At 39.1% G+C, this 72,089-nt stretch overlaps 1 protein-coding gene across 5 annotated transcripts; it reads right to left on the bottom strand.

Moving 5' to 3' along the window:
* Positions 1-17,677: 17,677 nt before the first annotated feature.
* LOC150091550 (aquaporin-9-like) lies at positions 17,678-70,843 on the bottom strand. 5 transcript variants are annotated; one of them, XR_016547107.1, is made up of 8 exons: positions 70,517-70,841; positions 46,785-46,911; positions 45,450-45,587; positions 45,195-45,310; positions 44,671-44,888; positions 31,592-31,764; positions 29,539-29,601; positions 25,563-26,266 (listed from the first exon to the last, which is right to left on the bottom strand). XR_016547107.1 is itself a non-coding variant. In XM_090376161.1 (8 exons), exons 1-8 carry the CDS (start codon positions 70,613-70,615, stop codon positions 26,241-26,243), a joined length of 936 nt encoding a protein of 311 aa, XP_090232287.1. In that variant the 5' UTR covers positions 70,616-70,841; the 3' UTR covers positions 25,563-26,240. The 5 variants fall into 5 exon arrangements, 4 of the variants coding, with proteins under 4 accessions (XP_090232294.1, XP_090232287.1, XP_090232307.1 ...); XM_090376161.1 differs by having other exon boundaries at positions 31,616-31,764; XM_090376168.1 differs by lacking the exons at positions 25,563-26,266; positions 29,539-29,601 and adding an exon at positions 17,678-17,909 and having other exon boundaries at positions 31,616-31,764; positions 70,517-70,843.
* Positions 70,844-72,089: the final 1,246 nt, after the last annotated feature.

Raw genomic sequence — 72,089 nt, 5'->3', positions numbered from 1 at the left:
GTCTAAGTCAGTACTGAGAAGCTCGTCGAGTACAGAGTTCGAGATAAGGGTTGTTGTTTAAGGGGGTTAAGACACGAGTACATTAATGGCCACGATGTGTCTTTCCAAGTTTTTAATGTAAATCGAATTTTTTTTTTTTTTTAGATTTGTTTATCAAATCTGCCGAAAAAGGGGGCCAGGACGGAGCCATGAGGGCAATGTCGGTGGACACGACGTTCCACCCTATAGAAGGGAGCCTGGACCATAATTCTCTTATCACTGAGGCAGTTGCAGAGGGTTTTCTGGGTGCTCAGCACATCTCAGCTGCCCGAGGACGCTCGGCCACCATAAGCTGTCGTAAGCCCCAGCAAAGTCGACCAAGATGACGAGGAGGTACTTCTGGGTGCAATTTTTGGCACGTTGGTAACGGTCTCCAGTGCATCGACCGTAGACATGCCTGGCCTGACTCCTAATTGCTTTCGTGCTGGTATCTGTGCGGCATCATTATTATTATTATTACTAGCCATATAGTGCAAGGAAGCCTGAGGCTTATGAGAGAGAGAGAAGAATGATGATATCCAGCTCAGGACCCTGGGTGTGCCAAGCCCAGCCCATACTCACCAGATTTGAGCCCCCTGGCATTCTAGTGGTTTTCTAGTCTCCGTCTAAGGAGCTGCTCAAAGACCTTACTCAAAACAGAGAGAAGAGCAATAAATCTGTATGAATGAACGCAGTTTTCCAATCAGTTGGGAACCATCCTTTTAGCAGGCAATGGTTGAAGAGGTTTAGTTGTGTTTACTGAGCGAATTCGGCAACTTTATAAATTATTTCGGGCTCGAGCATGTCCAGGCTTGGTGACTTGTTATTTCTCAGTTTTCCCCCCATATTCAAATTCAGCATTAATTGTGTCTGAGTGACACCACATGTCCACTGTCCTTACAGTGTCTGCATTTGATGACTTCATCAGTGCTTCCAATTCATAAAATTTATTTAGCGTGCTCCTAGCATTATTTACATGCAATTACAGTATACATGCGCATGTTCTTAAACTTAGTTACCTAACGCAGCCCATGTATTTATTTATTTTTTTTATTTATTTTTTTTTATGTGAACCCCAAACACGAGAGGTATTAGAACCTATAGTACTTAGTACCGTGCTTGGGTTGAAGGTTGAGAAGACAAAAGAAGATATTTGTTGACATTGGACTTGAACTTCTGTAGATTGTAATTTTCAGGAAATACGTATGAAGGAAGGTTGGTTCTGTGGGTTTGAAGTTGGACAGTAAATGGATGTTGGCTGGTGGCGGCACGTGTTCGGACTGTTTTGAAAGAGAGAGCGGGAATTATAGAAGCCAATTCAGAAGAACAGTGCCCATGGAGGTATCTGTAGAAGAGGCATGCAGCAGAAACAGTGCGTCTATGAGAAAGCGAGTGGAGAGACTCTGTTAGAGATGAATCATTAATTAACCTAATTGCCCTCTTCTGAATCTAATCTAGAAAGCCTGAGAGAGGTTTTGGGGGCACCACCCCAAATGTGGGAACAATATTCCATGGCAGGGCGGATTTGCGATTTATACAGAGTGAGCAGCTGTTTGGAAGAAAAGTAACTCCGAGAGCGAAAGAGAAAACGAAGTTTTTTAGATGCAGAAGAAGCAATATTTGTAATGTGCTTGTGCCAAGAGAGATTAGAAGTTAGGGTAATCCCCAAAAGAGATATATCATTTTGCCTAGAAATCGGAGTGTCACTAAAGATAAGCATGGGAGCAGAAGAATCCTTTTTGCGAGATATAAGACAAGACTGAGTTTTAAAAGGGTTGAAATCAATTAAGTTGTCTTTGCCCCACCGGAGAATTACCTGAAGATCGGCATTTAAGGAATTGGTAGCAGATTTTCGAGAAGTTGAAGCTGATTGAGCTGGACAAGGTTTCTCAAAATGGAAAGTTGAATGCAATGTGCTATCATCGGCAAAACTGTGGATAGGATTTCCAGTCAATGGAATAAGGTTATTAATATACAAGAGGAAAAGAGTGGGGGAAAGAACTGAACCTTGGGGGACACCGGCATTAGTGGAGAAGTTAGAAGACAGAGAGCCATCTACCATCACCCTCATTGAGCGATCAGTGAGAAAACTGGATAACCAATTACTAAAAACAGTTGGCAAACCATAAGATGGAAGCTTGTTTAGAAAACCTTTATGCCAAACACGATTGAAAGCCTTTGAGGTGTCAAGAGCAACTGCTTGTGTTTCACCGAACCTTTCCATTGAATTAGTCCATAAATGAGTAACATAAGCCAGAAAGCCGACCGGGCTAGCCGAGTGGGTAAAGTACCTGCCCGGCAACCCAAAGTCGCGGGTTCGATTCTCGCCTCGGGCTTGGATCAAAGTACTGCAAAAACCTTGGGAGGTGCAATATGGCCACAGAAACCGATGCGCCAACAACTACCAAATCAAAAAAAAAAAAAAAAAAAAAAGCCAGAATATCACCAGTGGATCGACACTGACGGAATCCATACTGGCGATCGTTGATCAGACGGAAGGTTTCTAGGTAGTTTAAGAGTTGGCGGCTAATTGATTTCTCCATTACTTTAGAAAGAGTAGAAGTAATTGCAATGGGACGATAATTGGATGGGAGGGATTTGTCACCCTTTTTAGGAACTGGCTGGATATGAGCAAATTTCCAAGCAGAAGGAAAAACACCTTTGGAATAAAAAAGTGAAAAAAGGCGGCAAAGAATAGGAGTAAGTTCAGGAGCACAGGTTTTGAGAAGAAGTGGAGAAATATCATCAGGACCTGGAGCTTTCTTAGCATCGAGATTCATCAAAATCCTTCTGATATCCTTTTGACGGAAGACCACAGGAGGCATTGAATGGAGCGTGTTAGGAATGGTGGGAGGTGTTTTACCAAGATCGTTAATACAAGAGCTGGAAAAAAAATGGGATGCTAGCAGGTCAGCTTTATCCTTGGCTGAAGTGACAACAGTACCATCTGGTTTGGACAGAGGTGGGAGCAGAGATGGGCAAAAGTTGCGGCCAAGAGCTTTGGCAAGAAACCAGAATGCTCGGCTACCATTAGGGCAAGAAGCAAGTTTTCTACTCTTAGCCTGTTCAAACTCTAGTTTGGACTGATTAATAACTGCTTTACAATTGTTGTGAGCTTTGGTGTAGGCAGAAAATGAAACTAAAAAATTAGAAACAAGCCAATTACGATATGCAACGTTCTTCTCTTGGACAGCCTTAGCACATTTATTGGAAAACCAAGGTTTAGATAAAGTACGAGATTTTAAAGTGGAGTGTGGGATAAAGGATTCCATTCCTGCAAGAATAATTTCACTGACACGATCTGAGCAAACGTTGACATCAGAAGTTTTGAAACAATAATCAGACCAAGGAAAAGAAGAAAAGAAGTCTCGCAGGTCATCCCATTTTGCATTCTTGTAATGCCAAACAATACGCGGTTGGGAATACCCATGAGATAAAGGTTCCATTGGAGAAGAGACAATCACCAAGTTGTGATCTGAAGTGCCTAAAGGACCTCTCACTTCAACCGCGTACTTAGAAGGGTTGTTTGTGAGAAAAAGATCAAGCGTATTGGCTGTATGATTAGGATTGTCCGGTATTCTTGTAGGTAAATTTGTTCCATGATGGCCCACAGCAGGGCCAGAAATGCTAGACACCTTGCTTTTTAATATGCTGAATGTACTAATAGTAGCAGTGAAAGTCGCTTTGGTCTCTGCCTGCGGCTCTAGTTAAGCCATCATTCTGTGTGCCCCTGAACTAGTAATTTTCCGACCCACCTATCACTGCCTCGATACATTAGCGAATATACTTGCAATCCTATTCCGGTGTGTCCCATCCCTGTAGAAGCAGTCTCTCCTGTTAACAAGCATAGACCACTCTGAGAAAAATTCTACCCCATAAGCCTTGCACAGCCTCTCCATGGCCGAAGTAGGTGACAAGGCTCTCGACATATACTCCCTCTTATTGTGCTTAGGCAGAATTGCATGCACTTTCAAATTCGAAACCTTTTCCCAACATAACACTGTACTTGTGTAAATCCCCAGATCTCCTACTCTTAATATCATTAATGCGATACGTGATAGGGTGATGTTACAGTGTCCTGAATCTTCAATTACATTAAAGTTGATTTGTTTCCGAGGTTCAAGTGACCATATCAAAAATCATTATCAAACTAATTGTATCCATTTGCTAATCATTGGAGAATTAGTCATGGCATCTTGAATCCTATCAATTCTTCTCCGATGAGTCACATTTCCGCGTGCAAATATCTTTCTCTTGATGACAACAATATGTTTACTGGCCTAGTTTCAAGTGAGTCCTAATCCAGAATACATCCGACTTTGCTTCCTTTCATGTAAACTCCATATTCATTTATCCAATACTGAACGTTAACTACATTGGTTTCTGTTTTATTGAGTCAGGATAACGTTGCTTTCTAGATATGATTCTGGTCTTTATTTTATCTTATTTTATTTGTCTGGCCAGTCATCACTGGCGATGAAAAGCGTAAATCATCTGCATGTGTTTAGGACTTTTTTTGACTGGAATGAAAGATTGCATTCAAGATCTCGGACACATCTTAGTCGCCTATCTCCTGGTCCCATTTATGGATTCATATTGATTTTATTTGTTACTTGTTTGGCTTCGGGGTGATTCTTTCGATTAACCCCTAATGGACTATTCATATTATGTTACCGCAGCACCGGCCATAAGTATGCTCAACCCGTTCTGTCGAAGAGGGGCCCGCGCTCAAATGGTCTAAATAATAATATCATCCGCGTCTTTTCCGCATTTATATCAACGGACCTACCACCATCTTAATGTCTACTTACCCACATTATTGTCACTCCACGAGCTGTAAAATTTAAAAAAAATTGAATATCGTAAAGCTTGAAAAATCACTATTACAACCCTGAACTCCTGCACAGGATCTCAGGAACCCCGCAAGTAATTCTTGAACAGGGTCCCAAAAATGTTTGGGGCCAGCCTTGTTCAACCCTTTGTCGGGCTGTGATTCTTGGCTAACATTAGTGCTCACAGATATGTGGATCCTGATTTGAGGGTTGTTATTTTTAAATTATGGATTATATGTAATGTTTTTCAGTAGAACTAAGATTAATATGTGGAAGAATATGGATTTAAACACAGTTATTCAACCGAGGATGCGATCTAAAAGTTGGTTCAGACAGTGGAGCGGAGTAGTTATCGATATGCTCTAGGGACTTTTGTATATTTTAAAGGAGCATTTGATCGGTTATGGTGGGAAGGTTTCCTTGCCAGAATTAGAATAGCTGGATGTTCAAATAAGTTATTTAGAGTATATAAGAAATATTTCTCTGATACAGAAGTAGTAATTAAAACTAACTTTGCTAAGATAACTAAGAAAGTATATTGTGGATGTCCACAAGGCTTGGTGATTGGCCCCTTCGCATGGAATGTGGTATTTGATGAGTTTTTAAATCTATCTGTACCTGAAGTACAAATTATAGCGTATGGTGATGATTTAGCATTGATTCTACAAGGAAATGCTAGATCTCAGATTGAGAAAAAACTGAGGAGACATTAAAAGTATTGGAGGAATGGGAAAAAATAGTGAAACTTCTAACGGACACCTCTCTTTAATGGACATCTCCCTACAACGGACATTTTCAAATTCCCCAACTCACCTCTATTGGTTTTAACATGTTTGCAGCTTCTGTCTAGCGGACATTCTCTGTAACGAACGAGGACAGGCAATCTGCACTGTTTCGTTTAGATTAGCACTTAATTTGATCTCTCCATAACGGACAGCGGGCGAGCTCACGGCCCTTTTTCTAGGTTCTAAACCCTTTTTCAAGAATTTTAAGGCACGTGTAAAACTTCTGATCAATTCGGTGTGTGCATGGGGGGGCGGTGGATTTGGTCGGCCTTTCGTCGTTTCAGTTTTCAGTGTCGTGTGAAGTGCACAATGTCTTCTCGTAAACATTTAACTTTAAAAGATAAAGTCGAACTCATTAATGCGTATGATCAGCAAAAAAATAGTGTTAGCAATCTTGCTGCAAAATTCAAAATCGGGAAGATGCAGGTAAGCGACATCTTAAAGGAAAAAAATGAACTGCTCAAACAATTTTGGTAACACGTTTGGCAACACGATCAGGTTCAAAAATCATTCCCTAAAACTGTTGGACTTCAAATTGACAATGTACGAGTGGTTTTGTCGCGCACGTGCTAAACAAATTCCCATTAATGGGCCTATTATTAGGGAAAAGGCTTTGGAGGTTGCAAAATCTATGGGAGTAAATGAATTCAAAATGGCTAGACAAGTTCAAAACTCGGCATAAAATTTCTTGGAAAACCGTAAGTAGTGAAGGTGGATCTGTTGATACTGGGGTTGTAACAGAGTGGACCGTCAAATTGGAAGATTTATGTCGTGATTTTGAAGCTAAGGATATTTACAACTGTGACGAAACAGGGTTGTTTTTTTAAAGCTCTTCCTGAAAAAACAATGAGTCTAAAAAACGAAAAGTGCCAGCGCGGAAAAATTTCTAAGGAACGCTTGACTGTACTATTGTGTACAAATATGCTGGGAGACTATGAACAACCTCTTGTTATAGGAAAACCACAAAATCCTCGTTGTTTCAAGGGCATAAAGTTGAATCTTTTGAATGTTGACTGGAAGTCTAATAAAAAAGCGTGGATGACACTAGATATCATGAGCGAATGGATAAGTCACTTTAACCAAAACATGATTCGTCAAAACAGAAAAATTATTCTTCTCATGGATAATGCTGCATCTCACCCGCACATTGAATTGTCCAACATTCAAATCGTTTTTCTGCCACCAAACACATCTGCAGAGTGTCAGCCCTTGGATCAAGGGATAATAAAAAATTTTAAACTTCACTACAGAAAACGTGTTTTAAGACATCTCATTGCAAACATGAACGATGTAATATGTGCGAGTGACTTCGCAAATAAACTCAGCATCCTAGATGCGATTCAATGGATTTCCTCTTCAGTAAACGCAATTAGAAAACAAACTGTCGTGAACTGTTTTGTAAAGTCTGGCTTCTCAAACGCAAAAATTGAAGTTGTGAACAGCAAATGTGGAGCACCAAGAAGAACAAGAACTTCAACATCTATTGATAATGTACGATACTTCAGCTACAAGTGACCCTGGCTATAAAGATATAGATTCGAACCTCACTACAGAAGATGGTGCTCTAGATATCAACGACATTATCATCGATATTTTTCAAGAAGTTCCTCACGAGGATGAAGAAATGGAAGGAGGTCATTCTGTCGAAGAACATATTAACGACGAACCACCGATGAAAATAGAAGAAGCGCTCATACAAATCAATCGTTTAAAAATGTTTTTCGCCGCTGAAGTATCTTACTGAAGGATTTTCGATGGTTTCTTCACTCCAAACAAATGTTGAAAACAAAATTATCAGCAGGAAGAAGGTGCAGAAGAAAATAAGTAATTACTGTATGTATTTTTCTTAAGATAAAGTCATAATATGCATAGCACAATTGTATGTATATTATTTACAAAAATATTGTGTAAAATCTGTATATAATTTAATTTAATTTTACATTAAACGTTTAACGATTTTTCTTTTTTTTTTTCTCCCTCAGACTTCTTGTTAGCGGACACTTCTCTCTAACGGACACATTTTCGTTCCCCATGGCTGTCCGTTAAAGGGAAGTTTCACTGTATATAAATTAGAAATTTCTACCGATAAGACTGTTCAGATATGGCAAGAAAAATGGGAACAAACTGAAAAAGGACGGACAACTTTTGTTTGTACCAATAGTTGATATTATAGATGATAAGAGAAAGACATGGTTGCAATTTGGATTAAATGAAACATTCCTGCTCACAGGTCATTGATTGGCATTATGGTTGAAACAACTTGGGCTAAGGAACAGCGAGATGTGTGCTTGTGGGGCGCCTGAGTCATCTGAACATACTACGTTAGAGTGTTATTGATATCTTGATCTGAGATCTACGTTGGAAAGATCTATCGGCATACTGCAAAAAGAATAACCTGGGTTTTAATCACTGATAGACGTCTATTCTCTTATTTCAAGATTATATAAGCGCAGTATTTAGGAGGCGATATGCTTTAAATTTAGATAGTGGAGGCTCGACTCCCAGTGCCAGCGATGGAAACCTGGATGATTGAGATTGGCGGATATGGTCAAAATCAAATTCTCTCATCCGAAGCTAATGATTTCAGTTTATTTGATGTATATTTTATTCAAAATTAAATTAGTCCTAAAACCTGAGAATTATATCCTGTCAAGTCCATAGATGGACTCCGGTCCAGGGAATGGCTGAGCTTAATGGAAACTTAAATGTCTTTCAGGCTCTATAGAGGGCATATGAGACGTTGCATATGTAACTCAACTTCTTCCACTTATAGCCTGGTTAATTTTTTTGGGTTGGGTTGTGAGTGATATCGCTGGTAGAGTACAGATCTTCCTTTAAAGAACTGTTTCCATAATAATAATAATAAATCGTGCGTTCTCGACCCGTACGATTGTGAAGTGTGACATTATTTAACCAGTGCGCCAATTTTTTTTTTTTTTTTTTTTATTCATTTTATATACAGGGTGTCTCAAAAATACACGGCATAACTTCAGCAATGGGTTCCTCATGTGGACATGTGGACATGTGTTTTTGTAATGGGCGGCTCCTAGAACGTTAGTTCAACTCCGCCTCGTATCTCTGTGAAGAACAGTATCACTACAAATGGGCCAGATATGTGTGTGACGTCGGTTTGTGTGTATTATGTGTGTGTTCTGTTGTTCTGTTCTGGCCACTTGGCTACCCAGAAGCATCAGTCACCTGGACAGATGATTCTGGGTACTCGTCCACACCACGGGAAGGTGGGCCAGTCTCAGCTAATCACGTACTGTCTCAATATGAGACTCTGATCCACCTGATGTTGCCAAAAGGTGGGCCAGATTCCTCTAGGGGCCCACTCCAGAGGAGAGAAAAAAAAAAAAAAAAAAAAACATATATATTTATTTAGATTTTCCCATGGTGCAAAAGAAAAAAAAAAAAAAAATAATAATAATAAAATAATAATATCACTGTAAAACGCAAAAAAAAAAAAAAAAGTGACAGCAACCCTGAAGAACGCAAAAAAAAAAAAAAAAAAAAAAAACAACCATGTGACTGATTTAGAACGCGAAGAGAGAAAAAAAAATAAATAATAAATAAATAAAAAATAGTAAGAATAAAAGAAATAAAATAAATTAAATAAATAAAATAATAATAATAATAATTAAAAAATAAAATAAATTAAAAAAAAAAAAAAAAACAGCCATGGATTGATTGTAGAATGCGAGAAAAAAAAAAAACATATATACATATATATTTATTAAAAAAAAAAAAAAAAAAAAAAAAGGGGGGGGGGGGAAGAGAAAGAGAGAGAGAGAGATGTTTTCCTTCCTGAACACAGGCCGCAGAAACAAGCTCCACAGCCCATGCAGCAGGCTGGGGGGAGGGGGGAAATACATGGTCGGTTTCAGTCCACTGCTGGGTCATCGATGTTTGCCACTGGTGGTCTGTTAATCCTTCTTCTGCGCCTAAAGACTTCAGCTGAGTAGGTTTGCAGTGCAGGGAGGTTGTTAGGGTTCTGTAGGAAGAGCTCTAGATACTCGCCAGAGATCTGTGTACAGCTGACAAGGTTGTGTCTCAGATCAGCATACGCAATGCACTCGAATAGTACATGCCACCAGTTCTCTTTGGCTCCACAATGGCAGAGATCTGTTGGGTGGAGACCCAGATGGTGTAATTTTTCATTCATGGATCCGTGTCCGGTAATTAGGTATGATGTTTCTAGTGAAGGGGTGAACCAAGACTGTACAGATTTAGTAGCAGTGTAGGTTACATCAGGTAGGAATCTTTTTGTGACAATGCCCTTTGTTGAATTATGCCATCGAGTTTGCCAAATGTTGAAGAGCTCGTTGTAGCAACGTGTCATCTCAGCCTTGGGGTCAGCATCCAGATTAACCTCAATGTCAAGGATCCTTGTTGGGATATTTTTCGTAATGCGGAAGCACAGCCCTCGGAAGGTGACATGTAGATCGAGCGGAAGTGCTCCCGCAATGACCTGAATGGCAGGAGTGGAGACCGTTCTACACACTCGGCAGATTGCCATTAACATTGACCTCTGGATGGTTCCAAGCTTGTCTCGCATCTTTACAAGAGTTACCCGATGGAACCAGGCTCCAGCTGCATAGGTCACAATTGGTAAAAATACTGCGTTGTAATACAACCGCAGGGACCTTTTGGAGAGTCCCCAATCATTCTTAGAGATGCGTATGATGGTTCCTGAGAATCTCTTAACTTTGTTTCTTAAATTAACAAGATGTGGAAGAAAGCTGAGTTTGTGGTCAATAATCACTCCAAGTACTTTGGTTTCGGTGACGATTGGCAGTTGAGCATTACATATCTTTACCTGCGGTGGGCGCCTGAGATCCAGTCTATTCTTGAATAGCATCATTTTAGTTTTTGTTGGGTTGATATGCAACTTATTAAGTGCGGCCCAAGTTGAGAGATCGTCGAGGACCTGGTTTGCATTTTCTTCAATGGCCTTCCGTGAATGCCCTGACACCACAACTGTGAGATCATCGGCAAAGGCCACAATTTTTGTATTCCTGAAGGTGCGGGAGAGCCAGTCTTGGAGGACTATGTTCCAAATGAGGGGTCCCAGGACTGACCCTTGGGGACAACCTCGATTTACTGATCTTGTGACTTGCTGGAATTTTGACTTGAGAATAACTGCTCGGTCGGAAAAATAGTTCTGGAAGAGGCTGTATAATTGCTGGGGGCAAGCGGCAGTTCGAAGGCGTGCCAAGGCACTATCCCACCAGACGGTATCGAAGGCTCCCTCGAAGTCTATGAAGATGGCCAATTCGAATTTTTCTTCAGAACTTTCAATATGTAAAACCAAATCGAACAGAGCTTCTTCACACGACCTTCCACGGGTGAAGCCATACTGGCATGGTGAGACCAAATCGTGCATTTGTAGCATGGAGACAACCCTGAGAGCCATGAGTCGCTCAAGGACCTTACCAAGGTTAGCCAGCAGGGCAATAGGCCGGAAGCTGCGGGGGTCTGTTGGTGGTTTGTGAGGCTTCTTGATGAGGCGAATGAGGGCAAATTTCCATTCTTTTGGGAAGCATCCTTCTTCCAAGCATTTATTGAAGAGAAGGAGTAGATGGTGCGGCCGCAGTGTGTGAAAGCGGTTGATGAAGATGTATTCTATTAGGTCAAGGCCTGGACACTTTTTGGCATTAATGTTTTTAAGGACTGCTCCCAGTTCTTCTAGTGTGAATGGGTTGGCTTGCTCTTTTGCTATGTAATTGCTGTTGGCAGCTCTAATTGCTGAGTGTTCTGGATGATCCTCAGAGATGTCATCAGGTGGAAACAGTTTGTCTAGAATAAGGTTGGCAGAATCTTGCCAACACTTAGTTTCCTGAGCGTCTACTGAAACAGTGTTGAATATTTCTGGGGAGAAGGTTTTCTCTCTCAAAATCTTATATGCCAGGCCCCATGGATTTGTACGGTTGGTTTCTTTTACGAAATTTGCCCAAGTTTCTCTCTTTCTGGCTGCAATTGCCTTGGTATACTCATTCTTTTTGGCGATATAATCCCTATGAAGGCGTTCGACATCAGGAGCTGGCCAATCACGGTGTCGCTGGTAGTTCCTGCGCGCAGAGTGGACTGCCTTACGAAGGATGGTAAGTTCCCGGGTCCACCATGGGCAGATTGCTGGGCGGAACACCTTCTTCCTTGAGGACCTGTATGAGGCTCTGAGTATGGAGTGCTGGATAAAGGTGGTCAAGTCCTGTGCATTTAGCGAGTCCATCTGTGATGGGTCTGGATTTGGAAAGTCCAGTTCTATGGAGCTGTCATATGCTTCCCAATTGACGTTTCTCGAAGAGAATCTAATGAAGTCAGTTGGCCTTGTTCTGTTGTTGTTTCTCGGTGGAACCAAGTCAAGATGGAACAGTATGGCTCTATGGTCGCTAACAGTCAGATCCGGAGTTACCTTCCAGCAACTAACTGACTGACGTAGGTCTTTTGTAGACAGGGTTAAATCAATATTAGATTCACCGGTGGAGCTAGAGTAAGTAGTGAACTGGCTAGGCTGGTTATGGATAATAAGATTTTGGCTGAGGATGAAGTCCTCAAGAAGCTGGCCACGGCCATTGGCAACTGCACTGTGCCAGAAGGGGGATTTTGCGTTCAAGTCAGATGCAACCAGGAGTTGTTTGGAGCCAATAAAATTCAGGGCAAATTCCAAAAAGTTTAGTGCTTCATTGATGTTACTTGAGGGAGGGCTGTAGAGTGACATCAGGTAGAATGATTGATCTGTACATGTAATCTGGATACAGGTGGAGAACTGATTGCAGAGGCCCTGGACAACCAGGACATCGAGATCCCTATTTATGACTGCTATACATGTTTTTGGGTCCACTGGGACAGGTTGAATGACTCGCGTGTGTATGGAAAAGCCAGTAATTTTAGAGGTTGGATGGGGTTGTATTCTTGCAGCATACGGCTCTTGAATCAGAACAACATCAATTGAATGCTCCTCAGTGGCCTGGCGTATTTCATCCGCAACTGTGCGGGACCTTTGCCCATTTATTTGCATCATTCGCAAGTATTTAGTTTGAGATACAGGGGCTCCTCTTAGGCTCCCAGAAAGAGTGGGCAGGACTGGAGCGGGGACACAACTGGGATTTCTTGTTGATTTAGGCATCAGCGGTCCTTAGTCTTACGAGTTCCAGAGCCCTTTGGTATTCTGGGCATAAAATATCCCGGAGGGAATGGTTATGTGCTCGCCTGTTCCTTTTACAATTCACACAAGAGGGCTCTTCGTCAATGTAGGGACATTCTGCTTGGACATGCCCACTCCTGGCACAATGCCCGCAGGATGGAGATTTGTGGGAGCAGCGTTGGGAGGTATGCCCATATCCCAGACATAGGAAACACCTAGTGACAATTGTAAACGGGCGAAATCGGTGTGCACTGCAACCAAGGAATAATCTATCTGTAGAGAGGACAGTTCTATAAATCCGTGGAGAGAAGCTGATTACTTTGTGTTCTGTAGAGTTGGATTTTGATTTTGTTGCAAACCTAAAAGTGGTCTCATCCTTAACTTCCTCCCAGGCGAATCCCCGGTCCTGTAGGTTTCTGTGGAACAGATCTTCAAGTAATTCGTCGTTGGAACTGTGCTTTGGAACATCGTACACTATGATTGACGGATTTGACTTTTTAGGAGGAGCTATGACCACTCCTGCATTTGTGAGAGTACCACATGTGGCAATACTTGTTAGGTCTTCTTTTGTTGCGGTCTCCAGTAGGACTCCTTTGTTCCTAATGGGTCTCAGGGATTTCACTTTTAGATTCTTATAATCAGCCCTTATAGTGCTTTGCACCAGATCTTTGACGTCATTGCTAGTCTTGAGCTCTGAGGTATCACTTGCTCTCAACAGTAGTAGATGCTGTGGCTTCTTCTCTGGGCGGTGCACATGGAGAGTTTGTATCATGCCACGGGCAAGGGGCTCCTGTCCCGACTTCACTGCATCAGCATAGGAAGTGACATCCGCAGCAGGCTCAGGGGGGCACGGAGTCTCAATATAGTCAGGGTCAGCATTAGTACAATTTTGGGGCCTGCCAATAGCATCAATGACCTTTTCCAGGACATCAGTTTTGGATCGAAGTTCTTCATTCACAGCTTTGAGCCTCTCATTGTCAATGAGGAGCTCAGTTGTAATTGACTCAAGGGTGGACCACAACTCCTGCACACGGTTACCTGCACTTCTGGTGAAGCGACTGGAGTCGTGGTTTAGGAATGCGATCAACTGCCTACGAAGTCGAGAGATTGTTTGTTGAAGGGTAGCTGGCTCTGGAGTGGGTTCACCTTCTGGGACACTAGATGGAGGAGGTATCCCCAGTCTAGGAGAGGGTTTTAACCCAACTGCGATAGCGTTGGCAAGGGCTGTCGGTGTGATAGTTTGGGAGACACTTTTAATCTCTGTATGGGTGGAGGCTATTTCCCCAGAAGGTGGAGCAGCATCAGTGGGTTCAGCAACAGGGCTTTGGTCAGGGGCCAATGCCAGTGGTTGCCCCTCATCTTGGGTCACAAATTCCGAGCAGAGGAGAGCAGCCCATGTCTCCATGGTCTCCTTAGTTTTCTTGTTGGCCTTCTTTTTCTTTTCTTTTTTCCTCGCGAGATAGCCACTTTTGAGCTGGATCTTTGGCAGGGTACTAGTTGGAGGGGGATTCTCTGGAACTGTTTCAGGCTCCTCCTCACTAGCAGAACTGGAACTTTCCCTCCCGCTCATGTCAGGTGAAGGGAGTGCAGGATGAAAAGCAAAGCACAAGTGTAGCGATGTAGCATTGACAAAAACCAGCAGCTTGTTGGGCTGGAGGTTGGGCTGTCTGAGGAGATAATTTTTAATTTGCACTTGCTGCGAACTTGCTAGGGGGCACTGCGAATAGCGCGCTGTTACAATCTGAAGGTTTTGATCAAGTTTCCAAGCACTAATTAACTATACTGATTGTGGAGACAATTGAATTAATTCCACTCATTATACTGTATAACACATTATGAAATAAGGGGATTATAAATTTAAGAAAATAAGCAGCAGCATAATTAAAATATAGGTTCATGGCAGTTTTCAAATGCAGGAATTCCAGCAACCAATCACAGAAGAAAGCACTGTTCACGTGACTTGCTTCCGGAAGAAGCAATGGCCGACTATTTGCTAATTAATTTATCGCTAAATGTGGCAACAATACTAAGAACCCCATAGTCTTCTTGGTAGTGAGTATAACTGATATAGAAATAATAACAATTTCCCCAGTGTTCCAAAAGTACAGTTAATCAAACTAACAAGCAGCAGGAACAGTATTAACTGACACTATAGAAATTATTACAAGACATACAAGACATAGGCAGAACTACAGTGGGAGCGGCCATTACATACAAGCAACAACGAGGTAGCATGTCTGTACAATGCAAATTAGAAAAACGTTAATATCTTCTCACTCACTTAAAATTTAGCCACAAAAATACATGCACCAACTCACCAACTAATATGGAGTCGACGACACTACTTTAAAATCGCTAATTCCAAAAGTAATCCAAAATTTGAACGAACTTTTGAGGAGCTTCACAAACACAACATAACTATATAATTCGCCGCTAGGGAACCAATGGGTTCCTCAGATGTAGACAATAAAAATATTTTACATCAATATAGTTCAGGAAATGCTTGGTTCCCGAGTTATTAACCGGAATGTCTTATCTCCCGCCGGTGATTTCCAGGCCATTTAAAGTCATTGGTGTATTCGACTCCGATATCTCATGTGGAAACTCTCCGCAATCGAATTGTGGCAGGTTGTGAGACATTACGAAACATGCCTGGAATTTGGCATCGTCTTCGCGAGTCCATCAGACGTCGATGTGAGGCCAGTATTCAGGCAGAAGGTGGACATTTTGAAAAATTACTATAAGGTGATATGTGAACAGTTAAGTGTCATAGACAGACCTTCACAACTCGGAAACCAAGCATTTCCAGAACTATGTTGATATAAAATATTTTTATTGTCTACATATGAGGAACTCATTCCTGAAGTTATTTTTGAGACACCCTGTATATACACACTGCGTGGACAGAAATCATGGGATACCTACCTAATAACGGGTAGTTTCCACCTTTCGCCCAGATAATTAAGGTGGCTTCAAAAGGTGGTAAGTCCCTAACAAGGACTATCCGCTCGGACAGTCCTTGTTAGGGACTTCCTAATCTGGAATTCCCCCACTTTAATCTCTTGTGTCTTAAAATATCATTACTCCACTCTAAAAAAAAATTCATCTGTTGTCTTTAAAGTTCACCCAACGCTACTAATCATTCGCTTGGAATTCTGACTTCCTTTCTTTGAAACTCGACTTTTTCCAGTCAGAATAATTCCTCACAACTCCATTTTTCTAGTTTTACGAATCAAGCTGGTCGAGATTCTGAGGCCTTGGCTGTTACTAATGAACTAACAAAACTTGTTCATCTGCTTACCAAAATATTGAGTGTGTGTTGTAGGATTGGCAAGTCCCAATCCTACCGCACACTAAGTCAATACCCTTTAAAGTGCAGAGTGGGTTTTAGTGGTCTTCCTCCGATGATAATTCGAAGATTTCTTCTCTAATGGATCACTCTGTCTCTCATGACCATTCCTTTAAATGCTGATGTCCAGGTAATTCGTCAGTAGGGCAAAGATAACTTATTTAATTTCAATCCTTCTAAATCTTAGTCCTGTCTTATATCTTGCAAAAAAGGAGTCTACTGCCCTGTCCTTCGATGACACATTTAGATTTCAAGAGAAGATCACATATCTCTATTAGATCTTACCCTGACTTCTAATCTCTCTTGGTAAGCACATCACAAATATTGCTTCCTCTGCATCTAAAAATCTGAGTTTCCATTACGCTCGACGAGTTAATTTTGTTCTAAACAGCTACTCACTCTGTAGAAATATCAAAGTCCCCCTCCCACATTTTTCCCAAATCTGGGGCGGTGCACCCCAAAACCTCTCTCGAGCTTCTAGACTTTATTCAAAAGAGAGCAGTCAGGTTAATTAGTGACCAATCTTTTTCAAAAGTCTCTCCACTCTGTCTCATGGACGTTCTGTTTCTGCTACATGCGTGTTTATATATACTTCCACGTGCACTATCGTTCTGAATTGGATTCTTTAATTCCCCTCTCTTCCATAACAGTCTGAACACTTGCCCCAACTAGTTAACATCCATCCATTCATTCCACACGTACCTACCCAAATATTTCTCCTCATTTATCCCTTCTATTTCTAATCTCTGGAACAGACTTCCTTCACCTGTATTTCGTGAAAACAGCAATTCAGGTCAACGAGTACCTTCTGCCTTCTCAGAAGGTACCTTTTTCTGCGCCAGTCACAATAATTCGAGTAATCCTGAGAGTGAGTGAGAGAGATAAAAAAGGGAATCGCCAAGAAAGAAAAGAATGATGATATCCAGCTGAGAACCCTGGGTTTGCTAAGCCTACTCACCAGATGTGAGCCCATAGGCCTAACTGTATTCATCGAAACCATTAAATTGCAGAACTAATTTAAAACTACGTGCAGCGTGTTAATTATTTTGAACATTTATAATAAATAATTCAAATATTTACAAATCAGTGAAATTAAAAACATTTCTTACGGTTCCATTTCGTCTTCATAGATGGTGCCACGTCGAAATTTGTTCTTAAATGCCAATTTTAAAACAGAAACGGTGACAATAAACACGAGCACATCGTAGTAAAGAAAGCCAACATAAACAATTAACACTTTATTTTTTAAAACCATACAATAGTAAGTTATAACGGCAAATTGCTTCCTTGAATAATTAATAGTTACTGGAATGGAAAATCGTATAGTTAAAAATTCTATTGTATACATAAAAATAAACATGTAAGGACAGATCAAAGTAATTAAGACAACGTCAATATTTAAAAAACAAATAACAGTATAATAAACTTCAGAGTATTTAATTGGTTAAAAAGTCAGTAAAAGGAGAATGGAAGACAGTAATGGATTCCGAAACAGTTTTAACGATATGTACTTTGTAAATAGTCACAAAGATGACATCTGAGCATGCGTTGAGATTTCGACAAACAAAATTCATATAAAATTCGACAGACAAAATTCATATAAAAAAATACAGTTGTAGATAATAAAACTGTTTTCGTATTACGACAACGAGGAACAAAATAATCATTACTTTAGAGCATGAATTTGATAAGTCAATGTTTCAAATGGTCCTCTTCTTTGACCTCTGGTTCGGTTAGGTCGCCTACCTTGTCTCTTCTTATCTTTACTTCACAGCGACCTGTACAGATTAAGAACAAAAAAAAATCAGGTGACAAATATGTAAGAACCGCACTGAATATCGCGACACCTGTTGAACGGTGCACATATGAAAAGTTCAGCCGTTACACCGATGAGCCAAAACATTATGACCACTTACCTAATATGATGTTGGTCCTACACGTGCAGCCAAAATAGCTCGTACTCGGCGCGGCATGGACGCTACAAGATTCCTAAATGTGTCTTGTTGTATCTGGTACCAACACGTAACCAACAGATCCTTTAACTACTGTAAGGTTCGTGGTTGCTGTTCCAACAGATCGAAGTTGCTGTTCCAACACAAACCACAGATGCTCGATGGGATTGATGGCTGGGGAATTTGGAGGCCAGGGCAATACCTGGAAATCTTCATGTTCCGCGAACCAGTCTCAAACAATCCGGGCCGTGTGTCATGGCGCATTATCCTGCTGAACGGCAGCACCGCCAGAGCCTTCATTGCTGACCAGGTACACCCTATCATTGCCATGAAAGGGTGTACCTGGTCAGCAATGATGGTTAAGTGGGTGGTAGTCATCAGAGTGCCCGGCACATGGATGACTGGACCCAGGGTATCCCAGGAGAACATCGCCCAACGCATGACACCGGCTTGTTTTCGTCCCACGGTGCATCCAGGGCCATCACTTCCCCAGGTAAACGACACACACGTACCCGGCCGTCCACATGGTGCAACAGGAAACGTGATTTATCGGACCAGACAACCTTCTTACAATCACCCAAGGTCCAGTTTCGATGCTCGCGTGCCCATTTTAGGCGCCGTCGCCGGTGAACCATGGTTAGCATAGCCACTCAGCCATGCGGCTACGCAGTGCCATTTTCAGTAGGGTTTGATGTATTGTGTGTTGTGCCACATTAATCCCGTCACCAGCATTCCAATTACCGGCGAGTTGCGCCAAAGTCTCCCTTCTGTTGCCACATACCATCCGGAGAGTCTTCGCTCACCTGGAGCATCAATGAGCGGTGGTCGTCCAACACCTCGCCGGCGGTTCGTGGGTTTTCCCTGTGGCCACTGTCGGTAGGTACTAAGCACGGCTAACCGTGAGCATCCCACCAGCCGTGCCGTTTCGGATATACTCTGACCCAGTCGTCTGGCCATTACAATTTGGCCTTTGTCAAACTCGCTTAAGTCCGCTGCCTTTCCCATCTGAAGAACAAGAGTAACACTGAGAATAACGACTCGCTGGTCATAATGTTTTGGCTCATTGGTGTATTTCGAATATAACATTCAAATGAGTGACAAATTGATATACTTCTTCAAACTACTCCTTACAAAGGTATCGGAAACAGTAGAGGTATGGGAAGAGGAGGAGGCGTCCAAATATTCTTCTCAATCCAGTAGCAGGCGACAAGAGTCTAACAACTTTGAAGCGTTGTAACTGGTGAACCGACAAGTGAAAATACAACTCTGTTTCGTTTACCTCCCTCCTGACCATTCCGAAGTTATACGGATTGAACTCCAGACCTGGTTAGTCACAAGCCTAGTCCCTACTCAACAACCTGTTGTAGGTGGAGACTTCAATATGCCAGTCCCAAGACATGCAAAAATTCTACGAGACTTAACATTAACCCTGAATTCTTTAGACCTCAGGAGACATATCACACCGCCAACGAGAGCAGGTCAAGTTTCCACAACTTCCCCAACTATAATAACATACCCAACCCTTTCTCATAAGATCACTTACCTATCACCTGTACCTTCTCCATACCAACGTTATTGGGAAAGAAAATTAGAAATTACTATTCGGATACTCACTCTGATCTGATTTTTTCTCCAAAATTCCTGAAACAGTTATCAACCATCTCTCCACCATTGATTGGGATAATTTATCTTCACTATCTGTTGAAGAAGCAATCCAGACCCTAGCTGAGCAGTTGAGACATATCGCCACGATCGGAGCATCTAAAAAAGCCAGAATTACTGAGAAAACCCAGCGGTGGTTCCATCCGGATATGAAAATTTCCTTTAGAAGTACGCAGAGAGCATATAGAAAATGGTTAAAATCGAGAAGCAGTACAGACCACGAAACCTCTAAAAGAGAGAGAGAGAGAGAGGAGCAAATAACAGTATATATTGTACCATACAAAATCCCGGAGAATTTTCACAAATTGCAACCACCATCTCAACAAGGATGAAAAGCTATTTGAGGAGTGAATTCGCATATCTTTCGATCCTCAAGATGCGACCACTGAAGTTACAACCCTACTTAGTGTAAACCAGAAAACTCTTTCTGCCATGGATGATGTTACTATCACTAAGAAGTTGCTCATTGACGTGATAAATGACCTGCTCAAGAAAGCTACTATGGGCTCTGACGGTATACCGCTGTTTATAGTTAAGGTGTGCTCTGTGTACATTGTGGATCTTCTTCTAAACATATTCCAGAAGATTCTATAGACAGGCACCATACCGAAAATCTTATTATATCAAACCAGTCCCTAAAATTGGAAACCCCAAGACTCTTAAGGACTTCCGCCCAATCCCCATAGGATGCACATTATTAAAGATATTTGAAAACTCATACACCCAGTGATTATTCAACACTGTTTTGCTTACTGACCACCCTACCTCCACACAGTCCTGCACCATAGGTCCACCACCTCTAATCTCCTTGATACTCTCTTCAGAGCACAAAAAGCCTTGAATGGCAGCCCAACTGGACAACCTTCTTCGATATTGTCTCCATTCCTACTCTTATAGGCATCTTAATAGAATATTTCAAAGTATCTAAACAAATTGTCAGCATTCTGAAGTCTTTACTACAGCGGAAACACTTACTTATAGCCAATGGAACTCACCAGAAAACAACTTATGCAACGAGGGGTGTAGCTCAAGGTGTGGTAATGTCGACAACCCTCTTTGCAATCCTACTTGAACCATTCCTCACAAAAAAAAATCCAAATTTTAGCTCCTTCGCTGACGATCTAAAATTCTTTATCAATTCAAAAGACCCAAAACAGATACAAGAAATTAATGAAACCTCCAAGCAAATTCAACAGTTAATTGACTTTTTACAGCGAGCTGGACTCCAACTCAACAATGCCAAGTCAGCCCACAGGACAACCACGAAGAGGAAGGTCAAGAATGACATTCTACTTACAGTTAATGGTGAGACAGTCCCCAAAGTTTCATCACACTGACCTAGGAATAACGTAGGATGAAGACAAATTTCAAGGAACACTTCCTAAAGACAAAGAAGGAGACCTATGCTGCTTTCTGGGCTATCCACCAGGGACTCGCAGGCTGTCACAACACAAAACTGATCGGACAATACATTAAAAATATCTCACACCCATACCAAATGTCTCACACCATCAATCAACACTGCTTCAGCCATAGACCACCACTTTTGCACTCAGTCATTTCGGGGAGATCAACAATAACAAACTTACTGGAAACCCTTTTTCGCGTGCAGAAAGCACTTAATGAAAAAAAACAAATTGATATTTTTTTGGATATCTCCACAGCCTACGAAAACGTCTCAATTCCAGCGCTCATTGCGATTTTAAGGAATTATTTTGTAAGAGGAAATTTGTTAACTATAATAAGCAGCCTGCTAGAACACAGAAAACTTACTGTTAAGCACTAAAAGCTACAATCATGCTTTACCATATCGCGAGGAATGCCACAAGGAGGAGTTCTTTCAGCTACTCTCTTCGCGGCCGCCCTGGAGCCGTTTCTTGCACGGTACTACAATTTTATAACATATGCTGACGATGTAAAATTCTTCATCACTTCCAAAGACCATGAATCAGCAGAAGGTATTTGTCAGATGGCAAATAGCACAATCCGAGAATTTGAGAGCTACCTGGATTGCATCGGGCTCCGTATTAATGCGCAGAAGTCTGCCCAAATGACCATAACTTGCAAGCAGAATAAAAATGACATCTCGATCTCTATGTCTAGTTTGGAAAAAGTGCACTCACCTGGACCTGGGTCTTAAGTGGGATGACAGACTTACCTTTGCTCAACACTTCGCCCAAATGAAGACAAAAATATTCGCTGCTTTATGGGCTACTAGACAGGAACTGGTAGGAATTAGGGATCCTCAGCTAGCGACCAAGTACATTTTAATGTGTGTCCTGCCAATTGCAATGTATGCCTCACAAATCTGGTCTTCAGCTCCAGCTCCAGATTCACATAAGTCCGTCCTTGGGATCGAGTACTGGTTTCTTGCGATGGCTTAACAGAGTTGCTGGCCACCCTTTTACTATCTCAAGGGCCATTCTCTACTCAACCCTTAACATCACACCCTGGATGCAGCGGACAATTAATAGAAATATACACACTCTCGCAGAAATGCTAACAGGCAGAGTAGATGCTCCAGTCCTGGATAATATTCTAATCAAACCGAGTGCCACTGCTAGACGTTGCGGAGAAGTAAATAATCCACTGCGTCCAGTCCTGAACAATCTTAGTAGCCTGCAAAGATTCTTCCCATTAAATGCAGCAAAGATATTTAACTCACTACCCGAAAAACTGTGTGAGGATGCAACATACCGGAAAGAGACCTTCCAGAATTCGTAGAGACTTACCGAAATATGAATCGGCTGCAAAGTACCAAAGAATTGTGAGTAAAAGTGAAACTTTCTGCTTTAAGAACAATAATAATTTGGTAAGCTGTTCACTGGAAAAATACACCTTCTCTATAACAGATATGTAAGTTATATATGGAATTATTAGTGAATTGTAAATATGATTTGTATAATGTATGTTTCGGGACGAGACTACGTGTTCAGTATATGTAACCCACTGCACGTAGTATCTCGTACCCTGATATGTACTTAGCACCCTCCTGACACTTTGTCGTCCCGGGGTGGTTTCCTTTACTGGAATAAACAGATAATAATACCACTGTATGCCTCAGAAATCTGGTCCTCTGCATCTACCTCTCGATGTAACAAATTTCTGTCAATGGAATATTGGATTCTGCGGTGGCTGAACCGTCTGGGAGGGAACCCGTTCACCATCTCGAAATCCATTCTCCTAGTCAACTTAGGCATCACAAAAAAAAAAAAAAAAAATCTGTCAACACTCACCAAACTGCTAACTCGCCAGATTGATGCCCATCAATAGAAGATATCATCGCACTAACAACAGGAAAAAATAGAAGACATCCCTCACTTAGGATGAAGCTATCAAACTTGGACTCCCTAAAAGGAATGTTCCCATGTAACACCATTGAACACTTCAACACCTCCATTGATCAGGTAGTTTGAAGTCAATAAACCTTAAAAAGCCAAATTATAGACCAAATCTGGACTAAATCACTAGGATTGCTGTGAAAATTGAGCAGTTTTTAACAGAAATTTGTATGATACGAACAATTAAATCAATAATATAATGAAAAATAAATAAATCTTATGTTAGTTACTGATAAAGAAGTCTACCTGTGTATTTAACTCTTCAATTATTAAGATATGTTATTTCAAAGTGAATACAATTAAGTAAATGTATTTATCTATTTAATAATTATATTGTAAAGATCTGAAAATTTGTATAAAAGTGTATAATGCATATTTCAAAATTTCTGTACACCCTCCTAGTTCACTTGCTGTACAGTGTTAACTGATAATAATAACGTGCCCATTCTAATGTAAAAACGATATTCTTCGAGATTATGAGGCTTTAGCTAAGACAAATTTTTTAACGTAAAAAATTCTTCCTCATTAGCTGATAATAGTTATTAGCAACAGCCAGCCTTAACACGAAGCCCAATCCAGTCCCAATCACTCTAATATGGATTTTATATATCAAACTGCTGTCTGAATTTTTTTTTTTTTTTCCTTCTTTGAATAATACGTCAAGCTCTACACATCACAATGAGATATACAACTTTAAAGGATCAAAGGAAAAAACCTTCAATGTGGTATTCTTTTTTCTGAAAAAACTATGCTACCTGTGCATAACTCCGTCCCTATATTAAGCAAAAAACTGCATTTAAGGCTTATTTTATCCGATACGAATACCCCAATCGCTAAGTTCAGTAATGAAACATTTAAACTTGTCTGCTGTCGAAGTTCAATAATAAAACCTTCAAAAATACGTACCAGATATTTTCAGTAGCTGACAATTTTTAAAGATGTAGTTAGTTAAATAAATATAATTTTATTTAACGCTCAGGAGAAAAAAAAGAAATGATCAGTGGCAAAGAAATTTTTTTGCTGCTTACCTTTTGAAATTAATTTCTATATGACGTCACATCCTGCACATCAAAAGTTTGGATTCTCCTTACAGAAGTGTGACGTAATATAGAAACCACCAGAACTGTTTGTGACATTATAACACCATGATGTCAAAACATTGGTGTTACAAGTTGAATTTTTCATAATGCGCTTCATTTAAATATTGTACGCGCTCTGTAATAACTGGTTTAGTTGGTAAATGAAAACCTTAACTTATATGAAGTGCATCCTTTGGTTTTGAGAAAAAAAATCATAAGAGGATATAGCTGAAGTAAAACAATCTTATACAGCAGATTAATAAAAAAAGAAAAATTATAATTTCAAGAATTATCCGAATCTATTAACTGGGAAGAATTAAAACAAATTGCACAGTCATATCTAAATCATAAAACTGATAAATTAGTGAGTCTTAATTTCATATACTGTATTATATAAAGTTTCATATATTAATATATATGAAAAGGTTTTCTTAATTAATATTTCAGAAAGAGGAAAAATATGTGCGAGCGCGCGGGCATTATTATATAAATTAAAATAAGTGTCAGGAGTGGGGGGGGAGAGAAAATTGAGATCTGTGGAAGGAATACGACCCTACTAATTTTGGAACACTTTAAAATAGACAGCCAATATGTCAGATTTACGGGCCAGTTATAAACAAAATTAAAACGAAGCCAAATAACTCAAATATGACACAGTAAATCAAAGAATATGTAAACACTTATCGTACTGCCATCTATCGTTAAGAGAAAGAACTTTGCAATAAATTTAATAACTACCATCATTAGGAAAATTGTTACAATTTTATTACTTTAAATAATTTCCACAATTTTTTTATATAAAAATTACGAAATATAATAAAAATGACCACATTACCACTCAAAGATGTGATTTAGGACTAATCACTTTACTTTTCTGTGTAGAAAACTTAGTACTTTACAAATAAGGTAATTGCACGTTTAGGTAAGGATTAATATTTGTATTTGTCGACCCGCTAAGGAAATTTTATTCTCTTATCTTGCCCTAAAAAAATAACAACCTGACTATTACAAAACTACTAAAAATTATATCTGTAATCAATTGTTCTTAATAGTTATTCTATTTTAAGTTTAAAATAATAAAATATTTTCAATTGAAAATAATTTTTTCCATATCTATGAAAAGGTTTTGTTTTCTCAGTCTCCTAATCTTAGTGCTTTTTAATAAGAGGTGGTCGGAAGGGAGACAACTTTATTACTAGATGTGCCTATCTAGTTATAGGGCAAAATCTGTCCACGCTTGTAGAAATTAGTTTAAAGTTCTGGAGATCTATACTAGGATGCGATTTGTAACAGAAAAAAAAAAAAAAAAATCTATTGTTCTATTACTAGAGGTAAATAAAAATAACATGTGCAGAGTGTGTTGGGTTCAAAAATATTAATCAGATGTTACAAAAAAATTTGATTTACTGTTTTTATTAGCAATTTCTTGTACAAGTATTGCAAACTTCTTCAGCAACAATTTCAACGAACTATAGTGCATTGAGAACAATTCAATTACTAGGTAATAAAATATTCAAAAACTTATAACATGTTTAGAACTCCTATCGTCAACTACACAAGTCCATAGATGGATTACAAACATTACAAAACATTTAAACACAATATCTATACAAAAACTATTTAATATCCCGTATTTGTACCAGGATGATTTAATATATTTCAACAGTGCCTTCTACATTAATACTTTACAACATGGTTTTACACACTGTACACGATTGTTTAAAATAAGTTTACTTTTTCAAAATAGCTCGCGAACAACGATATTTTGGACACCTATATCAAATATGAAAAATCACGCATCCATCTTTCAATACAAAATGCATTTTGATTCTGAAAGTTGCTTCCAGATGGCACCACTAGGTCATCTCAATTTGCTAAAGACACCGTATGCACAGTAAATTCTGCATAGTATTTTGTCACAGATGACTGTAGCGGTTCCATCTAGCCCAATATCACTAGCATACAAAACACGTACACACATGTAGCAGGAAAAAAAATAATCTTCAATATTGTGATGATTTTCCGATGAACGTCAAAATGTGGATGGATGGATTCTGATGGGAACACTATTTTAATTAGACTGCAGTGCGATTTTTTCGTGCTGAAAATAAAAACAAAGCAATTTTAAGTATAGAAATTAAATTTTATAACATTAAAATCTTGTAGTCTCAATATTTTAACTTTTAAATGGAAATATCAATAACTTGCAGTGTAAGAGGCAAAACAGAAAGAAGCAGGTCAGAGTAAGGGGGGGGGGTACTGACATAATTATATCGCCTCATAAAAAGGGAACTAGAGTTCAATTCCAGAAATTTAGTCCTCGGGGCTTCAGCGAGATTATATAGTAACATCGATTATACTGGGATGGTGGAAGACCATTCATATGCACAAGAACCTTTTTGGGATTGGCGACAAGATGCTTCTTTCCAGAAGTGACTTTTCTTCACCAAAAAAAAAAAAAAAAAAAAGGTACAGTCATGGCTTTCTATCGATCTATACAAGTCTTACTTGACTACAGGACACGGATCATTAAATCAGCGACTCTTCAGGTTCAAGTTGGCTACTGTTGTCTTTGCGGTGAGACAGGGTTGGGATCACGTACTATATCCATGTACTAACTACGAGGATCAGAGAACTCTCACAAATTGTGTTCTAACAGCCTGGCCAGGAATCTTTGCTTATCCAGAATGCTGAGATTTTTCGGGCACTTCAAACTTTTGCCAGGGAAGTTTGAGAAAAGACGGCAGCTGTTTTCTACAGTTTCACCTTCTTCTGGATCATCTGGGATCAGGATCACGACCTCATAATTGTTCTCATGGTCTTGAAATGGGACCTCATTTGATACTGATTGTATCCTCATTTGTCTTAATTATTTTGTATATAATGTATAACTGAACAAAAAAAAGGTTTTTCTCCCTCTCTGGAGGGAGCCCCCAGCGGGATTTGGCCTGCCTACCTTTTGGCTACATCAGGTGGGCCAGCGTCTCGAATTGGGACAGTGTAAGCACTTTGAGAAATCTCTCCCGAGAAGGTTAACCACCCAAATTATGCGACAACAGCTACCGCAGATCCACTATGCTACCCGGTCAAGATCCACCGCTACAAATCTAGTCACCACCACTACCAAGCTCCTCGAGGCATTTAAGCACCGTTCGGAAATCACTGTCACGCGAGTCCAGGCAGCATTTTATTCCGTATTCGTTCACGCGTTGGCAAGGCGTATTACCTCATTGGTGGAGACGTACTCTGGTTCAGTCAGACAGTGCTTGAAAACAGGACCATTATTGTTCGTGATGGCATTCTGCGCCAGGACTATTACAGCTGGAGTCCCACAAGGCGGGACTCTGTCCGGAATATTGTTCTCAGCTGTTCTTGTGCCGTTCGTGACGGACCAAACTGATATCACCAAATGATGACGTAAAACTGTTACTCCCATCAGCCCTGGAGAGACTGTTGAATACATCAATGCCTTAATCCTTCAAAAAATCGGGAACATTGAGACTTTCCTCTCCAGTTTCGGACTTAACATCAAACTTGAGAAGTCAAAACAGTTGACTTTCTCGCTCAAAGGGAACCCAACGCATCCCATTTTAAGAGGATCCGCGATTTCTATGGCGCCGAAGTCTGGACTTCAACTGCTACGACCCACCTTAGACGGATTTTCGCGGGGAAATTCTGTCTATTGAAGAGGGCCAGATGGAAATTTCGGCTTCTCCCTGCACCAAGGACCACGCAGATGGCAACAGCTCTCAGCTTCAGACCTCTTCCTGTCATCATTCAAGAGAGAAGTCTCGTCTTCGCCGTCAAAATGATGGTTGGCATTATTTCAGTACCAGATTTCTGGGCACTAACTGCGGTTGGAGGATCCCGGTCCCAAGCCTTAGGGCTAATCCAATCCTTCAAGCCATTCCAAACTGGTTAAAGTTATCTGATCGGTTCTTACCCGTGCAAATTCTGCAGGACATACACTCCTTGAACGGCGACCTCTACAAGTTCGCAGTCGATAAGGAATAAGGAATATAGGCACAAAGTACTCTGTCGACTTCCTTCCCTGGATCACATTAGAGGACTTTAGAACCAGCTCCCGAGGATCTGTCCATCACTGCCATGGATCCATTACTCCAGTGTTCAAACCTTCCTGGAGTCATAATGCTGTTTTTTTTTTTTTTTTTTCCATCTTTGTTTGTTATTTTGTGTAATTTCTTTTATATAAACACCTGGATTGTAGCCAGCAATGTGCCTTCTGTATATAATAAAGTTATTCTTCACCATTGGAACTGGTCCACCTTCCTGTGGTGTCGATGAGTACCCAGAATCATCTCTCCAGGTGATTGATGCTTCTGGGTAGTCAAGAGGCCAGAACAACAGAACACACAAAAACTTACATTCCCACATATCTGGCCCTTTTTCCTTGGTACTGTTCTTTACAGAGATACGAGGGGGAGTTGAACTGATGTACTAGAAGTCGCCCTTTACATATACACATGTCCAATCATGGGATAATAGCGTCTTGGGCCTACGTTAGCTTAAATGGTTGCTCCCAACAGGATGGGGACAGGTTTGCGCTTACGAAAACTCCAGTCATTCTCAGAAATTGGTTAATAGTATTCAAATATGCTCTAGTGTTCAGTGCACCCTGATAGGATCATGGCACACAGCGCACCGTATACCACGAAAATGTGCCCCACGCGATTACACAATCTTCCAGTAGCCTGTACTGTCGATATCCAGGATGGATTCGACGTTTCCTCCAAGAGTACATTCTTCCCTGCTGAAAAGTACACGTTAGGGTTTGGCAGAACACCCTTCCTCCATCTTATGTCCATCCTTTTTGTTCTTGGGACCATATTTTCGGTTGGTGTCTGAAATCAGAGGCTTCCGTGAAAATCTACTCCGTGTGCAGATTTCAGGGATCTTCGAATGGTGCTCTAAGGATTCCTTGTGACACTCCCGCATTAAATACGGAGGTTAAGTATTCCGTCATTTAGCGCTTATTACATTTTCCGTTCGTTAAAAGAACAGACACCCTTGTGCAAAAAGGTACCATCCAATGTTATCAGTATAAACTACTTATTTCTTCATCTATTCGAAGCATATGCAGGGTTAAAGTGAATGGCAATGACTACATGGAAGGGACCCAGTTCTTGACATCTTTCATCCTTGGTGATAATGTAGTACACGTCTTTTATGTTGCCTAAAAACAGTCTACCGGATGGTTAAGAAGCCTCCAAGGCTAAAAAAAAAAAAAAAAATTAAAGCTACCCAATGAATTAATGTATTTAATTAAAAAATGTTAATGTTAAATTTTAACGTTAAAATGGACTGAGAAAAAGACAGAGGGGGTGCAATACGTATAGATTCTTACCAACTTACTTTTCATGTCTCCGGATGCGACATCGTTCACTCCTGGGGGCTTCACAATCATACTCGATTCCTCTGCGAAATTATTAAAGATTAGTCAGGTGGCAGGCCAAGAAACTTCTACTCTACTACATTACACCTAAACAGTCTCAGATAGCAAAGTTAAGCCAACGGTCACCAGATGGTTATTTCGTCGGTGACTTCCTCCCATTAAAGGCAAACAATTTTCTACCGAAAATCCCCAGTTAATTCATGCACTACTAATTACTTTAATTAGATAATTAACTACTTTCTAATTAATAAATAACACATTGAGATAATGGACAACTGCTGATTACAATCGTGCTTTTTGTCTGCGTGATTGGAAGTGTCTGACTAAACCCGAATCCTGTTTGAAATTCTACCCGTCAGCAGTCTGAATAACGAAGGGGTTACTACTGAGGATTCCAACCAACTCAACCCAGCGTTACCCCATCAAGCTGCTGATTGTACTGAAAAATACACAAAAGCGTTAAAGTACAAGGGGTTAAGAACAGATGGAAAGACATGTGTGGATTTTTCTGTTATAGTTTGACGTTACCTTTTACGCTAGAAAGATTAAGAATTCAGAAGTTTTATTCCACACATTACAACACCAACGTTATTCATTAAGAAGACTACCAAATTTCATTAGCTTCTAATAATTTCTCCATTGGTGTTTACGAAAGTCAGATTTACATTTTTCTTTAAACTGTTGAATTGTGTGCATCATCAGCGCTTGTCCAAAAGTAGGCTGCTATCTTACCCTGGAGGTCTCGGAAGTAGAATTGAAAAGTTCTAGTAATCATACCAGGACCACTCCTTTCCAGGATCATTAACCTTTCCAGAACCATTTCATATTTACAAATAAGAAAAGATATGCAGCCTTCTGGGCGATCAGCCAGGAGTTTGTTAGTTGTAAGAATACATCCCTCATTTGCAAATACATTGAAAGGTGCCTCATCACTTTATACGCATCTGAGCTATGGTTCTCAGCCCCACCAAGTATTGGAAAGAAATTTTTTCTGGCAATTGAATATTGGGTTCTGAGGTGGTTGAACAGGATCCTTGGTAATCAATTCACCATCTCTAGATCCATACTACATGCAAACATGAATATGACATCATGGAAAAATCAAAATTCTGGAAAAGAACTTCATTACTCTTGCCAAACTACTCGTCTGCCTTAAAGACATGTTCCCATCAAATATTGAATATTTCAACCAGCGGAAAATGACCCCAACAATGTATTGCATGGCAAGAAATACAGGAAGAATATCCTGGAAGACTTGCATCAAAGCATCTGTCTACAGTGAATCCTGACACGATAATGTCACTTCATCTACCAGTCCATCACATGCCATCTATGGACTCATACATCGAGGAAAACCTGCACTTGGAGACTTTGGCTGTCTTCATCTTGCAAACTGAATTCATATCGCAAACTGAATTTTCTTGAGTATAGATATTCTAACCGAAACTGTACTAATTGCAGTAGGCAAGTCATTGTCAAACACGTCCTTTTAATGTATACGTTTTTCTAATTATATTTTTATAAATGTAAATGCTTTTATAAAACAATGTACACCCTTCTAGCCAACCAGCTGTACAGCAGGTGAAATCACACTTACTAAACTGAATAATAATACTTTGAATACAAAGGTGGAGCTGATCGACAATTACATTCTTTCTGGTAAGGTACTCAGGAGTTACGGATGGCAAAACCCGGCGTCTGTAAAACCTGGCCACTGAACCCTTTGCTTGGCACATAGCCCATCATGTGAAAGATCCTTAAGCCAAAATTATCAACATGGAAGCTAGATTTTAAAACGGCAAAGAATGGCAGATATTCTCTACAGGTTTCACGATATTACTAGCACGCCAGTAGTGTACTGTAAGGCTGTGTTTATTTTATTGACTACATATTTTTCAACTACTACCTTTTTCTACTGAAATCTCACACAGTTAGTGTTAGAGATGATTTTTAAACACATCGATTCCGCTGTTAGTGTTGGATTAACGTTGTATGGAATAAAAGTATACTAACGATTCTATTTATGGCCTTTCCTACCGTTCATTCCTTCCAGAGCTAAGTTATCGGCGTCGTCTTCCGGATCGGGCCAATGCAGTTCGATACCGAGGTAGTAGAACCATCCTCCGACTATGGCACCCAGGTGAGGACCCACAACTCCAACCCACCAGTAGTTGTAATTTCGCCAGCTGAAAGATACAAAGCCAAAATTCAGATTCATACAAATGTAAATTTAGTCGAAAGCACGCTAGCAAATGAATAATTACACCTTCCTTATCTAGCCAAGGTTTAAAACTTAATTACAATAATATACACAGTGAGAGAATTGATCTACAGCAATATTTACAATTGTTATTTGATATTTACATAAATATAGGGAATTGGATAAATTGGACTTTAGACAGAAGATTTCAAGAAATACAAAGTGGACGTCACTGGTTCCTCGGATCAATTGAAAATACCCAGTTGGTTCTTTCTTGTCAGACATCCCCATAAAGATTTAAATCAGAGGACCAGATCTCTGACGCAGAGAAATATAGGTGTGAGACATCTTGTTATATATTGGCATATTAGAGACACGCTGTGGAAACCTGTAGTTCCTGCCAGATTACCCAAAATGCTGCATATGTTTTGTTTCTAGTTTGGCCCTGTGTGAAACGACACTTTTTTTTTTTTTTTTTTTTACTAGCCTGTCATTGATGAACGCCTGTATGTTGATTTATAGTGCTTCTTCGTGAAAGTCATCTGATCCTTTTTAATCATGGTTCAGTTGCAGCCCAGTCATTGCAAGATTTTTGACAAGGGGGAAGATCTATTTCCAGAGAGATTTTGGCTGATTTCTTATGCACTACGTGGACTTTCAGAAGTAACATTTAGGTCATTTACCTAGCAGCTAAAGTGGGGCTGTGAGGGGAGAAATGGTTCTAAAAGTGCAACAAAGTGGATATCTGACATCACCCCACCCTGGATAAGCAGAGAATCTCACTCAGATTCAACATGCCGAGGCCTCCTGAAATTGGTCGATGAGTTTGGGCCACAGATGGATAGTGAACAGTCGCCAGACCAGTGGCAAACGCATACCCCGACGATGATCATGGTGAATGTAGGATGTCCCGCCTAGTGCGAGAAGATAGACGGGAAATGGTAGAAGGTTAACGAAGGGACGAACAGCGGTGTTTCCGAGACCATGATCCAACGAACCCTCTTCTGTGTGGGAATCCCGAAGTAGGCGACCTCTCAAGGTAGGCGTGCTTACGGCCATCCATCATCAATGACGCTTACAGTTCGTATCTCACAGGACCATTGACGACTGGAATAAAGTTGCCATTTCTCATGAATCATGTTTGATTCATCGGAAATGGCAAGTGGACGGAGAGCACGGCGTCAAAACTGCTGAGAAGAATCACTCGTGGTCCAAGAAAAATAGGCCGTGTTTTGGTATGGGGGAATGTTTTCCTGGGAATCGCTTGGAGCCCTCAACCCTCTAGTCTGCATGCTGAATACTGTTTGTCCGTTGCCGGTATTGTTGGAGAGTAGCTCCCTGAACACGGAAATAACTTTCAGGTGCTGCCTTAGCCGTAGATTCGCCGGATATGAATCCTACAGAAAATCTTGGGGATTACGGGATCGACAGATCCAGCGTTTGGATCCTCCACTTCAGACTATCGCAGATCTATGGGACGCAGTCCTGGCGCTTTTGTACAACGTATCTCCTGCAAAGTTCAGAGACCTTATAGAATCCATGTCTCGCCGTGTGGTAGCGGTACTGGTGTGGCAGGAGGACATACCCACTATTATGTAAGTGCTCATATTGTTTTGAGTGGATAGCGTATATATCCAGTTAAAAATAAGTTTAATGTCTTCACTCTAGAATTTATCAGTAGTGAAGTTCGTTCACGAAATTTTTTTTTTTTTTTTTTTTTTGGAGAAGTAAGGCGGCTGGCTGCCAGCACGAAATGGTAAATTGATAAACAGTCAACTTCTTGCATAGCCCACCTGCCGGCTAGATGGCGATCAACTCACAGGCACAGGTTTACCGTTGTTGTATTGTTAAATCTCTGCTGTTGAAGTGTTTTTTTTTTTTGTTTTGTTTCTTTTTTCCCTCAGTTATCCTTGGATATCTGAGAAACTTGCATATCCAGGAAAAAAACACAGGCGGTTAAAATTAATATTAGCATAGGCACGTGATGCAAGAAAGCAAGCTTATATAGCATCATTAAAAAAAAAACAACAAAAAACTTCAATTTCACCCATCCACTGGCTCCAAATGTTTGTCCAGTTCTGCCTTGAATCTATTGAAGCTATCAAATTCTACAACGACAGATGCAAGTTTGCTCCAGCTATCAACCAACCGCTGGATAAAGGAAAACTTTCGCACATCTATCCTACAATTGTCTTTCCTCAATTTGAAACTGTGCCCCCTCAGGTCCTCAGTTAGTCTGAGCAAGAGGAAGAATCCCATCAGCATTGAGCATGCTCAAACCATTCAAGACGTTATACACCTAAATCAGATCACCACGGAAGTGTATCGTCTCCAGATGCTGCAATTTGCAGAACTTAAGTCTTTCTTCGTAAGAACAACCATCTATTCCATTCACTAATCTTGTTGCCCTTCTCTGTAATCGTTGCAGCAGCTCTACGTCCTTCTTAAAATGATGAGGGCTCCAGACCTGTATACAGCACTCAAGGTGTGGCCCGACCATTGCCTTATACAAGAGGATAATCACCTCCTTATCCCTGCAAGAAAAATCCCTGTATATCATTGACAAGACACCATGAGCTACTCTTGCAGGCCGTCTGCACTGCTCAGAAAACTTCATATCTGCCTGCACAATTACCCCAGGTCCTTTTCATTCTCTACCACTTTCAGTGTAGTACCACACAGTTGATGCGATACTCTGAGATTACTGCTCTACATTTGTCAATGTTAAACTTCATTTGCCACCGCTCAGCCTATCTGTTCAACTTTTCTAGATCCTATTGCAGCAGCGTACTTTCGTTAGTGTCATTAACAACCCTGCCAACCTTCGTATCATCTGCAAACTTGAACATTAAACTTGATATGCCATCATCGATATCATTAATAAATACAGAAAACAACAAAGGACCCAACACTGAACCCTGGGGGACTGCAATTATAACATAGTCCACGAAGAGCAGTGTCCATTGATTACCACCACTCTCTGTCTTCTCCCACTCAACCATCCCTTTATCCATAGCAGCAATTTGCCTCCAATGCCACACTGCTCCAATTTGTGCAGCAGTCTTCCACGTGCAACAGTATCAAAATCCTTTCTAAGATCCAAGTATATAATATCAAAGTTATTCCCTGCATCCAGTTCTTTTGTGACTGCATCATAGTATCCAATCAAATTGGTCAGGCAAGACTTCCCCTTAACAAAACCATGCTGTGTCCAAGCTATAACTTAAGTCTTGTCTAGTTGATCCTGAAGTGCCTCTTTAACCAGTGTCTCCATTAATTTCCCTGGAACAGAAGTTAAACTAACAAGTCAGTAATTACCTGTGTCTCCCTTCGATCGTCCTTTGTGGATTGGGGTCACATTTGCGCACCTCCAGTCGGTGAGTACCTCCCCTGAGTGCAAGGAAGCTCTCATAATTATGGCTAAGGGTTTGTTTGCTTACTTCCTTTGCTGCGTCCTTTAATATAACTGGATAGATTCCATCCACCCCAGGTGCCTTTTTTATGTTTATCATCAACAATTTCTCCACTTTGCTCTCAGTTATTACAAGATTATCTAGCTCACTGCCAGAGTTTAATTCAACTCTGGCATTCCCTCCCTGAATAACTCCTCATGAGTGAATGTAGATGCAAAATACTCAGTTTGTTCGCTACCTGAGTAGGATCATCAACAGTTGAACCATCGACATCCAGTGGACCAATCTGATTCATCCGCTTCTTTCTAGAGTTTAGAAAAGTAAAGAACTCTCTGCATCCTTTGCCTGCCTAATCTCCTTTTTGACTTGGTTACAGACCACCTTATATCTATCATAGGCTTCCGTGTCACCCATTAATTTATATGTATCCCATGCATTTTTATTCTCTGCCCCATCTTTCGTTAGTTCATCTGACATCCATTTAGGCTTAAACCTTAAACAATATTTCTTGGTTGATATGAAAAGCCTAGTAGCTTCCAATATTAATTATTGGAATGCTTCCGAATATTGAATTTGCTGTTGGTAACATCATCAGTTGGTCCCACCGTATACAATTTAAACACGGTCTCAGACCTCCGTAGTCGCCTTTACGAAAGCAAAATCCCTTTCCTTACCCCTGATGGTAGTTACCTCTTTGAGTAAATCCCACTTCATCACACTGATCACTGCCACCTAGTGATTCCTTTATCTGCAGATTCTTAATGAATGAAGAATCATTACTGATAATCAAATCAAGAGTATTACTCCCTCTAGTTGCCTTCCGAACATGCTGATGTAGAAAACAATCATTCAATAAATCCACAAAAGCCTTGCTAGTGCATGACGACCAACCTACAAATTCTACAGTGAATATCTTGGAAATTAAAATCCCCCATTATAAGACTCTCTGATTTACTGGCCCACTATTTCCCTGTACAGTTGTTTATTGTACTCATCAGGCCTATAACACACTCCTACTCTCAAATTTGATTTCCCAGTGATTATGTCACACCAAACTGACTCGACACTGCACTGTCCAGCCATGTCGACTGGCTGTACTTCTTTGAATTTTGTGTTTCTTAACTAATAAGCATACCATTCCTCCCTTCCTGTATACATTGTACTCCCCAAATTCTAGTTCTGCATTCCTTATATCTGTGTGACACCACGTCTCTGATGTCCCAACAACATCTGCCCTTGATGTCTTGACCAGCAGTTCAAGCTCATCAAATTTATTAACTACACTCCTAGCATTGGTGTACACATGCACCTGTTCCTAATCTTAGCTATCCTAACACAGCCGATGTGTTTACTTGTACCGCAATGACTCCCAGCAGTCTCTGAAATCCCCTGCATCTTGTTTTCCAGGCTTTTGCTCATTCCAATAGAAGCAGTGCAAGAATCATTTTCACCTCTGCCAGTGGCTACTTTTAACCTTTTTAGTTTGTGTATCCCCCAAGCTATCAATTTTCCGACCCACCTAACATTGCCCCGATAGCATCAGCAAACATTCTTGCACCCTTTTTATTTACGTGCACCCCATCCCTGTAGAAGCAGTCTCTCCTGTCAACAAGCACAGAGCAGGCTGAGAAAAATTCTACTCATTGGGCCTTACACAATCTCCAGGGCCGAATTGATCGGCAAAGCTCTCATCATATACTCCCTCCTATCGTGTCTGGGCAGAATTGCAGACACTTTCAAATTCAACCCCAATTCACGACTTTTTTTCAACAGTAACCTGTACTTGTTAAGTAATTCTGCCGGTCTCCTACTCTTGATATCATTAGTGCCAACGTGTACAACAATATCACCCTTTGTGCCTTTAAAGGATGATATCCGCTCTACAACGTCATCAACCTTTGCCCCCTGGCAGACACACGCTGGTCCTGTTCCACCTATCCTTTTTTGCACAATATGTTCTCCGTTTCCCTGACAATAGAGTCACCGACAACTAGTAGTTCCTCTGGGACCAGCGCATTCTGCCTTGGGGGTTGCCGCGGTGTTGCGTGATGTTCAAATACAAGCTCTGGCGTTGATGTGGGCAGCTGAGAGCTTGATGGGCCCCTCAATTTAGATAATTCGAGGGCATCAACCCTTCAAGTGTATTACTCTTGAATATAAGGGATATCCTAATCAGGTTGAATTATAGCCCAATAGGGTTCTTGGATTGATACCACTTTGTTTTCTTCAGATCTTTGTTTAATCTCGTCTGCTAGCAATTTTGAACGTTGGCCATTTATTTGTAATATCCTCATTTGAGTATTGTTTGCATTAAAATTTGCATAAAATCATCTGACACATGATTTTTTTAAAAGTTACAGCTGTCAGTTACAAGCTCCGCAAAAACGATAAGTGTTTGCCTTTTATTTACATGATTGTTGTTTTATATTGTACTTAATACGTAGTCATATAGTTATAGTTACGCTGGTTATTTTTTATTTTAATTTAGATAAAGAGTTTTTGTGGATTTTACTTACGATAGGTAAAACCGTTATTTTTGTTCGATTTTTGTAGCCATTGTTTTTGTATATAGGGAATTCAAAGTTTTTGTAGGGAATTCAAAGTTTTTAATTGAGGTAGCTCTAACGCATAATTATATAGTAATACGCTTCACTGTTTCTATTTCATAGTTTCTATTCAAATACTACTGACATTTAATTTATTGATTTAATTAATTTAAACTACCATGCCCCGAACTAGAGCAGCAAAGCAACGGGCACAAAGTGGCAGGAGTGTTGTGACTCGGGGGAGAACTGAGGGGGGCGATTCTCCAACGCGTCACAGCCTAAAAAAAAATGTGCAACTTGTGAAATGTTTGCCGAACTCTCTGGAACGGAACATGATATTGCCATGGGGGACGTCTTTGTGTGTGCGCGATGTAAGGAGTGTAAGGAAATCAGGCGACAGCTCAGCGTTGTTATGGGCCTATATGAGAGTTTGAAGGACAGGGTGGATGCCCTCGAAGGAAATAAATTGAGGGGCCCATCAAGCTCTCAGCTGCCCACATCAACGCCAGAGCTTGCACTTGGTCATCGCGCAACACAGCGGCAAACCCCAAGGCAGAATGCGCTGGTCCCACAGGAACTATTAGTTGTTGGTGACTCTATTGTCAGGGAAACGGGGAACATGCTATGTAAAAAGGATAGGTGGAACAGGACCAGGGTATGTCTGCCAGGGGCAAAGGTTGATGACGTTGTAGAGCGGATATCATCTTTCAAGGGCACAAAAGGTGATATAGTTGTACACGTTGGCACTAATGATATTAAGAGTAGGAGACCGGCAGAATTACTCAACAAGTACAGGTCACTGTTGAAAAAAAGCCGAGAATTAGGGTTGCATTTGAAAGTGTCTGCAATTCTGCCCAGACACGATAGGAGGGAGTACATGATGAGAGCCTTGTCGATCAATTCGGCCCTGGAAGGATTGTGCAAGGCTCAAGGGGTAGAATTTTTTTCAGCCTGGACTGTACTTGTTAACAGGAGAGATTGCTTCTACAGGGATGGGATACACTTAAATAGAAAGGGTGCAAGAATATTTGCTGATGCTATCGAGGCAGTGTTAGGTGGGTCGGAAAACTGCTAGCTTGGGGGGATACAAAGACTAATAGTTTAACAGTAACCGCAGGCAGAGGTGAAGGTGATTCTTGCACAACTTCTATTAGAATAAGAAGCGACCTGGAGCGAGGGGTGTTGGGGGTTTCAGGGACGGATGGCAGGGACGGATGGCAGTCATCCTGGAATAGTTGGGTATATGGGATGTGTTAGGGTAACAAGGAATAGGCATAGGAGCATGTATGCTTGCATGTATACCAATGCTAGAAGTATAGTAAATAAATTTGATGAATTTGAAGTGTTGGTCAAGACATCAAAGGCGGATATTGTTGGGATAGCAGAGACGTGGTGTCACAAAGATATAAGGAATGCAGAACTGGAATTTGGGGAGTACAATGTGTACAGAAAGAACAGACAGGATAGAAAGGGAGGAGGTGTTATGCTGTTAATTAAGAAAAACATAAAATCAAAAGAAGTGCATCCAGTTGATATAGATGGACAGTGCACTGTTGAGTCAGTTTGGTGTGACATAAGCACTGCGAAAGCAAAAATAAGAGTAGGAGTGTGTTATAGGCCTAATGACTCGAATGAGTACAATGAACAATTGTACAGAGAAATAGAGTGGGCCAGTAAATCAGAATGTCTTATAATGGGGGATTTTAACTTCCCAGATATTGACTGGAACTTGTGGGTTGGTCACTCACACACTAGTCAGACTTTTGTGGATTTATTGGATGATTGTTTTCTGCAGCAGCATGTTCGAGAGGCAACCAGAGAAAGTAATACTCTTGATCTGGTTATCAGCAGTGATCATTCGTGTATTAAGAATTTGCAGATAAAGGAACCACTGGGTGGCAGTGACCGCAGTGTACTGATGTGGGATTTACTTAAAGATTTAATTACAATCGGGGGTAAAGGAAAGGGTTTTTGCTTCCGTAAAGGGGAGTACAGTGGTCTCAGACAGTTTTTAAATTCTGTACAGTGGGATCAACTGACGATGTTACAAACAGTAAATTCTAAGTGGGAAGCATTCAAGGAATTAATCGTGGAAGCTACTAGACTTTTCATACCGATGAAGAAATATTGTTCAAGGTTTAGGCCTAAATGGTTATCAAATGAAGTAATGAGACTCGTGACAGAGAAGAAAAATGCTTGGGATGCATATAAATTATCAGGCGACGCAGAAGCCTGTAGCAGATATAAGCTAGTCTGTAATCAGGTCACATAGGAGGTTCGGCAGGCGAAGGCGGATTACGAGAAATCTTTGGCAAAAGATGCTAAGAAAAACGGCAAGGATTTCTTTACTTATATAAACTCTAAAAGGAAGGGGATGAATCTGATTGGTCCACTTGACATCGATGGTTCGACTGTTGATGATCCTGCTCAGATAGCAAACAAACTGAATGAGTATTTTGCATCTACATTCACACGTGAGGAATTATTACAGTTTGAAAATGGAAGAAGGTTATCAAATTGTAGCAGTGTGCTTAATGATTTTGTAATAACTGAGAGCAAAGTGGAGGAGAAATTGTTGAAGTTAAACATAAGAAAGGCACCTGGGGTGGATGGGATCTATCCAGTTATATTAAAGGAGGCGGCAAAGCAACTAAGCAAACCCTTAGCCATAATTATGAGAGCATCCTTGGATTCAGGGGAGGTTCCCACGGACTGGAGATGTGCAAATGTATCCCCAATTCACAAAGGAGGTTCGAAGGGTGACACGAGTAATTACAGACCAGTTAGTTTAACTTCTGTTCCGAGTAAAATAATGGAGTCACTGGTTAAAGATGCATTGCAGGATCATCTAGACAAGACTGCAGCAATAATTCAGACACAGCATGGGTTTGTTAAGGGAAAGTCTTGTCTGACAAATTTGATTGGTTATTATGATGTGGTCACAAAGGAACTGGATGCAAAAAATAATTTTGATATCATATACTTGGATTTCAGGAAAGCTTTTGACACTGTTGTGCATGGAAGACTACTGTACAAATTGGAGCAGAATGGTATTAAGGGTAAGTTGCTACAATGGATAAAAGGATGGTTGAGTGGGAGAAGACAGAGGGTGGTAATCAATGGGTGCTGCTCTTCGTGGACTAATGTTATTAGTGGAGTCCCACAGGGTTCGGTGTTGGGTCCACTGTTGTTTTGTATATTTATCAATGATATTGATGAAGGTATATCAGGCTTAATGTCGAAGTTTGCAGATGACACGAAGGTTGGCAGGGTTGTTAATGACAGTAATGGCAGTGTGCTACTGCAACAGGATCTAGATAATTTGGGCAGATGGGCTAAGAAGTGGCAACTGAAGTTTAACCTTGACAAATGCAAAGTACTACATATGGGTAGAAGTAACCCCAGAGAAACGTACCAACTGTGTGGTACTACACTTAAGGTGGTAGAAAATGAAAAAGACCTGGGAGTAATTGTGCAGTCAGATATGAAGTTTTCTGAGCAATGTAGACAGGCTGCCAGGGCAGGTCATGGGGTTTTGTCAATGATATATAGGAATTTTGCTAGCAGGGAAAAGGAGGTGATTGTCCCTCTGTATAAGGCAATGGTCAGGCCACGCCTTGAGTACTGCGTACAGGTCTGGAGGCCTCATTTTAGGAAGGATGTAGATTTGCTTGAGCGTGTACAGAGAAGAGCAACACGATTGGTGAGGGGAATGAAGGGATCCTCTTACCAAGAGAGGCTTAAGTTCTGCAAATTGCAGTGGCTGGAGACTAGGCACCTGCGCGGTGATCTGATTGAGGTCTATAAGGCCTTGACTGGGTTGAGCACGCTGAATTCTGATGGGATCCTTCCACTTGTTCAGATTACGAACCTACGGGGACATAAGTTCAAATTAAGAAAGGATAGATGTAGAATAGATGTGCGGAAATTTGCCTTTAGCCAGCGGGTGGTTAATTTCTGGAACAAACTTCCATCTGTCGTTGTGGAAGTTGATAGGTTGAATAAATTTAAGGAGGAACTGGACAGGCATTTGGAGGGTATGGTGTGATTTTTTTATTTTTTTTTTATTAATTTTTTTTTTTTTGGTTGATGCTGCATAAGCTCCTACACTTGCTTTCTTGCATCAAGTGCCACTACTACTACATCCAACTCATCGTGACCTAGATTGACGGAATCAGCCATTCTAATCACATAATGTCCTAGCCTGTACTAGTTGGAGTGCTCGCAAATACTCAGGACATCGACATCTCTGACCAGGAGCTTCACTATTTTCGTTATTAACAAAAAACAACAAGCGGCCCCTAGCCAGAAACTGGCAAATCCGCTATTTACATACATAGATACAATATACAATGATACATACAATGATATATACATATAATCGTGTTAATTACAATATTATAAGTGTAATGAACATGTAACATGTTCACAACAAATCACATCACGCAACTAATCAAAAGTATTAATTGTGGTACAAGAATCACAAGACAGCAGTCTTTTAATGTCCTAGGAAGAACGAAAACCGCACCCACTGGAGGTAGAGGTATACCAATGGGTGTTAGCTAATCCTGTATCCACAGCTGCCCAAACTGGGGTACCAGCTTAAAAAAAAAAAAAGTAGATGGCAGGCGATATCAGTTTTAAGAAATATCGATAGACATTGCAGGTGTTGGGTTGGTTCCTTGTTGTTGATATGTTGATAAACTTGAGAAGAGTTGCTTTCTTTTGGTGAAAACAGCAGAATTGTTGCAGAGCTGAGAACGATTGAGAATTTTCAGTCAGCGCCACTTCATTTCCTTCAGAGAAGTTGCTGACAGCAGATTGTAGTGTAGATCTGTCGTCGTGGTACAGGCTGCAGCGATACAGAATGTGCGTCCAGGTTTCCTCAACACCACACAAGCAGAGATTGGTGTCAGACAAGCCAAATTGAAATAATTTGGAGTTGATGGAGCCGTGCCCAGTAAGTATATACGATGTTGTTAGGCTGGGAGAAAACCATTGGCGGACGTTTTTGTTGAGAGAGAAGGTAACTGCAGGAACAAAAGAGCGGGTGGCTTGACCAGTAGTACTGGAATCCCATCGTAATTGCCACACACTGATAAGTTCATTCCAGATTCTCCGTTTCTCGTCTTTGATGTTAGCAGTTAAAGTTGCACGAGATGCTGAGAATCTCGCCGGGAACTCCGTCCTTTAGACGATAGCATAGTCCTTTGAAGATGACACGCAGGTCTAGTGGTAAGACTCCAGCAAGGACCTGCAGAGCAGCAGAGGACACTATCGTGCAGGCCCGGAGCATAGCAAGCAGCATAATACGTTGAAGGGAGATGAGCTTGGAACGGAGTTTAACATTAACGGCTCTATGAAACCAGACTCCCGAAGCATATGTTGTTATTGGTACGAATACTGCTGTATAATATAGTAAGAAGAGTCTTCCTATTTAGTCCCCAGTCCAATTTGGAAATTCGGATAATTGCTGCAGTGAACTTCTTAATCTTCGAGGCGAGGTGATTAATATGAGAGGAGAAGGTTAACCTGTCATCTAAAATTACGCCAAGATATTCAGGAACAAAAGGGATTTGCTTTCCGTCTATCTTTATATTTGGAGGTCTTCTGTAATCTAACTTGCCCTTAAAAACCATCAGTTTTGTTTTGTGGCAGATATTCGCAGTTTATGTATACTTGACCACTTGATTAGCTCAGAAAGAGTTTGACTAGATCTATAAGCTACTTATAGAAAATAATTTAATATAACAATTAAGTTAATAAAACAGCTAAATATAATTAAAAACTTAACGTTCGCCGGAGCTGCAAAAAAAACTTGTAAAACACGTGGATTGGATACCCTTACCGATATTATTAGAAACAGGAAATAATTATTGTTTTATTTGCATTATTATAATTTAGCGGCCAAGTTCGCTTTTGTAATTGTGAAAAAGAAACCATTTATCACTGATGTTGACAAATGCTGTTTATTTATTGTACAAATCACAATTTATACATTCGTTTTCAGCTTTCCAAACATTACTATTGCGGCTTATACTCTGATGTTTACTACTGGCCAAAAAAAGCAAAGTGAGCAGCAACGAAGAACGAAAGGAGACCAGAAGACATCCTTCAAGGAGGGTGGATGCGAGTAAAGTTGGGCAGTATGTAATCAGCGATACTAGAATTACAGCAGCTTGTTTATCAGAAAAGCGTTCGTACCTTAGGGCAAGTAAGGCCCCTGCGGTTGGCGGCATATACCCAGTAATTTCTGAAAGAGGCGGCCAGATGATGCATTGAACCATTAAGATTAATGATAAAGGTATCAAGTGGACTCAGAGGGAGGTTTCTTTAGACTTGAAAAGTGCCAATGTATCCGCAATCAATGCTGCTACAAATAACCTGAGCTTGAAGGCGGTAATAACTCAAGGACAAAGCTTTGAAATCAGGCACCTTAGAGGGGGACCTGAATGAATGAAGGTACAATTTTCGTGGTTACAAATGATACTAGGAGACAAATTCAAATTACGGAGGAAGAGATTTAGAGTGGACTGCAGGAAGTTATCTTTGAGCCAACGATTTGTAAATAATTGGAATAAGTTCTCCTTGGGTAGTTGAAGATGACAGCTTAGGGAGATTCAATAGTCAGCTGGATCAGGACCTAACTAAGAAGTAGAACACCTAAGGGTTTTATTATTATTATTATTATTTTACTTCTCTGGTACAGAAAAGTCTATGGCTTCTTTGCATCACATGACAAATACTAACTAGTGATATCCAGAGAAACAGGTATAACAGTTGGCATTCTTACTATCGTGGTTTAAAAATAGAAAAGTGTATGTTTTTAGTGATTAAATTTAACTGTGGTGCTCAAACATAATGGAAACCGAGACAAGGAAGCAGCTAATAACTTTAAGAGAAATAAACTTAATGTCTTAAAAGCTTACTGACCTGAATGTAGGAGCTCCCCAACCAGCAATAGCTGTAAATGCCCTCGTCGCAAAATCCCTGGCAGGATTCAGTGGAGCCATACAGTTCAGACCAAAACACATAGCCAAGGCGCATATCATGAGGCCTAAAATCAAACCGTGTAGATGCTTGGGGATGTTGGTGTTGCGAGGATCAATAGTTGCTAGGGCGGTGAACATCAGCAGACCGGTCCCCACTATCTGAAAAACAAGCAGATTATGTACTCTAAAAATATTTTGCACATTTTCTATTAAAACTAAAATTATTCCCATTATTTCTACAAGCACGTCTAACAATATAATTGAAGTTCTCTACCAAGTATGTAAAAAGCTCAGTAGTCTTCCCAAATCAACGTTAATATCTACATAATGCAGCACAAAATTTACCAAAGATATAAGTCTACCTAAAGACCTCAATGTCTTTGATAAACCACCACTTCGTTGGTGCATGTTAAATCGTATTCTAAGCATAAATTATACGAGTATAATACTTGTGGAAATATTTACTTGATCTAAGAAACATGTTCCAATTGATACAAACTCCTTTGGATACGTCGCCCATATTAAAGCAGTTCCATTGGCTCCAACGATAGTTCGTTCTGGATCGAAGTGATCCAAAGCATCTAAAAGAAGGAAAAAAAAACCTTATTTTTGTTTTCTATTTAATAGAAATTATTTTATTAACTAAATGTAAACAAATGAGCAATATGCTGTCAGTCCAATGGTTATAAAATGTTTTCTAAATAGATCGAAATAACTCACCCAGATACGTCACAAACAGGACAGCAGAAGCAACAAATGCCCCAAGATGTTGTGCAAGGATGAAGAATGGAACTTTGATCCAGGGCGTCTTACCTAACGTTGCCAAAGCTAGAGTAACAGCTGGATTGATGTGACCACCTGGCGAAAAAATAAACGAGTTGAAATTATAGTTCGCTTCTGTTTTAGTCAGAAAAATCTTGCAACAGAAGCAACTCACGCAAGTACATTATTTCACTGCATTTCTTAGAAGCGTTGTGATTCTGTTTACTTTTTTTAAGACTTATCTCGATTAATGAAGCCAAGAATGTTACAAAGAGACAGAGCACGACGAAGTTCATCGCGTCAATGAACTTTAAACGTGGGTGAAAGCCGTGTTCATACTAAATTGAATTTATTGGCCGACAGCCACAGTCTCTAGCCGGTTGGTAAACAGTCTAGTCTTGCTGTAAAAAGCAAGAGATTCTCATTGAAGAAAGTCTCTTCAACAACACGTTTACTATCCTTCTTTATGTAAAATACTAAGAAATTTAGATATGAAGTGTTCATCAAGAACTAAGGGAACAATAGTTAGCCTACAGAATTATTAAAATAAATTTATATACTAAAATTAACGCAATTTAAGTTTTGTTTTATGCAACTTACTCTCGAGTTTTTCAATCGTATTAGTTAATGAATGGAAATTTAAGCACCTCTCTTTTTAAATGTAAAATCTATTAGAAATGATTGAAGCGCGAGTGATCAGCGCCATTGAAATGTCTGTTTTAATTTATTTTTAAAGTTTAAATGCTTTCCAATATGATTGAAGCTTCTTGTGGAATACAGCGAATGCATATTAATTAAAGTCGCTGAACCTATATAGTTCCATATACCTTTGGTCATACTTGTGGGAGCACAATTACTTGTGAGTTCGCTTGTGTGAGATCACAATGCAAATAGGCGGTAAAGCATGTCCTGGGAATGTGGGTAATTAATTCTATGATGGTGTCCTTATTTGGTAACTCGTGTCTTGAAATATTGCTCCACAATATATTCTGTTTTAGGGTTAACACGAGGATTTACTCAGGAAGGTATGGCGTTACTGTACAAGTGAGTTATACACACGGTGTGTGCTGTCATCTGTTAACTGTCCGATATATACATCAACCAATTTACCACGTATATGTTGTACCCGCAAGAGGCTTTCATATAATATCATATAAAAAAAATAAAGTTCACATACGAGCCAATAAAGAAAGTTGTTTATAGAATACAAATATAAAGACTACAATATCAATTAATTTTAATTGTCAAAATTAAGTTATTAAAACGAATCCAGCACAATTATAGAAATCTTACCCGTAAGACCACCAGCGGTAGCAACCCCAAGAATGACACCAACGCCCCAAGCAAAAGTGACTGAAAACACATCAGCAACCCCTTTGCCTTCCAATATTGTCTGCGCGAAGGCTGCATCACCAAATATCTGAAAATAAAATAAAATGCTTAAGACAACAATAAAAAGATCCCAATGTGCAAAACACGGCTAAAAAACTTCGATAATAAACTTAGTCATTGAATTGAGCTGACAAGATAGAAATTAAACCTACGATTATTAATATATTCTCGATAACAGCTTAAATAGCAAAATACAGTATACTGTGGAGTTATATTTAGCAAACCCACGCTCTTCAAAAGAAGCTATAATCTGCCAAGTCAGCAAGCAAGTCGACTACTGTGTACTATATTATCAAAATTATTTTTGTCCCAAGTTGACGTAAAATAATCACGCGAGATCCACGAATACGTGATCTATGATGATAAAGGTATCGCACGATGGAAAACATTTTATCAATTGAGTTAATAGTTGTCATGGTTACTGGCCCTTTTGGCAAATTGAGAAGTGAAGCTTATCCTTTAAAAAGGATGGCATATTGGAGTAGGGAAATAATATACAATTATTCTATTAATGCACAGTCGGATAAAGAATCAGCTATAAATAAGCTGCATGAATCTGTCACTCACTGTTTAAATAGCTAATTACGAATATTTAATCGATTAATATGAAAGAAATGACCTAATATCCGATGAAACATTCAATAAGTCTTGGAAGAGGCTGCAAAGTTTCGTATTTTAATTAAATGCCAAATTATCCTTTTGGCAATGCCATTTTAAAGTATTACATAACATGGCAACTCGTTATGAAGGAAATTGTGGCTCAATTCAAAGCCATAATATAATTTAAAGCTCAGCATCTGCTCAGAAGACAAATTTTAGAATTCAAAAGAAAATTGGTGGTTATGGAATAAACAGGGTAGATATTCGTTGATGTGATATTTTATGCGCTTTGATAATGTGTATTTTAAATAGAACTCTAATTATATATATTAATTATGTTTTAGGCTTTTAAATAATTTAATTTGTCTTGATGTTTCATTATGAATGAAAAATCAGGCCCCCCAATTATTTTTCTTAAGTTAGATTATTTTAAAAAATATTTATAGTATAGTAGTAATAAGAAGTATTATTCATATAATAAATCATTCTTACCACTTAAATATCCTAATGAAGAAATGTATTTTCCTTTAGAATTTTTATTTTTATTTTTTTATCCTATAAGCCTATTTTATCCAGATAGCAATAATTGTACCTGTCACAACTATGGTTTCGGGAATTGACACAAGATGGCGCAAGAAACAGTATACATTTTGCTGCTACTGTAGCGTCTTAGTACAGTAATTCTATACTAGCCTCCGTTTCTTGATGCTCCCGGAGGGTAAACAAAGGTCAGAGTATATTGATCGAGAATATACCGAATCGACCCGTGAAGTAAGGAATTATGGGATATCTGGCATTTAAAAGAAGTTAGAAATCTGCAATTGGGTTGATTTTTTTGTAATTAACCTACGGCAAATCAGTTTATGGTGCCTAAGTTTCTGTGTTCTAAGGCTAGTTTGGAGAATGAACACCAGTTGCAGTGTGCGTGAGGATGTAATACATGATTCAAAGCTCCAATAAAAAAAAAAAAATGTTCAGACGTAGATAAGCCAGTGTTCAGCTCATCTCGAATTATGAAACTTCAAGAAGTTGGTTGTTGCAGCAATGTCTCTAACTCTTTACATTAAACTAAAAATAGTTGCTTATAGTTAACATGTAATATTCATCTTGAAGATGCACAACAGGGGGGGGGGTTGGCTTTTTAAAAGAATTTTGGAGCAAATGTTGGCTGAGGGCCAGAAAAAAAAAAATTAGCAACTTCGGTCAACGACCCGCGAGCCACTTCAGGCTAAGTGATAATAACATTATCACTAATAATAGGTTAGGTCAGACTATTCCCTTTAGCCAAATCAGGGTCATTTCGGATATTGAACCCCTTTAAGCAACGATGACTGACGCAAAAATGATGGCCCTAATACGGCCCTCAGTAATGGCCAATTATGTGCACCACCTTTCACATAATTGGCCATTACTGAGAGCCGTATTAGGGCCATCATTTTCGACAAATTGGCTACATACACTAAATCAATTACAACTCATTTTTACATCAGGTGGTTTGTTACGCCTGTGTAGTTTTATTTTAAAAATTCTAATTACTTTGTTCAGATTTTGTTCCCGATAATTTGTCTATTTAGTTGCATCGTTATTTTTAATCAGTTTACTTCCTTAACTTTTTTTACCGCTATTTAATATTTACATTGATAAGGTTTCGAAATGGTTCCTTTCATTTAGTCATTGATATTAGAGCCGTTAAGCTAATTCTTGGTCAACTTAAAAAAAAATGAAGCGTGGGTAATTACATCACTTCCCGTTTATGTAATTAAGGACCAACTTCGATGAGTGTTCTTAAAAAAACAAATTAGCGAAGTTGGATACTAAACTGGGATTTACATATGGTAGACATTTTATCCGATACCGAATGGCTAACCAGATATGACTATTTGAACTTTAAAAAATGGTTATTGAGTTTAGGAAAAAGCAAAAACAGACTAGTAAAAAGTATTCACTTTTGCTTATAACTTTTTTTTATTATCATTACCCACTCAAAACTCTTCATTTAAGCACTAAAGTTCTTTCTTTCAGCCACTGATTTTTCCAGTCTACTCTGAGAATAACAGAGCTTCTGTATGCAAAACAAACTTGGAAGACAAATTCTCGTATTACGTCAACTAATTTACATTCCATCTTATTCTCAATGCGACGAAAGGTCAGTCGCAAGGTTAATCGCAAAGACCCGGGTCAAGCCTGCGATGGACGAGATATTAAATTTAATTTCTATAATATTATCGAATAATAAACTGCGCATTGGAGAAGTTCTGATTGAGCTATTTTATAAATACCGCATTATAATTGCATCAGGTGAAAAGAACAGAACCTCGTTTCAGTTAAAGTCAGATAGCGCCATCTGTAGCGTAGGCGCTGCTCTAACAAAAAGCAAAGCAGACAGTGGATATCGGATGAAACTTGGCGTGGAACAGTTTGTCGCAACCTGCACGGTTTCGCAGAAAAATCTGTGGCTCTCAGCGTGTCTACGATGGATTTTTCTCACAGCCTGCAAATCTGTTGCCAAACCTTTCATCTGGTTTCTGCCAAATTCCAGTCATGTGATTTTGCGTTACACAATTAATGGTCGGTCAGAAAGCACTAAATGCTCGTACACTTGTTTTATTTATTAATTTTAATTATTCTTTATTTTTTCATTCGATGGTCAAACGTCACGAGATGACATTGAAGTGTCATTTGGCTGGCAAGGAACATTCCATCTGTCGACTAGCATCTGATATTTGGTTTCAGATTCCTGACTGAGTCCCGATTTTTCCCCCCAGAAAATTCCTAAAGTAGTAATCGAATTTTAGGTGCTTCTAAATTGGCTCACCCATCTTCGGTCGTTCGAGATTTGGGTGCATTCAAGATTCCCCTAACTCACTTTAAACCTCTATTAAGGATGATTGAAGTTCGCCATTTTCAGTAGGCGGTTTAGATTAAGGGACTGGACATTGAAGGTCAGACGTAGTCAGCGCTGAGCTCCTCTTTCATCACACTTTATTGTCACTGGCGACAAATTCTGACTCTGTCGCCACAGACTCCTCCCGAGTAGGGAGTATATTAAAAAGAATATTTCAATAATTGAAAAGAACTCTAAGAGGCCGATAAACTATTGACCTCTCGGAGTTTTCGTCTCGGTTACATCGCATATTTGTAGAATATACGTTCGGTTCCACCCCCACCACGATAGAAGAGCTGCTAATCATTAAGTAGCAACTGTTACTGGGTGTTTTTCATAGGTGAAATTAAAGGGAGTTTTTGTTTTAGACAAAAAAGAACCAGCTTTGTGCGTGCTGTTTAAGAGGAGAAATCAGTTCTGCAAGAACGTATTCGGATTTCGTCATCCGAAATAATTTAATAATCAATCTCTTTAATCAAATTAGTATAAATATGGATTAAATTAACTTATCCGCTCGTTAGATTGTATAAATATTTAGATCTGGCTCTTTTTCGTTTGTTCCTCATATTTTTCTCTGCAGCTTCCGTTATTGATTAAAATCTTGCGACACCAGATTCACTGCGGAAGAGAACAGCTAAACAAGTCACTTAGAATGATCGCGCATGTAGAAATTTGTAAACGTTTTTGAGTTAATCTAAACAGAAGAGTATGCCGCTGGCACAGGGAGAAAAAAACGGAAAGAGAACGAAAGAAAAAGCCCAAAAACTGTTTTCTCACAGCTTTTATACTCTGGGTGCCACAGGGAGAAAGATGCAGTTCGCTGTAGGAAACGTGTGCAAACGCGACTGGTCCCGTGTTTGCTTCGCATGGCAGGACATGCACACCTTTTGACATTCTCATAATCGTCAAGGCCGTCCTTGAACAAGAAAGGGACCATCCTAGAGACAGAAAAGGATATTTTAAGAAATGACACGCGGTGTTGTTCTGGCACTCCATCAGGCTGGCAGTACTCCCACACATCTCATGCTGCTCCCTGGGAATTATATATACAGGTCGCTAGAGAAGGAAGGCACAGGTGTTGGGGGGATATGGGTCAACACGCTGCGTTTACTGAGCATGTTTACACATCTGGCTGGCGAAAGGGCAGTTGAAGTTCGATTATTTTGGGTATTCCTCGTAGATGGCCGGAGTGGTGCATGGAAGTCTTAGTGGCAAACCAGACCCCCGCTTGGAAGAAGAAATCCATGCTAATATTTAGCTTCTATCTCTAAATACTCTGCTGAGATCTTGACACTGATGAATTTGGTTCACACCACAGGCAAGGAATCAATGTGTAGCATCTATTACCAAGAAGAGTGCGGTCTTTCATCATCCGATGAGCCAGCCATCTTTCTTTTTTGGAAGCTTCACATGGTTCAAGAAATGTTCGGATTTGTTGGTTTTCCCTTATTTCGGCAATGTCTTCTACCAAGTGCCATGAATTACCTGTTTTGAGGATGTAACAAACAGCACATTAAATACTTCTCTCCATTTAGACGGTGTAACAGGCTGGATTGATTCTAACTGTAAAAGGTCTTGGAAAAGGTCCTAATCAAGTTCATTGTAGATGTCTACACTTACAATTTTGAGTTTTTTTCCCGTATAAATTAGTTTTTGACGGTTACTTATGTCGGGACTGTATAATGGGCAAAATAATATTCCCTACTTGAAATTTCACTGAAGAGTTTGTGGATTCAATCAACGTGGGAACAATATGACTTAATGTAGAAGAATTATTCCCTAAACCAGGTATCTTTGCTTCGTATCCTAGCCTGTAATTTTACCATACAGAATCCACATTGAGACAAACTTCAAATACTGATTTGATGACTTAAAGAAGTTGCGTTAAGTTAAGTTAAATAACATTTAAGCTTTATAAATAGCCCAGAATCTAATTATGGGTAGTTTTTAGTCAGGAACTAGTAATAATCGCCACTTAGAAGACTAATAGATAAAGATTTGTAGTTATTTCTTCTTAGTGAAGTAAACTAATAAAATAATTGATTTTTTTGTTTAAGATTCATCATGAAAATAGCTTAGCAATAAAGTCGTTTAGGATCTTAATATCTCATTTAAAAAAAAGTCATTTTAATAGGGCAAAGTATGATAACGTCATCATATGACTTTGTTGATTACGAGAGGAACGTGGCCAGCTTCTTATAGTTGGGAAATTAAGGACGCAGAAAATGAAAAATGATTTTATCCGTGAATGAAGACCAATTAACGGAAACGTTCCTTTTAATATCTTAAATATTTCTCTCAGTAAAATATGTTGGGTGTGCTTGGACTGATATTGAACTTGTAGTGGCATTTCCTTATCAGGAGGAAGTTGTGCTCACGATTTCCGACTTCATATCAGACCTACTTTTATTTTTTTTCATCGTAGCACGGAATAAATGGCTTCTCGAACTTTCTAGTTCTACGTTTTCTATTCAAACTGAGCTCGTAGCAGACGTTTCCTTTTTCACAAGTTGCCTAGGTACAGCACCAGTTTGCTATCAGCTCATATTCACTTAAAATTCGTTAGTGGACAATTTAATATCGTCTTGGTTGGTAGTGTTTCCTCTCACCAACAAATCACTGTCCAAGCTTCTTTTGGAAAGAAGAGGGTCAAGAATAAATTATGGCTATGTAATCAAACAAGTACGGACACGTCACAGGCAAAATAAGGAAAAATACGATGGAGACAGCGAAGTAAGAAAACAGAATGAGAGATGCGTCATAGGAGCACCATTCACAAATTAAACCAGGCAACGAGGTGGGGGGGTTCAGGTAAAATGTTAAGCAACAGGTTTACTCATAAATGAAGTAAAAAATACTTCGTTCTGTAATAATGGGGAGAAGGAATCAACTGTTAGGATTCAAATAACTTGAGCTACTTAATTTGTGAACAGCCTCATAGGAAAATGAATCGAGATTGTAAGATTTGCAAAATAATAAATAAATCAGAGAAGTGCGGGCGTTATCGTAACATTCAACAACTGCACGATTGGTTTGTTTTACTCCTCTTCGCCTGTATGAGGGAAGGTCACAGGTTAAATTCACTTTTTTATTATTATTCTGCGCTCCAGTCTCGACAAGATATAAGATGGCTGGCTTTTCTCCTTACACGCAAACCGGTCTACAATAGCCTTAATTTACTACGCACATATCCGATATTTGCTTATATCCTTACACCACATACTGACGTTTTATGGCCAGTTGTCTCGGCCCTTGCCATAACCGAATCCAATTCAAAACTCGAAAGAGTAATTCAAAGATTAAACTGGAATGAGTTATCACAATAAGATGGCGAAAGATAAAGACTAGCAGATAATGAGAAAATGGAAAACGAAGTCGGGTTGAAGTTTTTTTTTAGGGGAGGGAGGGGCTGGTGCAAGGCGATTAAGGTTACACCACTTGTTCAGTACGTTTATTTGCACCCCTTTTAGGAAGGGAATATGACACAACCCTGCAGAGGTTGACTACAAGCTCGATGTTTTGCATCGTATTCCGATTGGAAAATGTTTGAATATTAAATACCTTACACAATCCCTTACATAGATTTCAGAGTTCCTAAATAATTCAAAAATTGTAAAGATCTTTCTGATTAAAGTCTTCATCTCATTATCGTTCTAACAAAGAAATCTTGAAGCCAAGTGATGTTTAAGTCAAATACGGATACGCAAATATCTTTGCTTTTCACAAAGGTAGTTCATAATTTATTATACTTTAGGGAACCTTAAAAAGGTAGGATACAACTTGAATACTGCATGTTAAAAACCCCATTTTAGGTAAGAGGTGGACTCAAAAGAGAACAATAATATCGACTATGGATACAATGGGAGCATTCTCACCAAGAGAGACTACGTTGACTTAAAGAAATGAGAAAATGAAACGAGTGAAGAATAATACATGGGTTATATTGCTTTGCTGATAATATAAGCTTGTCTCTACTAATAAAAGGAGTAACGTACACTACAAGACGTCATGCGAGTAATAAGCACTTATAAAAAGTAGTAAATTATGGAAAATATTGTTAAACTAGAACAGAGTTTGTCTTGTATGCCCATGTCTATTATGTCCATAAATTGCAGGTATTCTCTGATCGATCTGCCTGGTTTTTTCTGGATGAAAAACCAGAGTTTTCTGGGGAGGAACCTTGCTATCTCCTCCTGAGATTCATTTCAACCACTGAAAGAAAAAAGTCCCCCTCGCGTCATTACACGATTCGAAACTAGGCTTTTCCAACCGATGGAAGGAGGATGGATTACAACCATTTTGCTTCCAGCGCGGACAACTTATTGGATACATAGTGTATTGTATCTGGCGGCACCAAGGTTTCCCAAACTCTGCAGTAGCATCTCTCTTGCGACGTATACAGACTCTGTAAAGGGTAGGAAGTGTGGGCTATGTGGTTTATTTGTTGTTCATCTTAGAACTATGGGACGCCACGTTCCCCTAGTTATTGTACAGAGCCGCAGGGAGGCAGGCCAAGGTAGTAGGGTGTTTAGAACTCTAGCTAGGCTAACCCGAACCTGATGGGTAGTGCACCGTGGCATCACCGCGTGAATGACTGCTGTTCACGTAATTTGCACCTTACTCATAAAAATTAAATAGCAGTCTTCGCCACTTCCCTTATGAGACGGGTTTTATGAAAACAATTTAATAAACAGATGTAATGTTCCTTAGGTTCCCTGCCTACTGTACTTCGCCTTCCAGTTCAGAACATGATAGAACACTACCCGCATTCTTCTCCGCTTCACAAAATATTTGCTATTCCCATGTTCCTTTTCAACAGCACCCAGCTTTATAAACACGATTGCATATCTTCAATAGAGAAAACCAAACTTCTGATTTTCTTGGAAAAAACAGAAACCACAAATATTCCTTCCCCTGCATTAAAAACATCGAATGTTTATTTCTCTCTCTCTCTCTCTCTCTCTCTCTCTCTCGGTACCGCAAATTATGTGGATGAAAAGTGTGCGAAATGAGAGAAGAGGTTGTTATGATTCTAAGCACATCAGCAACTTAGGCCATATTGCGCCTTATATAATATGTTAGTAAATTGCGTGTGCTCAGTGGTCGATTTGCTGGACGAAAAACACGAGTTTCCAGTTTATCTTGAATAGATTATCCCAACTGATTGGGGTGGAAACTGCGTATACTGTTTTTCTTGGTATTTAGTCCATATCGTTTAGGTATTCAGTCTATATATTGATACAAATAGCAAAGCAGATCAGAGATATTTCAGGTATTCGAATATCTGCTTTAAATAGCAGTCCAACCTTGATGCAAAGAACCCCAAACAATGCGCCATTTCTATGAAATGACGCAAAAAACCAAAATAAAATCAATGCTCCTGTTACAGGTTTTTCTCTGCAGCCTATCGCGTAAAACTAGGTTCCTTGTTTAATTAAAAATCCCATTGGGGTCTTTAAGAGACGGGACAATCATACGTTGCAGCTTCCGCCATCTATGGACACCGTAAAGAGCCAGCAATTGGCAGAATACGTTTACCATCCATATTGGTTTCCACTAGAAACCCCAGAAGCGGGAAGCTGAACTATGAATAGCTATTTTTAGCTACCTCCCGCAGACATTCTTCCTAACGGGTACCAGCATCGAGTTGGCACATATGGGCGACATCCGAATAAGAAATTTGGACGAAGAAGAAGAGCATTAACGAAGAAATATTTGGGGTACACAGAACCTCATTCTTCATCTGCAATTAGTAAGGTGGATGACCTCTCGCGAAGAAAATGAGAAACCCAGATGGGCACGATTATCTCTCTCACGTAGTTTTGTTTTTATGTAGTCTACTACTCTTGAAAAAGTTCGGCTAATTTGTCAGATGTTTTTCAATTCTAATCTGCAGACATGAGCAGATGGGCGTTTCTCTGGAAGATGGGGAATACGAGTTATGACCACAGTGCCATAGAGAGGGTAGTCTTAAATCGTAAACCACGAGTAAAATACAGGCGCGACTGAGAGTCATTGCGTGCATCGTAGTACAAAAGATGCATGTTGCGCAACACGAACAGCACCTCAAGAGGGAGTAAAAAGAACCACTTGTATTTAGAGAGAAAAAAAGTTGGAGTGTCGAGGAGAAAGTGAGACTGGTGATCTTTAAATAGACGCAGGTGCAGGTGACAGTGACACGGTTGCGATGCACGAGAAGAGTTCGTGTAGTGCAGGTACAGAAGCGAAGTTTCAAAGGGGAAGCTTTGAAGAGCAGAATAGTGCTCATTCATCTTCGGAGTTTGCCTTGTCTGGAGTTTAGTTAATTAGCTGCCTTAATCAGGGAATTATCTTAAAACACCAATCGCCCTTTTCGCTTCCATTTCCTCACGCAAATTAACCTTCGATTGTCAATGAATTCAAGAAGCCGTAGTTGCACTTGAATTCAATTATAACAGCAACATAACTGACATTGTTCCTTGACCTCTTTTTTTTATTCTGTTTCTACGCTGGAACCTAAGAAACTGATAAGATTCTCTCTAGAACAGTTCAATGCACACCGGAAGTAACAGGGTGCTCTTCCTTCCTGTTTCCGGTACATCCTGTTGGTCAAATTCTTGAGTTCAACGCTTAAGTAGGACAGAAATTACACATTCTTAAACCTCTTATAATTCAGTAATAAAATAAAAATAAAGTGTGCTGTCCTATTAAAAAGACAAAAGATGGAACTTGTTATTCAATCTGTATAGATATTTGGGGTATCGAGAGATCCGAGTTACAATGTGAGGCTCCATAGAATTTTGATATTAACAAAATAATGCAAGATATTTTCTTTAAAATAAACTTTCTGTGGAATTGAACCAAAACTAAGCTTTTCCAGTCCCAGATATCGTGGTAGAGTTCCACAACAAAGTTTTCTACCATCTGCAATTATATTTTCTCCTTGTCACACAGTGGAACGAACTCCTTGTTCACAAAGCAGAAATAATCTCTTTGCAACGATCAATGATTATAAAATTCCCACTCATCCCCACCTAATCTGGAATATCTCTTATTTCGAGAACAGCCATTAAAAAACAGGTTACAATTGCAGAAAATGAAAACTAGTTTTCAGATAAATAAAATAATATTTCTCTAATGTTTTATTCATTTATTTTTCCTTAAAGAAAGCTTTTATTTAACGAGGAAATTTACTCTTTTAAAAATAACTCTTCCATAACTGCTTTCGCTAATCAAATAATTCGTTGGTTAAACAGTTTGATTAAAGTTTGTTTATAATTTAACTCGATTAAATACATTGTAATGTTTTAATTAAATAATGAAGCAGTAATTAATAGCGACAAAATTAAAAACCTGCTCTGATAACAAGAGACTGGAGATGTTGCTCTTATCCCTTCCAGGTTACCAACGTCAGCCAACACTCATCATTAATCATCCAGTGACGCGATCCCAAAGTCATTTAAAGTTATGAGGGCGAATTCCATGCTTAGAGTACTGCTGACTAACCTTTGGTTCGTGTGTGTGTGTGTGTGTTGTCTGTATTAGATGGGCAGGTACTAATATCAGAGGATTTAATTGTATCTTTCTAAGAGGATCGAAGTATATTTCTGTCCTTCACCTATTGCAACTGTGAAAAATTCGTAAAATTTCAAATTTTACAAGTTTTCCAGAGTTACAATACGGCCTTTAATTGCGTCCAATATTATTATCGTCTTCGGTTATGTTGAGTCAAAATGAACGACCATAATGCAATTCTGTAAAATTTAAGCTAATACAATGTTTTCTGCAGTAATCATTAACCATTAGACTATTGCAGGATCCCATTAAAATGGTAGGCTTTTAAGCGTAATAACAATATTCAGGGTCCTATTTTTGGACGTTTTGAGAAACCATGTCCAACTATTTCCACAGTTGTCACCTCGTTTTGAGCATAGCTTATCTATCCTGCCACCGTCCTTCAACCTGAATTGATGCCTCCTCATGTGCGTAATCTGAATAAGAGGAAGAATCCCATCAGCACTGAGCTCTCAATCCATTCAAAGCCTGCAGAATTTCAGACTTTCTTGGTAAGAGCACCCTTCATTCAGCACACCAATTTCGTTGCCCTTCTCTGTACTCGTTCCAGCAGCTCAAAATCCTTAGGAAAATGAGGCCTCCGGATCTGTATACAGTACTTAAGATGTGGCCTGACTATTGCCTTATACAATGGAATAATCACCTCCTTATTCCTACTAGCAAAGTTCTTGTATATCACTGACAAAACCCCATGAGATGTCTTGGTAATATGTCTGCGCTGCACACAGCAGTTCATATCTGACTGCACAATTACGCCGAGGTCTTTTTCATTTTCCATTACTCTGAGTGTACTATCACACAGTTGGCATGTTACTCGGGGATTACTGCTACCCATATGCAGTACTTTGCATTTGTTAATGTGAAAATTCAGTTGCCATTTCTCAGCCCACCTGCCTAACGTTTGCACATCTCCAGTCCGCGGGTACCTCTCTTGAATCCACAGATGCTCTCATAATTATGGCTAAGGGTTTGCTTACTTCCTTTGCTGTCTCCTTTAATACAATTGGATAGATCCCATCCACTCCAGGTGCCTTTCTTATGTTTAACTTCAACAATTTCCCTTCCACCTTCCTCTCAGTTATTAAAAAAAATCATTTAACTCCCTGTGAGACTTTGATAAACTTCTGGCGTCCACTTCCCTAAAGTCCTCATGTGTGAATGCAAAATACTCATTCAGATTGTCAGCTATCTGAGCAAGATCATCAACAGTTGGAACCATTGATATCAATTGGACCATTTTTATTTCATCCCCTTCCTTCTAGAGTTTACATAACTACGTCTTTGCTGTTTTTCTTGCATACTTCGCCAAAGATTTCTTGTCATCTGCCTTTGCTTGCCTAACTTCATTGGTATTTGATTACAGGCTGGCTTAACTATCATGGATTTCTGTGTCGCCTGATAATTTACATGCATTTTTCTCTGTCATGAGTCCCATCAGTTTATCTGACATCAATTAGCCCTAAAGCTTGAACAGTATTTCTTAGTTGGCATGAAAAGTCTAGTAGCTTCCATGATTAATTCCTGGAATGATTCCTATTTATAATTGACTGATGGTTACCATCACCAGTTGGTCTCACTGTAAGACTTTATACTTATTAGGAATTGTTTTAGATAATCCAAGAGTTATTTCAGTGACATCGTTCATAACAATTCCGGGGGAACTCTTCGTCGTCTATAATTCATAGAAAGTTTTTTTAAAATAAAAAATAAAACAAATTCACTGGAAAATATGTACAGCTGTTTCCATAGAAAAATACTCCTTCTCTAATTAGACATCTGATAAAAGGCAATTAGACATATGCACTCCATTATAGGAAACACGATTCTTAAAAAACCGAATGTGGTAGAATCCATTTAGAGAAGTATACAATTACTACTCCCCCTCCCCCCTTTTCCATAAGCTCACGGTGAATGACCTGTGACGCATAAAGCTTCCGTCTGGACGCTGCCTATGACATCCCTGTACGTTGCGTGACCCACGTCTGACAGCAGCTGTTTAATACGGTTTTGATCGAACATTTGCTGAGTCAGGTTCTCGTTTTACCCAGCGTTGTTTTACACCGCATGCAGAACCTTTGTTTAGTTTAAAAACATCAGTGAAATAAGAGTTGAAACCATTTAGAGCTCCAATTTCAAGTTCTACAATACTACAAGTGCTTAGTCTGTTTTAATATATTAGGCGCATAATGGCTAATAGGGTATAATTCTGTTCCGAATGTACAGAAACGTTGAGAATCCTTGGGCCAACATATGCAAGTGTAATTAGGTAATATTCTAAACGTTTTGTATATTTTATATTAAGGATAAGTCCACTTCATCTGCTTATCTTCCAGCCATTTTTTAGCCTCTCACTATACGCACTCAGTATAAATTGTCCTAGATGGTACCTCACGCTAGTGTTGTCTACAAAGTGCTGTATCCTATGTTGTAACTTGATAATAGCAGCGGTATATGCACGAGGCATTTCTTCCAAGGTTAATGATACCATTAACCTTGAAAAGGTCTCAACGTAAGACGATAGCAAGAAAAGACTTCCGCTATTGATGCCTTACTAGAATCTAGACGGGCTGCATCTTAGAGAAACTTTTAGATTAGTTTTTTTTTTATTTGTGCTCAAATTTTGAAGCGCACTCCTTTAAAAAAAATGGAAACTGTCGAAGCAGCTTACCTGCCGAACATGATGGCCCTACAGTAGAGAGGTCTTGTTAATAAGTAATTTTATGGATAGTACCTCACACAGCGTCTTTTATGTTTGCTGTCCAGGTCTTATCTCTCTATGGTTACCTGGAATCGCTCTATACATTTTAGCCAGACTTCCTTTAGATAACCAGTCCACTTAAAAACAGTGTTTGCATCTTATAATGGAAAAGCTGTTTGCTATCGTGTTTCCTAATTGCAAATGCCGGATGTGCAAACATAGATCCAATTTGTTCTGTTCGTTTAAATCATAATTGGGAAAGTCAACGATTATTTAGAAGAAAGACAAGTATAACTATGTGTAAAATATATTTAAAAAATATATGATGCTAACTGAATGCATTTTGGTTCCATAATTGGAACTTAAACTTTCATCATAAGCTGTCTTGACAAAAAAAGAACTGAAAATACATTTCTGCATCGTTGGCCCAAGAGTTCTCAAACTGATAAAGCTTCCTGTATCGATATTTGATGGAAAACTAATTGCCAAATGCTCTCCAAATAACGTTTTCACTGTCCTAACGAAAACCGGATATGATTGGATTCTTCATCACGTTTTACAAACCGGTAAGATCCGTGAAGTAATTCATCGAAAGACTTGCAATCTTTATAGGATACGGACCACAGTGATCGTAAAACAAAACTCGAAGCTCTCCTTTAAACCACCTGATTGAACGATAAAAATACTAGTCCCCATGGTGACTAAGTCTGTCAATACCTGGTTATGGGCTTCTTCTGGTCTATAGCGATTTCCCAACTTCCATAAAAGTTGGAAAGCAAAGCCATCGTGAGGTCTTCAGTATTAAAACTTAGTAATAAAAAAGCTTAGGTTACTTAATTCTAGAAATAATTGTCAATAATGTGGTGCAACTCTTTGTAAAAGGTGTTATAACACTTTCAGTTCGCCCTGTTGTATTTCGTAGCCACCTATTGGCTCTTTTGTATAATGAAAAAAGCGTTCCTTGATGGGCCTTGGTTTTCGAGTTATTTAATTGGAAAAATACTTCAAACCATCCTAATAATTAAGTCAGAAATACCGCATATTTGTGCTTTATTCTATGTCGAATTAGTCCATTATTATAAATACAATTTCGCATTAAGATATTTAAATATGTGGCTCGCTGGATTTCTTTTATACAGAATGTTTTGAATTCCTGTTATTCAAAATACTTTTTCAATAACAGGAATTCAAAATGAGGATGGCGATTAAATCTTCATCCTTTTCTCTTCATACTTATTAGCAAAGCCTCTAATACACTTCTGGTGGCTTTCATCTTGTCCTCCATTTTTGTAGGAGCTTTATTTTAAGGTGTCATTGAAATGTCATGTAGAATTATTTTGGCAAGCGCAACTGCCAGACAAGCGATTACAAAATATATACGTCTCCAATGACGTATATATTTTGTAATCTAGATCACGTACTCTGAAATATAGTTCAGAGCCCCGGTGTAAACATCAATCGTATTAGGAGATTAGTAAATTACGTTTCCATTGACTAGGAATGCTTGTTTGGTAAGCTTTTAATTAGAGTATGGAATTTGGATTTTTTTCGGCTCTATTAGTACGTCCATTTTCAGCGCGCCCTGATTGGTTTCAGCACACCATAGAGGTTTTGTTGTTTCATAATTGCGAAGGTCGCCCGCAGTTTCAGCAGATGGAGTTTTTATTAATAATTGCATCAAGAAATCTGCACTTAACTTGAGTGGTTTAAGCCATTAAGGATCAAGAACAGTCTTCATCATTAATGGTTTTTTTAATTTGGCTTAATCACAATCAGAATCTTGTACGTAAACGGAAAGGGAGTGGTTGGCAAAAAATTTCAATTGTTAAGTGACCTTACAACACTCCTTATAGAATTCGCAGTAGTAGAAACATTTTTCTAATTTCCTCGTTAGTTATCTCTATTCATCTGCACCGCCATATTTGCAAGCCAAGTCTCAAAAAGCTATTAATACTAACCTTAGTGCCGTGACTCAATAGCACTTTACAGTCATCTGACACTGAATTATACTTTAACTTGCATTACAAGTTAGGGCAGTGCTTTTTTATACGCAGTCAAACCAAACAAAGCTGTATGAAGAGCATTGTAAAACACAGTCTTGTGAAATTCTTCGAATAAGTTGTTGTACAGTTTTAGGCGCATCAGCAGTTTTGTGCTCAATCTGCTCTTTTCCGGACGAAGACACCATGCTACCCTCGCCCGAGACCGGTTAACTGGGCCAATTGTGAAAAATTCCTGGTGTCATTGACAGAATTCGAATTCGGGTATTTTCCACCCTGTGTGGAAAGGCCAGTGATTATACTAACTGTGCTACTAAGGAGGGCCCTTCCTCAGAAGTAAAGAAGTCAGTTGTTATTTATTCTCAATGAGTACACACCATCCAGACTGCTCTTTTGGGAATAATTGATCAGTAGGCGAATCGGTACTTAGACCTTCAATTACTACGGCCCTGAAACGGTGGTGTGATTGCTGGTACCAACTGAGAGTAAGAAACAATAACATCACCATTGGGGAGGCATTAACTTATGTGAAGTGTAGAAGATAAGCAACTCGTTGAAGAATTTCGAAATATGAGATGTTTTATGATGTCCTTCATACTTCTGTTGGCTTTATACGTACAGAAACCATACAATACACTTAACTTAGATCAGTTAAATTCTTCTCGCAGCTTATGGTGCATCTTATCCTTAAATTTATAAGCTTGATATAAAATATTCCTCGAGAACGGATATATAAGCGTAACCACTGGATGTCAAATTAAGTTAAATATTTTCGAAGTTTGTTACGCATCTGCCTAAGAAATTCAGATTCACACTTTGAAGTGGTGATGGCTGAAATATACTCGTAATGTTATGATGTTACAACTAATTAAAATTAGAAATAAATGACAATACTAGGTATATTTAGTCTTGATTTATAATGAACGCATTATAGTTTTCTAAAGTACACACACTGGCAAAAAAAAAAAAAAGAAAAAAATACGAACCTTTATTCTATATCGAATGGGGCCGCCTTTGTTTCGAATTACAGCAAATGTGCCGCATGCATGATTTCTTTAAGGTGTTTTAGTACGTTCTGGTCTAATTGTAACCAATCTTCCAGCAAAATATCGCGTAGCTGCGACAGAGTTGAAGGAAGAGGACTCCATTGCCGAATAGCATTCTACAGCATATCACACATTGTTAATATGATTGATATTAGGTGAATGTGGGTGCCAGGGTTGATGGTGGAAGTCCGTGTCACGTTCTCCAAATATTCTGGCACGATGCACAGTTATCCATAAAGTGGCCATCGCCTTCTGGATAAAAAGTAACGTTGCAGGGTGCAGTAGTTCTGATACAAATTTCAGATACTCCCTGGATAAGATTCGACATTCCAATGGTATCAAAGGACGCATTTCGTGCCAACAAAACATTCCCCATACTATGATACAACCTCCAGATGTTGTAGTGTCTTAAAAAGGCAAGCAGGGGCCATCGCTTCGTGAGGGTTTTCGCCACACACTGCCTACAATCAGTGCAAAATAAAGTGCATCGGGATTCGTCTAACCACATGACTTTCTCTCATTTTTCCAGTCCAATCTTGGGCCCACTGGAAGCGGATTTTTCTGTTTTTCTCTGAAACCATTGGCAGTCGCCTGCCAATACTCAATTTATTCAATTCCCCACGCATGGTACGGGTTGAATTGAGATGTTTTCTGCACACTGGACGTTCTATTTCTCCTTACAGTCCTCCTTAGAGTACCACGGCTTTGCTCTTGAAGTATTATTTTTCTGCCACATTTACGCCTTTAAGATGTGGAAAAACCCTTTACTTTCCAGTCATTAAAAACCTTTGAGATGGATGGTTTGAGAAACCACTTGTCTTTCGTTTCTTTGAATCGTGACTCCTGCTAAACGTCACCCATAAGACCTTTTTCAAAGTATGATAGATCACGCGCTTTCACAGTCTGGCTTCAGATTATTGAAGTCTATAGTCAACGAGGCAACACTTCAGTTTTCTTTGCATCTCTTCTGTCTATGACTGTTTTAATACAAAGGTTCGTATTTTATTTGGCCAGCGTGTTCTTTCCCTTATTAGCGAAGCCATAAAAATAATAATTGGCCCACTTTAATACAGAATGATGCCAGGAATTTTTATATTAAGAAATCAGGGTAAACAGAATTACCTTATCAAACCACCCGTTTAAAATCAACTCCTTGATTCCCTCTGTTTCTCCATATTTAACGGTGAGCTTCAGCTAAGCAGATTCCAGTACTGTTTCTGAACTTTCTCCTGACACGTGTAAACTGATCGAAGGCAGCTTAAAAAGGCTACAGTGTTACAGAGGGTAGGTGAGACTCCTTGTCAAGTTACTCACCGGTATCCAACATACTGGTATCATCACGAACTGGGTGTTTATTTTATTATAATCGGACACAATACAATTTGCAGACTAGCGTAAGAAATGTTTGAAATGTTTCCAACTGCGACAGCTAACTTCTTAGAAATCGCAATAAGCGGCAAGTTATTGAGAAGAGCGCAATCCTTGAAGGTATGCGAAGGCAAGTAATATGATCATGCACATCACGAGGACTTCGTTCTACTTAGATCAACACTTGAAGAAAGAATAGCCCTTGCTATAGGGTGAACATTGCTTAGTATTTGAAACGGTACACGATTTTGATGTTTGTAGGCTTGTTTTTACATCGATCATGTTTCTTTCGGTCTGTTCCTGAGATCTGAAGACAGCAGTGATGAACTTATAATATTGAGGAATTAATTTAATCACGCAAACAATGTAATTTAATAGAAGTTCAAGTTTCATTAACCGAACACCCCTATAGATGCATATGGGTTGTTCCTGACAGATGTATTACGATGATGCAGCTGCGAAGCTACAGCGTTGGAGTGAGTTGGTTTTATCCAAGCAGAAGCAACTAAAGAACCCTTAAAATCACGTAACAGTTTTTTTTATTAACTATTCAAATTCTCCACCCATCCGAACAATGGCGTTAACCCCTTTCCTATCATTAGGTAATTAAATGCTTCAGTTCAAAAGCCTGTTATGTAATATTCGCGAAATCCTTCCACGTACTCATTCGTGACATTTTATAAGACTTCTTACTTATGTGATTTGTGAATGAGAGGCGAACTCTATGCCACCCAAGACCGACTAGCTACACTTCCACTTTCTTTCACATACGAAAGAAGGCAAGCCTCAAAGTACCGCTCGACTTTCCTTCACACGTCTACCAATCCATCGCAGAATTACTTTGATCGATCGATCGATGTAGCTCACTGAATTCCCGTTGACTGTTGCAGTTGGGTAAGCGACAGAGGATTACTAAACCCAAATAAATTATTACAATTATTACAGACAGAGCTATGGAGAAGAGCGAGCGATGAGATGGTACCTCGAGAGACATGGACAGCATTTAGCTATTTTGAAACTTAGTCCAATTTCTCCACACGACTTGATTCCAATTCAGTTGCATTTATGTCTATTCTCTGGAGTCGGTGAACGAGAACTGCATCCTTCACCTCCCCCCCATTTTGGATAATACAGGGGAGGTATGAGTAGCATGATAGCATGTGTGGTAGTGTTACTGATTCATAATTCATGCATAAGAATATTTTCTTTATTGGAGGTACTGTTGAACTTTTCCTTTCTATAACTCGAAAGCGACAGCTATGGACAGATTTTTGTGACAGCTAATTAGTCCCTTAGCTACGGTTCATCCAGTTACTAAAGAATCGGCCATATCAAATCTCATCACTTCGGTTGGCTCACATGATTAGGGAAAGCTTATCTTCCTGGAGAGGTCTCTGTTTCCTAGCATCCTAAACCCTGCAGATTAGATCCCTAGGTAATCCCCTGTATTACTCTCATTCTGGGGATACTCTAGTCGCAGCTGGCGTTCATAATTCCTTCCATAATTAAATCTTCCTCATTTTTCATTCAAACTATGAAACTTAATGGTCCAACAAATTAAAGAACTATCCTGTATTTCATAATACGCACTTTTTTTGTATATATCCTCTTTTCTAGATTTTTGCAGACCATGGGTTTTGTTAAATTAAATTAAAATTACCCGGAGGTAATTTTAGATTCCTTCTTTAAAAATGAGAAATATTAAATAATTTTCTTTAGATGAAGGTAGAAGCGTACATAAAATAATCAGAGGAGATAAAAATTCTACCAAAAAACGATATCTAGTAGCAATTACGTTTATGGATCTACTTCTATAGCTCTGTTATTGTCACTTCTTAACAATTCAATTGCAACTTTTGTACCCCATTTGTTCAAAATCACATTCACTTAAATCTTTTTCTATTTATTGCTGATTTATATTTAATTTCGTATTTATAATCAATGCTATGAATGATTAAATGTTGTATACTCATTAACAAGTCAAGAACAAAGTGACGTGCCACTTTAAAACCGGCTCTCAATGTGTCCTTATAGCAAAAAAACCCACGCATGCTCAGAATCGCTTTGGAGCTCTATCAGCCAAAGCATGAAAAAGTAGTCTCAACAAAACTGGCTCCCCTTCCTAGTTTCACGTGCTTTGCTTTATTTTAAATGAATAAGATAAGTAATTTATTGAAAAAAAATTAAAAAAAAAAAAAAAAACTTTGCATCACTGTCATACAATGATAAACTTGATAAATGATCAAGTAAACCTATATCCGATTTATATATTATGAAAAAGCAATATTATAAAGAACGAAAATTATTTTAGCAGTTCAAAGTAGCCACTACCAGCAAGAGACACAAGAACAGTATAGTATCTGAATTGAACTGCAGTACCAGCTAAAAGTAACAGAACTTAAAACAGCTTGCAGGTATGGAATCAATATTCCAAAGGCAGGTATGGAATCAATATTCCAAAGCCAATCAACGAGCTGAAAAGCATGAAATGTAAGTTGGCTCTCGATTTTAAGAAAGCGAGCCAATTTAACTCATAAAAATATCTAACAAAAATGTATTTCTTATTATGAATTCGAATAGTGATATAAAATAAAATTTATTTTTGTAGTTCGTTATTAAATGCAGATTTATTAGAAACACCTTTTCTTCCTTCTGACAGAGGATTTATGGTAAAATGGATATAAGAATTTACACTGAATAAAATTGGCTCTGGCCATTTTAGAACATGTAAGTTTATGTAGTATTGGAACTTGTGGCTTTTTTGGTACAGTCTGCTCCTGCCAATTTTAAATTGGTGCTGCTCCTGCCAATTTTAAATAAATTTTAAATTTATTTAAATAATTGTACGTAACATAAGGGTCAATATTTGTTATATAAAAAGCTGACTCAGCATATTGCTTGTGTTTCATGTCGGATACCTTTTGATGCATAGCCAAGTCATATGCAGTTTATTTTACTCGACGCAATTACAAGGTGGGAACAGAAACAATTTTTGTTTTCGTAATACATCAGTGTCCCATTGAATTACCTCTACTTCGTAGCATCAGCAAAAAAAAAGGTGTATGATTCATTTGAAATTTGTTTGGCATGCAGCTAAGCCATACGCGACTTTCCTGGTTTCTTTCATCACTTTACAAGTATAATTATACAGCTTGATTATAGATGTATTGTTTTCCTGATCTTTGAACGTATTGTTTTCTTCTAGAAGAAAACAAGTCTAATACTTACTTCAAGGGGGAAACAAAGGCATTACTGAGTATTTAAAGGTTATTAATAAAATTTTCAAGAAAACTACTCTAATATGTTTTAAATGTATTCTTTGAATTTTCTCGGTGCTCTTGCATTTCACCACCGAAAAGGGGTGGGAGGAAGAGCCCCAATTTTGAGACCACTGCTTTTCTTAAGACATTTCTTATGGCAGCGTGGCATATTTGTGGTCATGCTTCTATAAATATAGACAGGAATGGGCTCACTAAGACAGCTGCCCATTTTCTCCCTCGTAAACCTATAAATACATCCAAAACATGATATAAGAACAATCAATTTCCTGGTTAGCTTGCTAAAAATATTGTCCCAGTGGCGATGACGTCAAGAATAACTGAATTGTTGATACAGATTAAATTTATAACTGATACAGAACTAGAATAAACCACTTCTATTAAATAATGTATACACATTGTTTTCCAATACACAAAATTAACTGTAAACCAAATTAAGTTTGAAATAAATTTAATCAAAATTAGCTCCTATTACAGCTCTTGTTCAGCAGAAAATATAGTTCTTTCGTTGCAGAAAAGAAGAGCGCAGTTATTTAGTTCTTCCAATCTATTATGCTTAATGTTTTCTTACACCAATCTTGTAACAGATACGCTAATCCCAGTGTTGGAATTTATCCTTATTTTAAAGTTAGAATAACACAAAAACTCTTCCTAAAAATTGTATTAAGCTTCCGGGGAGGCAGAAATGATGGGCAGGTTGTTATGTAAACACATTAATTACATCGTCGAAGGTAAAATAATAGTTACAAGTAGCAAATAACATTTGATTTTCCCATAGTCATGTCATGTAAAAATCAACGTTATTATGAAAGCAAAAGTTGAACTTAAAATGATGCAATGAATCCTTACAGTGCGTCATCCGCTTCTGTTGTAATACCGAACAGAGATTTTCAGTTCTTTAAAAACAGGTCACTCACACTTAAACTGAATCATTGCATGACTACTTGGTAATATCACTCAAAGAGTGAAGTGATACGCCCGTTTAATAATGGTTTAGTTCCTTATTTCATTCTGCAGTCTTTGCATTGTGCAAATGGAATTCCTTATTGCATTTGCTCTCTTCAGCAAAGAAATACAAGGCTCTCGCCAATTATCTGATTGGCAGTTTCAGTCAGATATGATTCATGTCTCATCTCGAGGAAAAACAGACCTTCCTCAATCATCCCTTTATCGCCTTATACACCTCAACCCTTAAGATACCAAGTTGTCAAACTCAGCAGTCCCCCTTCACCAATATAATCGCTATTCTTTTAATCCTATCCAGAAGCCCACAACTTTTTTGGGGGAATCTTTCTTCCTCCTCCATTTATGAAAAATACCTCCAAATTAATGGTTTGTAAACAAGATGTTGTATATAAGACTCATGGAACTATTTCAGCAGGTGGGCCTAAAAGTACTGTGGCGTCACGTGCGTGTGGTAATTCGCACCAAAATAATGTAGTTAACACCCTCCTAGCCTGTGGCTGTTCAGGAGTGAATCCTATTAGATCGATAATCATTTTTCAGGTGCGGTCTTCAGACCAAATCTTGCAGCTAAGGTAAACGCCCGATTCATGGCTGAAGAAATCATGATTAATGACTTGGACAGCACGAATAAAATTGAAAGTACATTTACAGAATTATACTTAAAGATATGCATGCAATGCAATATAATGCTATATTTATTTATAAATTTAACATAAAAAAAAACAGTGGATGATTTTAGGTTTAGCCATTATCGGTGTATGAGCCACTTTCTTAAATTTTAAAAACTGGTGAGCCAAATGTAATTATGGTTTTAAAAAAGGTATTAAACATGCGTGGATCAAACCATTGCAGAAAAGGGTGTTAGTATTAAATATACCAGATATTTATTCACATCAGAAATGCGACTTCAAAAACTGAATTTAGAAAATTAAATAAGAGTTGTGTTGATCTTACAAACACAGCATTTCGGCAATATTATTAACCCCTTAACGCAGCCATATTAATTGTCGAACCCAATAATCAACACGATTAATTTATAACAGTTAATAAATAAGCAATGTATGCTAAAAGATCAGTTTTAACGGTCTCGTACTCTAATATTAGAATTATTGCTTTTAAAACAAGGATTTAGCATTTTCTGTTTACACCAAGTACATCTAAACACTTATATTTAGGTAAATGAGGGAATCAAACACACAATTGAAAGCTGGAGATTAAAAATCAGGTAGAATCACTTACGATGAGAATGAATGTTCCAAGGAATTCGGCTATACATTCTCGAACGAGTAAATTTTTGATTTTAAACCTGCGAAGAAACCTGTAGGGCACTGTTGGCATGGCTACTGTCTTTGGGGGAATTTTCTGACAGTTCACACGGTAAGAAAAGAGAACCAGACACACATATATACGTACACACACACAACACGGGGCGCGCGCGAATCAACCTTCACTTTGTCCTCTTCCTTCCCAGACACTCGCGTGTGACCGAGCGTCCTCTAAAACGCGGAATAAATATAGCGCATGCGTTCAGAGCCATCTGGTAGCGCGTGCGACCAGCTAGTAAAACGTAACATCAAGGTGATAGCCGCGGAGAGAACAAATGAGTTTCATCATCTCGAGAAAAAGCAGTGGGATTAGTGATGTAATAGGTTTGCGCATGCGTATAGGGAAAAATTAGACTTTCCCTCTTTTTTTTTGATGTTATTCATATTTGGGTCCAATTAACTGTTCTGTTTTTTTTTTGTGGATGATGTTTGAATGTTCATCGAGGGCAAACAAAGCGATCTTATGACATAAGATCATTAGAGAGGGACTCATCCCAAAGGACTTGGCGAACACCAATCTTTGTGATGGGTCTGTGGAACAGAGAAAGTCGCTTTCTTACTGAGGCCGGGGTTTCGTATAAAAAGTGACACTTCCAGCCATAGAACCGTTTTAAAGCTACGCAATCTATCTTTTATGAAGACAAATAATCGTACTTTGACCATCAGATATCAACAAGGACACATTACTTGTTGGACATCATGGTTACGTCAATGTAGGCGCTCACAAGATAAATTGAACAGTAACAGCGTACAATTGGATAAAACTACTTCAGTAGAGTCATGTGACAAATACAAACCATTGTAATTTAATGAAATAGGTTTAAAAACACCAGACCAGTCCACGTGATTTTTAACAACTACGAAGATTGTCAAAAAAAAAAAATTGGGTCGTCCTTATGAAGATAAGTTTTGTCTTCATAAGGAAGAAAACGTTATGAACAAAAAATGCTAAATAAGTTATTTTGAAACAAGACATGTTTTGCGATAATAAAATAGAAAAATTACGTTTATATTGATTGGTGTTTTGTAACTAAATGAGATTACATAAATATGATTTAAGGTTTTAGTTTTATCCAAATATCACGTGTATAAAAATAAGAGGGTACGCCACGATCTTTCCACTGATCTACGCAGTAAAATAATTCACGTGTGTACTGGATATAAAGCAAGCTGACTCCTCTAAACTCTCGTGGGACTTGAGTTCGAATCCCGTCGAAGAGGGAGAAATTTTTATGGGACTTTTCACAACGTGGCTGAGTTAGTCGGTCTCAAGCGAGGTAGCGTGGTTTTTCATCCGGAAAAGGAAAGTTGTTATTATAAGCCTAAGAAAATGGCGCCATGTTTTCAGTGGAGAAAGATCACAGCGATGGAAGTTGTTCCTCTTCATTAAAATCCATTAGCAGACGACAGAATCACTTCCGTACTATTCTGCTAATCACCGTGCGACCTCACTTATACACAAAAGTGCCATACTTAGTCTGGATATA

This window comes from Mastigoproctus giganteus, chromosome 1 (genome assembly GCF_048544385.1).
Source record: "Mastigoproctus giganteus isolate SK-2022 chromosome 1, ASM4854438v1, whole genome shotgun sequence".
Taxonomy (NCBI): domain Eukaryota; kingdom Metazoa; phylum Arthropoda; class Arachnida; order Uropygi; family Thelyphonidae; genus Mastigoproctus; species Mastigoproctus giganteus.
The sequence above is the reverse complement of the archived record's forward strand: the minus strand, read 5'-3'. Positions and strand labels throughout refer to the sequence as shown.

Bases quoted from the DNA above. Each gene is read 5' to 3' on its own strand.
- LOC150091550 (XM_090376161.1), bottom strand. From the start codon at position 70,615: ATGCCAACAGTGCCCTACAGGTTTCTTCGCAGGTTTAAAATCAAAAAT. The intron at 46,912-70,516 runs GTAAGTGATTCT...TTTTATTTTCAG, and splicing joins TTGGAACATTCATTCTCATC to ATATTTGGTGATGCAGCCTT. The intron at 31,765-44,670 runs GTCAGTAAGCTT...TGTATCTTTCAG, and splicing joins TGGGGAGCTCCTACATTCAG to CTGGCGAAATTACAACTACT.